The 72,089-nt window shown below is 39.0% G+C and overlaps 1 protein-coding gene across 1 annotated transcript; it reads left to right on the top strand.

The window, feature by feature from the left end:
• Window positions 1–21,594: 21,594 nt before the first annotated feature.
• COL10A1 (collagen type X alpha 1 chain) lies at window positions 21,595–28,392 on the top strand. The gene is made up of 2 exons (XM_003404276.3): window positions 21,595–21,807; window positions 26,431–28,392. The coding sequence occupies exons 1-2, from the start codon at window positions 21,612–21,614 to the stop codon at window positions 28,317–28,319; spliced, it is 2,085 nt and encodes a 694-aa protein (XP_003404324.2). The 5' UTR covers window positions 21,595–21,611; the 3' UTR covers window positions 28,320–28,392.
• Window positions 28,393–72,089: the final 43,697 nt, after the last annotated feature.

The raw sequence follows: 72,089 nt of genomic DNA, 5'->3' as shown, positions 1-72,089 counted from the left end.
TCCCTGTCAGGGCAGTCATTGGTGGTAGCTGGGCACCATCTAGTTCTTCTGGTCTCAGGCCGATGGAGTCTCTGGTTGATGTGGCCCCTCCTATCTCTTGGGTTAATATTTTCTTTGTGTTTTTGGTGTTCTTTATTCTCCTTTGCTCCAGGTGGGTTGGGAACAATTGATGCATTTTAGATGGCTGTTCTCAAGCTTTTAAGAGCCGGGAACAACACGCCAAAATAGGATGCAAAACATTTTCTTAATAAACTTTGTTATGTCAATTGATCTAGATGTCCCCTGAAACCATGGTCTCTAGAACCCACCCCTGATTCTTTCCCTCAGAGTGTTTGGTTGTATTCAGCAAACTTCTTAGCTTTTAGTTTAGGCTAGTTGTGCTGACTTCCCTGTATTGTGTGTTGTCCTTTCCTTCACCTAAGATAATTCTTATCTAGTATTAGTGAATACCCCCTCCCTCCCTTCTCACCCTTGTAACCATCAAAGAATGTTTTCTTCTATGGTTAAACCATTTCTCGGGTTCTTATAATAGTGGTCTCATACAATATTTGCCCTTTTGTGACTGACTAATTTCACTCAGTATAATGCCTTTCAGATTCATCCATGTTATAAGATGTTTCACAGATTCATCATTGTTGTTTATTGTTGCATAGTATTCCAATGTCTGAATATACCGTAATTTGTTTATCCATTCATTGGTTGATGGGCGCCTAGGTTGCTTCCATCTTTTTGCTATTGTGAACAGTGCTGCAATGAACATGGGTGTGCATATAATCTATTCATGTAACAGCTCTTATTTCTCTAGGATACATTCCAAGAAATGAGATGGCTGGATTGTATGGTAGTTTATTTATAGCTTTTTAAGGAAGCGCCAAATTGATTTCCAAAATAGTTGTACCATTTTACATTCCCCCCAGCAGTGTGTAAGTGTTCCAGTCTCTGCACAACCTCTCCAACATTTATTATTTTGTGTTTTTTGGATTAATGCCAGCCTTGTTGGGGTGAGACAGTATCTCATTATAGCTTTGATTTGCATTTCTCTAACGGCTAATGGGAAACCCTGGTGGCATAGTGATTAAGTGCTATGGCTGCTAACCAAGAGGTCAGCAGTTCAAATCCACCAGGCGCTCCTTGGAAACTCTATCGGGCAGTTCTACTCTGTCCCATAGGGTTGCTATGAGTCAGAATCAATTCGACGGCAGTGGATTTGGTTGTTTTTTAATGGCTAATGATCATTTCCTCACGTATATGCTGGCTGCCTGAATGTTTTCTTTGGTGAAATGCCTGTTTGTACCCTTTGCCCATTTTTTTATTGGGTTATTTGTCTTTTTGTTGTTGAGGTTTTGCATTATCTTGTAGATTTTAGAGATTAGACGCTGATTGTATTTGTTGTAGCCAAAAATTGTTCCTAGTCCGTAGGTTGTCTTTTAACTCTTTGGAGGAAATCTTTTTTTTTTTTTTTTTTAATAATTTTTATTGTGCTTTAAGTGAAAGTTTACAAATCAAGTCAGTCTGTCACATACAAGCTTATATACGCCTTACTCCATACTCCCACTTACTCTCCCCCTAATGAGTCAGCCCGCTCCCTCCTTCCAGTCTCTCCTTTCCTGACAATTTTGCCAGTTTCTAACCCTCTCTAGCCTCCTATCTCCCCTCCAGACAGGAGATGCCAACACAGTCTCAAGTGTCCACCTGATACAAGTAGCTCACTCTTCGTCAGCATCTCTCTCAACCCATTGTCCAGTCCCTTCCATGTCTGATGAGTTGTCTTCGCGAATGGTTCCTGTCCTGGGACAACAGAAGGTTTGGGGACCATGACAGCCGGGATTCCTCTAGTCTCAGTCAGACCATTAAGTCTGGTCTTTTTATGAGAATTTAGGGTCTGCATCCCACTGTTCTCCTGTTCCCTCAGGGGTTCTCTGTTGTGCTCCCTGTCAGGGCAGTCATCGGTTGTGGCTGGGCACCATCTAGTTCTTCTGGTCTCAGGATGATGTAAGTCTCTAGTTCATGTGGCCCTTTCTGTCTCTTGGGCTCATAGTTATCGTGTGACTTTGGTGTTCTTCATTCTCCTTTGATCCAGGTGGGTTGAGACCAATTGATGCATCTTAGATGGCCGCTTGTTAGCATTTAAGACCCCAGATGCCACATTTCAAAGTGGGATGCAGAATGTTTTCATAATAGAATTATTTTGCCAATTGACTTAGAAGTCCCCTTAAGCCATGGTCCCCAAACCCCCGCCCTTGCTCTGCTGACCTTTGAAGCATTAGGTTTATCCCAGAAACTTCTTTGCTTTTGGTTCAGTCCAGCTGAGCTGACCTTCCGTGTATTGAGTATTGTCCTTCCCTTCTAAACAGTAAATAACTCTCTCCCACCCTCCCTCCCTCACCTCCTCATAACCACAAAAGTATGTGTTCTTCTCCGTTTATACTATTTCTCAAGATCTTATAATAGTGTTCTTATACAATATTTGTCCTTTTGCCTCTAATTTCACTCAGCATAATGCCTTCCAGGTTCCTCCATGTTATGAAATGTTTCACAGATTCGTCACTGTTCTTTACTGATGCATAGTATTCCATTGTGTGAATATACCATAATTTATTTAACCCTTCATCTGTTGATGGACACCTTGGTTGCTTCCAGCTTTTTGCTATTGTAAACAGAGCTGCAATAAACATGGGTGTGCATATATCTGTTCGTGTGAAGGCTCTTATTTCTCTAGGGTATATTCCGAGGAGTGGGATTTCTGGGTTGTATGGTAGTTCTATTTCTAACTTTTTAAAGAAAATGCCAGATAGATATCCAAAGTGGTTGTACCATTTTATATTCCCACCAGCAGTGTATAAGAGTTCCAATCTCTCCGCAGCCTCTCCAACATTTCTTATTTTGTGTTTTTTGGATTAATGCCAGCCTTGTTGGAGTGAGATGGAATCTCATCGTAGTTTTAATTTGCATTTCTCTAATGGCTAATGATTGAGAGCATTTTCTCATGTATCTGTTAGCTGCCTGAATATCTTCTTTAGTGAAGTGCGTGTTCATATCCTTTGCCCGCTTTTTGATTGGGTTGTTTGTCTTTTTGCAGTTGAGTTATAAGAGAATCATATAGATTTTACAGATCAGGTGCTGGTTGGAGATGTCATAGCTGAAAATTCTTTCCCAATCTGTAGGTGGTCTTTTTACTCTTTTGGTGAAGCCTTTAGATGAGCATAGGTGTTTGATTTTTAGGAGCTCCCAGTTATCTGGTTTCTCTTTGTCATTTTTGGTAATATTTTGTATTCTGTTTATGCCTTATATTAGAACTCCTAACATTGTCCCTATTTTTTCTTCCATGATCTTTATCGTTTTAGTTTTTATGTTTGGGTCTTTGATCCACTTGGAGTTAGTTTTTGTGCATGGTGTGAGGTATGGGTCCTGTTTCATTTTTTTGCAAATGGATATCCAGTTATGCCAGCACCATTTGTTAAAAAGACTATCTTTTCCCCAGTGAACTGACACTGGGCCTTTGTTAAATATCAGCTGCTCATATGTGGTTGGATTTATATCTGGTTTCTCAATTCTGTTCCATTGGTCTATGTGCCTGTTGTTGTACCAGTACCAGGCTGTTTTGACTACTGTGGCTGTATAATAGGTTCTAAAATCAGGTAGAGTGAGGCCTCCCACTTTGTTCTTCTTTTTCAGTAATGCTTTACTTATCCGGGGCTTCTTTCCCTTCCATGTGAAGTTGGTGATTTGTTTCTCCACCACATTAAAAAATGTCATTGGAATTTGAATCGGAAGTGCATTGTATGTATAGATGCCTTTTGGTAGAATAGACATTTTTACTATGTTAAGTCTTCCTATCCATGAGCAAGGTATGTTTTTCCACTTATGTAGGTCCTTTTTAGTTTCTTGCAGTAGTACTTTGTAGTTTTCTTTGTATAGGTCTTTTACATCTTTGGTAAGATTTATTCCTAAGTATTTTATCTTCTTGGGGGCTACTGTGAATGGTATTGATTTGGTGATTTCCTCTTCGATGTTCTTTTTGTTGATGTAGAGGAATCCAAGTGATTTTTGTATGTTTATCTTATAACCTGAGACTCTGCCAAACTCTTCTATTAGTTTCAGTAGTTTTCTGGAGGATTCCTTAGGGTTTTCTGTGTAGAAGATCATGTCATCTGCAAATAGAGATAATTCTACTTCCTCCTTGCCAATCCGGATGCCCTTTATTTCTTTGTCTAGCCTAATTGCTCTGGCTAGGACCTCTAGCACAATGTTGAATAAGAGCAGTGATAAAGGGCATCCTTGTCTGGTTCCTGTTCTCAAGGGAAATGCTTTCAGGCTCTCTCCATTTAGAGTGATTTTGGGTGTTGGCTTTGTATATAGATGCCCTTTATTATGTTGAGGAATTTTCCTTCAATTCCTATTTTGCTGAGAGTTTTTAACATAAATCGGTGTTGGACTTTGTCAAATGCCTTTTCTGCACCAATTGATAAGATCATGTGGTTTTTGTCTTTTGTTTTATTTATATGGTGGATTACATTAATGGTTTTTCTAATATTAAACCAGCCCTGCATACCTGGTGTAAATCCCACTTGGTCGTGGTGGATTATTTTTTTGATATGTTGTTGAATTCTATTGGTTAGAATTTTTTGAGGATTTTTGCATCTATGTTCATGAGAGATACAGGTCTGTAATTTTCTTTTTTTTGTGGTGTCTTTACCTGGTTTGGGTATCAGGGAGATGGTGGCTTCATAGAATGAGTTAGGTAGTATTCCGTCATTTTCTATGCTTTGAAATACCTTTAGTAGTAATGGTGTTAACTCTTCTCTGAAAGTTTGGTAGAACTCTGCAGTGAAGCCGTCCAGGCCAGGGCTTTTTTTTGTTGGGAGTTTTCTGATTACCGTTTCAATCTCTTTTTTTGTTATGGGGTCTATTTAGTTGTTCTACTTCTGATTGTATTAGTTTAGGTAAGTAGTGTTTTTCTAGGAATTCATCCATTTCTTCTAGGTTTGCAAATTTGTTAGAGTACCATTTTTCGTAATAATCTGATATGGTTCTTTTAATTTCAGTTGGGTCTGTTGTGATGTGGCCCATCTCGTTTCTTATTTGGGTTATTTGTTTTCTTTCCTGTATTTCTTTAGTCAGTCTGGCCAATGGTTTATCAATTTTGTTAATTTTTTCAAAGAACCAGCTTTTGGCTTTGTTAATTCTTTCAATGGTTTTTCTGTTCTCTAATTCATTTAGTTCAGCTCTGATTTTTATTATTTGTTTGCTTCTGGTGCCTGATGGATTCTTTTGTTGTTGAGGAAATCTTTTGATGAGCATATGGTTTGATTTTTAGGAGCTCTCAGTTGTCTAGTTTCTCTTCTGGTGTTTGTGCATTGTTAGTAATGTTATGTTTTGTACTGTCTTTCTAGATTTTATATTTAGGTCTTTGGCCCATTTTGAGTTAGTTTTTGAGCATGGTGTGAGGTATGGGTCTTGTTTCATTTTTTTGCAGGTGGATATCCAGTTATGTCAGCACCATTTGTTAAAGAGACTGTCCCCAATTAACAGATGTTGGGCCTTTGTCAAATATCAGCTGCTCGTAGGTAGATAAATTTTTGTCTGGATTCTCAATTCTGTTCCATTCATCTATGTATCTGTTGTTGTAACATTACCAAGGTGTTTTGGCTACTGTGGCGGTATAACAGGTTCTAAAATCAGGAAATGTGCGGCCTCCCACTTTGTTCTTCTTCTTCAGTAATGCTTTATTTATCTGGGGCCTCTTCCCTTTTCATATGAAGTTGGTGATTTTTTTCTCCATCTCATTAAAAAATGCCATTGGAATTTGTATTGGTATTGCACTGTATGTATAGATCACTTTGGGCAGAATAGACATTTTCAGAATGTTGGGTCTTCCTGTCCATGGGCAAGGTATGTTTTTCCACTTATGTAGGTCTCTTTGGTTTCTTGCAGTAGTGTCTTGTAGTTTTCTTTGTATAGGTCTTTTACATCTCTGGTTAAATTTCTTCCTAAGTATTTTATCTTCTTGGGGCTACTGTAAATGGTATTGATTTGGTCATTTCCCCTTTTATACTTTCTTTGTTGGTGTAGAGGAATCCAACTGATTTTTATATGTTTATCTTTTATCCTGATACTTTGCTGAAATATTCTATTAGTTCCAGTAGTTTTCTCATGGATTCTTTGGGGTTTTCTGTGGGTAATATCATATCATCTGCAAACAGAGACACTTTTACTTCTTCCTTACAGATTTGGATGCCCTTCATTTCTTCATCTAGCCTAATTACTCTGGCTAGGGCCTCCAGCACAATGTTGAATAAAAGTGGTGATAAAGGGCATTCTTGTCTGGTTCCTGTTTTCAAGAGGAATGCTTTCAGACTCTCTTCATTTAGGATGATATTGGCTATTGGCTTTGTATAAATGCCCTTTATTATGTTGAGAAATTTCCCTTCTACTCCTATTTTGCTGACAGTTTTTATCATGAATGGTTGTTGGGCTTTGTCAAATGCTTTTCTGCATCAATTCATAAGACCATATGGCTCTTTGTTTTATTTATGTGATGGATTACATTGATTGTTTTTCTAATGTTAAACCATCCCTGCATGCCTAGTATGAATCCCGCTTGGTCATGGGGAATTTTCTTTTTTGGGTACGTTGTTGAATTTTATTGGCTAGAATTTTTTGAGGAGTTTTGTGTCTGTTCATGAGGAATATTGATCTGTAATTTTTTTTTTTTTTTTTTGTGGTGTCTTTACCTAGTTTTGATATCAGGGATACGCTGGCTTCACAGAATAAGTTTGGGAGTATGTTGTCCTTTTCTACGCTGAGATATACCTTCATTAGTAGTGGTGTTAACTCCTCTCTAAAAGTTTGGTAGAATTCTGCAGTGAAGCTGTCAGGGCTAAGGCTTTTTTTGGGGGGGGGGGACTTTTTTAATTCCCTTTTCCATCTCTTCTTTTATTATAGGTTTATTTAATTGTTTTACATGTTTGTGTTAGTTTAGGTAGATAGTGCATTTCTAGAAATTTGTCCATTTCCTCCAGGTTTTCAAATTTGTTAGAGAACAATTTTGCATAGTATTCTGTTATGATTCTTTTAATTTCAGTTGGGTCTGTTGTGGTATCTCCCATCTCATTTCTTATTCAGGTTATTTGCTTCTTCTTCTGTTTTTCTTTTGTCAGTTTGGTCAAGGGTGTATTGATTTTGTTGACCTTTTCAAAGAACCAGCTTTCGGTTTTGTTAACTCTTTCAATTGTTTTTCTGTTTTCCATGGCATTTAATTCTGCTCTAATTTTTATTATTTGACTTCTTCTGGTGCCCTAGGGCTTCTTTTGCTGCTCTCTATTTGCTTGAGTTGTAGGGTTAAGGTTTTAATTTTGGAGGTGACACCTTTGCTTTTAACACTTTAAAGAGGTCTTTTGAAGCAGATAAGATTGTAATACCAAAAACCAAACCCAGTGCCTTCGAGTTGATTCCGACTCATAGCGACCCTATAGGACAGAGTAGAACTGCCCCATAGTTTCCAAGGAGTGCCTGTATTTTCTTTTTCTAGACTTTTGCACCCCCTGCTGGTGAGTAGTTTTATTATCCCTTGGGGCTCGGGGGAAAACCCGTTGCTGTAAAGTCGATTCGGACTCATAGCCACCCTATAGGACAGAGTAGAACATCCCCCATAGAGTTTCCGAGGAGCGCCTGGCGGATTCGAGCTGCTGACCCTTTGGTTAGCAGCCATAACACTTAAACACTATGCCACCCGATTGTGATAGATACTACCTATTCAACTGGACACTGTTTAATAGATGTTCACAGCTTAAAAAGACACCTGGTTCTCCATGCAAATTTGTATGTATTGTACACATGCAATTTGTAAATGGCATCTTGGTTTGGTAAACTAGGATATTTGTAAAAATATGACCAGGGTTGGGTGTATGCATCCACAGCCCACACAATTGCCTGAAGCATACAAGGAGCAAAGAAATATTTTTCATTTGAATTAAAGTATAATGAGGCCAGAGTAAATATTCAACATAACTTGTGGAAAATACTTTTGGTAATATGTTATATTGTTCATTAAATAATGGAATGGCATTATTACCTAAGAGTTCCGTGGACTTTAAGGACTTATATGGTATAAAAATGGGGTGGGGGCAGCGTCTGACCTCCTCTAACTTCAGAGGGGGAGACAGAATCATTATCAGCATCAATAGCCCAAGGATGATTCCTATGAGGCGGGGATCAAACATATCTCCTCTCTCCAACCTCTTTACCAATTCTGACATCAACTGTCCCTCCCACAGCACTCTATACTTCTCTGCTGGGTTCAATAATTTGTTGCAATGACCACACAGAACTCACAGACCACACTCAGGGGGTTCATTAGAGAAGTAAGAGGTTACAATGAAGGTTCAGGAACGCTCAGGATACAGATCTTCCATCAGAATAGCCTCTTCTCTGCTGTGTTGCAGGCAGGCCTCTCTCCAGCCCTCAAGCTGGCCAAGTCTCTGCCCTGCTAGGGCAAGTGTTATAAAGCTCTTTTAGCTCTACTAATAATTCTCTGGAGGCACCCCACTCCATCAGGAAGCCTCCTGCCCAAAAGCACTCAGCTCTCTTGCTCTGTGGGTCCGCACACCCACTGTAACTGCCTTGTTTTGTGGGCTGGGAAGCCCACAGTGCTGTCTCATGCCAGTCTCCTGGTTCTTGCCAAGTCATATCACTATTGCTTTTGCTACTGCTGCGCTGCTGTCTCTCACTGTCTTCTGTGTTATAGTTCCTCCCTCCGTCTCCTGGGTCTAGGAGCTTCCCAGCATAGGGAACCCAGGTCCAAAAGATGTGCTCCATTCCTATCTCTTCTTGGGAGCAGTCAGGTCCCCCTGTCTACCTCTGGGATGGCTCATTTTAAGCAAAACTGACCAATCCCCTTGTTAGGGTTCCATATACCTTATTTGCATGGTTCCAAACCAATAAGGGTGCCATGAACCTTATTTGCATTATTAGCAAACTGTCCAATTCCCTTGGTAGGCCATAAGCACTTTGTGTGCATAGTCCAACCCAGTCATTTGGTGGGAGTTACAAAGACTATGGCTAAAAGAGCCATATTAAGTAATCTACCGCACCACACGTGGAGTAACAAAAATATGGGTTTAGGATTGCTAGAGACAACATTTAAAAATCTGTTTCAGCTACTTACTAAGATTAGCGTCTCTTACAGCACAGCTCTAATATTCATTTTAGTTATAATGAATGCAATTCTCAAATTTTTCACCTTACAAGCGATAATGATCTAAAATACCTATCCAATAGTCACTTTCCAAAGGATAACACTTCCCCCTTTAAAACTCATACATTTCCATTCAGGAGAGAAGATGCTAACAGGTAGTGTGAGCAAGGAAAGAATCAATAAAAATTGTCAATAGTCTATGAGTTCATTTTTATTTCCTGATCATATAATAACTATTTAATACACTAAAAAGCTGATGAATTGACGAATAAACAAGTGAATGAGGTATGGAGAGGTGAAGAGATATGGGAAAATGAAGCATAACCAGCCTAAAAAACTGCTCCTTGCTTTGAAATTGTACTGTTCAGGTTACTGAGACACTTATGAAATCCCCTCAAATTCCCCAAAATCTGGGCTCCTCTCTTTCATTTTCTTTCCATTTCAACACCCCCTTGTCCTCTATTCCTACATCCCTCTAACATAGGTGCTTTGATAAACATTGCCCTTGGAAAATCTACATCTGAAATTCTACCCTATTAGCCAAAAAGAACCCTGGTGACGCAGTGGTTACGTGGTATGGACTGCCCTCTGTAACATAGCACATTTTGAGGAGGGAGGGGAAGATCTTAAAGTAGCTTCTAGTCTATTAAAATGCTTCAAGGCAAAAACCCAAAAGAAGCTTTTATATCCTAAAACTTTGCTCATATATAGGATTTAATAGTCACTCCATTTCTCAGGTGTCAACCTGATGTGAGAACCAAACCTATGATTGGGTTGTTCATTGACTGGAATATTTCAACATCATATTCTTTAGTCGACAGCTTTTCTCTTAGGTCTCTTTGCTGCTGGCAACTAGAATGTTTTCAAACAAATCTAATAACTTTCAACAAAATTGTACAGAGAAAATCAACACTCGGTCTAAGATCTTTGTTTGAAAAAGTCTCATTTTGAGCTACATACCAAACAGAGGTCCCATTCTCCTGTTAGGCATATTTGTGGCTAGGATGCGATGGACTAGTTCAAAGTGGGTGGGGACAAATGCCATTGGCTCACTCCTCCTGGTTTACTTCCTGCTACCATACCCAGTCTCCATTAGGATTATATTACTGTTGTGAAGATCAAGAAATAGTCATTCCAAAGTCTGGTATACAGAGTTCATTCACTAGCAGTTTGAACTCACCTGCCACTGTGCAGAAGAAAAATGTGGCAGTCTGCTTCCATAAGGATTTACAGCCTTGGAAACCCTATGGAGCATTCTACTCTGTCCCACAGGATTGTCACAAGTCAGAATCAACTCGATGGTAGTTGGTTTTGGGGTTTTTATTAGCCAGTTGAACAATTAAATACACAGTCACTAGAACAGCAGTTATTCTCTTATGAACACTGCTTTGGGGAGCAGCTGATGCTGGGTCTTCTACAAGAATTCAGAGTTATTTTAAGGTAGGATACTAGCTAAAAACGCCCAGATACAAACCAGCTCTGTACAGTAGACCCTCCATTTCCATGAGTTCTGTATCTGTGGATTCAACCAACTGCGGATGGAAAATATTCTTGTCATTATTCACAGTATAGCAACTATTCACACAACTTTTGCATTCTATTAAGTATTTTAAGTAATCTAGAAGTGATTTAAAGTATATGGGAGGATGTGCATAAGTTATATGCAAATATTATGTCATTTTATATTAGTGATTTGAGCATCTGTGGATTTTGGTATCTACAGAGGGAAGAGGAGTCCTGGAACCAATCTCCCTTGGTTACTGAGGGATTACTGTACAAACAGCTCCACCATTGGGTGCTCACAACTATGAGGCGTATAGCTCACACTCAACAAATACTGAAATCTGGTCGCCTAAAGCTCTTAATTTCCTCATTTAGCAAATATTTATGAGGTCTATGCTTTGTACCCTTTGGTTAGTAGCCGTAGCACTTAACCACTACGCCACCTTTATGCTTTGTACCAGGCACCACCTGTGCATAGTGGAGTTTCATTCAGGAAAGAGTATAAAGTGTGATAAGAGAAGATCATCTAATGATCTGGAAGATGGATTCACGCAGACACTAAAGAAGCCACAGCAAAGGTCTTAAAAGGCTGTGTTTGTTGTCTGTCTCCTCCATAAAATTAGGATCATCAAAAGCAGGAAACAGCTCCTGCTCTGTGTTCCCACCATCCAATACGTTGGCTGATACATAGTAAAAGCTCAAAACCAGTTTGCAAACATTTGAGAATATTGGCACTTTAAAGAGATTCAAATACAATGTCTGAGATACTGTTTACTTCTCTGACATTGACATGGTCACCACCATCATGCACCTTAATGAAGCAGTCCCAGGCACTGACTACTACTTTACATATATCTTATTTCACCTTCCAAAGTTCCTAAAAAAAAAAAGGAAACAGGACAAGACTAGTCTGTCTATATTGATATCAGAAATGGCAAAGTTATTGTAACTCATAAGTAATCAAAAAAAATTGACAGAACTTTAGTTCTAAGGAGGTCATTGGGAAAAAAAAAAACTATTAATAGTCATTATATTTCTACGGGTATATAAATTTTATTTTCTGAAGTTTTCCATTTTCTCTAGTAATTACCTGTAAGATCTGAAAGAAAGTAAACAGACATTTAGGGGTTTCACTGATTAAGAAACCAAGGTCCAAAAAATCTAGGTGGCCTGCTCAGGGAACTGATAGACAAGAGGAAGGAGCCAGAGACTGCAGGAAGAGCAGTCATTTAGCATCTGTCCACAGTTAGGGCTAGTCATCTGTCCACTAGGTGTTCAAGTTGTTTGATTGAAGGCTAAGTAGGCTGAAGGCCCAGCATTACCATATGTGGACACAAATAAGCTGTGCCTTCTGCATTTGTTTGCATCCATCTGCACCCTCTCCCCATGAGGCATCTTCACAAGTGCTGCCATGTCAATCCTCCTCCACATGTTGCTATAAATAAATAAATAAGCATAGCACACTTAAGAAAATGCCTCACAGTGGAGAGTACTGCTGGCAAACAAGTATATGATTTAATCATTAGTAAAAAAAAAAAACTAAACTGGTTGTCATCAAGTAGATTCTGACTCATGGTGACCCCATATGTGTCAGGATGGAACTGTAGAACTGTGTTCAATAGCGTTGTCGATGTTTCTTTGGACGTAGACCATCAGGCTTTTCTTCCAAGGAGCCTCTGAGTTGGCTCAAACCATCAACCTATGGTTAGCAGACAGCAGTTAATCATTTACTCTACCCAGAGACTTTTAATTGTTAATGAGTAGTTAAATTGCTGCATAAGCATCAGTCTCAAGGGTGGGCTTCTTGGTGACCTGTATTGCCACCCATAAACACCCTGCTTTGTACCCTATGGGTACCAGTATATGACTTTCAGACTTGTTTTCAAGTATGATAATAAGCAGAGTAGAAAACAGATTCAAATAAAAAGTGTTATCTTATGACTCCCTAAAAACACCTTTACCTCTCCATCTAACTTCTCCTTCCAATTTAGCAGAGATTGCACATTAAAGCCTAACTTGCAAATAGAGTAGGAACATGTCTGAATCGCTGAGAACCTTTTGAGTGGTCAAGATTCTTGAAGATCTTAGGTCAAGGGGACAAAAAGCTCTAGATTTTTAATATAGCCAGGTTACCATGGAAAGGTGATGTCATTAAGTGTCTGGGGCACAAAACTATGAGCTTTTTATGTAATGTAGCAATTTATGTGCAATAGAAAATAGAATATAAAGCCCTATTCAAACTTTTTACCTGACTCAGTTTTTCTTGACCTGGCCTGAAGTTTTAGAGGTTTTTATAAACACCTGTTTTTATGCATGAATTTCTCCTTTCAAGCACTCAGCAGGTATCTAACCACTAAACCCCATTAGACTATTTACACAAGTAGATCATTTTTAGCTTCAGGGCTCTGTTATAGCACCTACGAATGTACTTTTAAAACATTTTCAAGACAAATAAGGTGCAGCTAGGTGGTGTGAAAGCTGTGGGTCTCCAAGTGCTCTAACTAAATTTCCAGGCACTTTTCCCATTTCTACTGCTAAAAGGATGAAGGATTAGAAGAACAGGAAAATCAGTATCCTGCTTGGGTAAGGAGATAAACACTTTAGCTTAGTCACTGGCATTTTCCCTTAATGGTCTGACCAAGGGCTCTTTACCTCAGAAATTTAGCACAATTAAACATTAGATCAGGAGACACTCATAACAGACAAATTAGTTTCCTTATCTGACAAATGAAACGATTCATCTAGATGACCTTTAATGTCCCTTACAGCTCTGAGTCTACAAAAGAACATTAATATTCTAGATCAAGAGCCAATGTAACTTGAAAATTTTGCATGTTAAGAAACAAGACTAAACAAAGTCTCATAATCAAACTAAAGAGATAAATGACAAACTGGGGAAAAAAATATGTTCAAAGTGTATCACAGAAAAGAGGTTTATATTTCTAAGATACCGAAAAACTGTAAGAAAAGTGGGCTAGAGATATGGTCTTAACTGTGTAAAAAGATGCTCAAACACATGCTTAGTAAGAAGAATGCACTTTAAAACTGGACTGAGATTCCAGGTTTCACCTCTGAAATGGGCAAAAACCTAAAAGTTCAACAGCATACCCTGTTGGTGAGACTGTGGTGAAAGAAGCACTCTTGTGCACTGCTGGTGGAAGTGCAAAATGATATGATACCTGTGGAGGGCGATTTAATGATATCTAGCAAACTTGTATATACATTTACCCCTTGACCCATGAATCCCACTTCTAAGATATCTTAAAGATAGTCAGGCAAAAATACGTATACACAAAGTTATTTACAGGAGAAGTATTTGTATTAGCAAATGACAGGAAATAAATAACACAGATATCTATCAATAAGGAAATGGCTGAAAAGCTGTGCTCCACTGTATGCAGTGGGACGTTGCCCAAATGGTCGTTATGTGGTGCGTGACTGTATAATGTTATGAAATGATCACCAAAATAAACTACTATAGAAAAGGAAGTGTGTATGTAATGATGTCACTTATCTGAGAAATTGGAAGGAGATATGAATGAACATATATTTTTTAAAATAATAGAAGGATAAACCAAAAAAAAAAATTTTTTTTAATGGCTACTTAAGGAAGGGTGAAACTTAGGGTGGCTAGGTCAGTAACAGAAGCTAGACTTCTCCGAATATTTCTTGTTTTGTAAAACTGACTTGGGAAATATGCAATGCATGCTGGAGTTGGCTTGTACTGGCTTTTGATAAATGTTCAGATATTTAGTAAAATGGTTGTCTTTACCTTGGTAACCTAGAACTGGCCACGATAGGAGTATTGACATGACGAAAATCAGCTAACATATCTTCCCCACCGTTATGGATTGAATTGTGTCCCCCCAAAATATCTGTCAACTTAGCTGGACCATGATTATCAGTATTGTGTGACTGTCCACCATTTTATGTGGTTTTCCTATATGTTGTAAATCCTATCACTATGATGTAATAAGATGGATTTTTTTTTTTTTTTTATACTGATGAAGACTATAAGATTAGGTAGTATCTTAAGCCAATCTCTTCTGCAATATAAAAGAGAGAAGTGAGCAGAGAGACATGGGGACCTCATACCAACAACAAAGCAGTGCAGGAAGCAGAGTGCATCATTTGGAGCTGGGTTTCCTGCACTGAGATGCTCCCAGACCAAGGGAAGACTGATGGCAGGGACCTTTCACCAGAGCTGATGGAGAGACAGGGCCTTCCCCTGGAGCTAGAGCCCTGGGTTTGGACTTCTAGCCTACTGGGCTGTGAGAGAATAAACTTCTCTTTGTTAAAGCCACCCACTTTTGGTATTTCTGTTATAGCAGCACTAAATGACTAAGACACTGACTCCCAAGCCAGTGTTTAAACATTTACCAGCACACTACAGGAAACATATTGTTATTTTACAGAAGTATAAAACAAAATTAAATTTAAAAAGAGTGATTCCTAGAAGTTGAAAGCAAATATGAAACACATAAATCTAACAGTGACTTGAGAGAGTAGCATTATCACATTGAAAGGGGTGACTTTAAAGCACAGTGATTTGACTATACATCCCTAATGGAGATACCAAAGAATTTTAGTATAGTGGACCATACTACGGACTACAAAGCCCTAGCGGAAATACCAAAGGAATTATAAAAATAATTTTATGCTATTTTCAATATTATGGTGTGTATGTTTGTACTGTTATTCTGAGAAGTTGGGAATATTGTGAAATAAAGCAAATGAATATATTTCTGTTATGAGAACTGGGATTTTTAGCATAGGAATAAGAAGCTACAGACACTAAGTTTGAAGTCATTAAGTAAATACCTTGTGGTTCCGGATGTGAATTGGATGTTAAGTCATGATTTTTTTTTTTTAATTTAAAATGCATGCATGCATTTCCTAGCTCTATCTGCTGAAAAAAGCCTAGAAACAATGACTAGCTCAGGAGCAATGGGCACCCCGAGAATCCAGACCCCAGATTATGGCATCTAACCTCAATTTCCCAGAAACGCAAACCAATACTCCTTGGAGAAATGTCTGACTACAGCTATGGGTCAGGAAAGGTACAATATATTGGAAGGAAGGAAGCTGTAAAAGACTGGTGGAATCATATGAATAGGACATAGAATCAACTTGAAGAGGATCCCTTTGACCAAAATGGGAAAAAACCTGAGCAATAATAAGAATAATAACTGCCATGGATTGAAACACATAGAATATGTTTAAATCCATGAATTTATAATGATACTCAAACTTACACACAAACACCTACCTCACTGGGCCACCTCTGGAGGAAGCTCGGAAAAGACAAGCTTATTTTTAAAAATTCTAGTAAAGACATTTATCTCATTTTTTCTATAGAAACTGTACCTTTGGATAACCAAATGATTGAGGAAGGACTGTTTTTCTTTATAGAAGTATCCTGACTAATAAATGAGGGAGGAAAGACAGAAAATTACCATTTTGCAATCTCCAATGAAACAATAAATCTAAGTAATGATTATAATGCCTAGTAATATCACGAAAAGAGAGACAACCAGCCATGAAGGGCCTGCTGATAAAAATACACCAGCTCTGACTAGTGTCTGGGGTCTTAAAAGTTTCTGAGTGGTCATCTAAGATATTCCACTGGTCTTACCCCATCTGTAGCAAGTGAGAATGAAGAAAGCCAAAGACATATGGGAAAGATTAGTCCAAAAGACTGAAGGACCACAAGTACTACAGCCTCCACCAGACTGAGTCTACCACAATTAGGTGGTGTCTGGCTACCACCATCAACTGCTCTGACAGCTATCACAATAGAGGGTCCTGGACAGAGGTGGAGAAAAATGTAGAACAAAATTCTAACCGCCCCCCCCACCCCGAACACACACACACAAAGACCAGACTTACTGGTCTGACAGAGACTGGAGAAATGCTGAGAGTATGGCCCCCAGACACCCTTTTAACTCAGTAATGAGGTCACTCCTGAGGTTCACCCTTCAGTCAAAGATTAGACAGACCCATAAAATAAAACAAGATGAAAGGGGCACACCATCCCAGGGGCAAGGACTAGATGGTAGGAGGGAACAGGAAAGCTGGTAATAGGAAACCCAAGGTTGAGAAGAGGACAGTGTTGACATGTCATGGGGTTAGTAACCACCGTCACAAAACAATATGTGTACTAATTGTTTAATGAGAAGCTAGTCTGTTCCGTAAATTTTCATCTACCCAGTAACCAAAAATTACAATAATTAAAAAAAAATACACAATCACTTACTGCCAAAAAAAGTATTCACATGTGTGTATGTGTGTATCTCAAACTGGAATCGGATCAAACCTCAAGATCTATTTACAGAAAATATAGGATACAGAGGAACAAGTTAAATGACAACAAAATTCAGACTGTGGAAAACTATACAGGATAGATGACACAGTTTTTCAACAAATAACTACCAAGGGAAAAAAAAAGAAATAGATGAAAAACTTAGATTAACAGGAACCTAAGAGAGAGATCAGTCAATTTCAATACATGAACCTAATTTGAGCAAATAATAAATCAATCAAAAATATATGAATATGTATATAAGATATGTGTGTTTATGTGCATATGTTTGTGTGCATACATGTATGTATATATACATATATGTATTATGAGCTCAGCTGCTAACCAAAAGTTTGGCAGTTTGAATCCACCAACCTCTCCTTGGAAACCCTATGGGGCATTTTCACTCTGTCTTATAGGTTCCCTGTCAGTCAGAGTCGACTTGACAGCAATGGGTTTAGTTATTTATATTTTCTTATATATGTGTGTGTGTGTATATACACACACACAATGACTGGGACTATCTGAACAGGAACTAAAGCATATAATGATACTGTAATTATTCTCTCTACTACATAAGACTAAAATTTTCTATAATAGAGTTAAAAATGAAATCATAAAAAATTAGATCACTAATATTAACAAGCAGGTAATAACACATTGATATTAAACTGGACAGTCCAACTTAGGAATCTATAATAATCACCTGAGGAACTGTTTTACAAAATAGCCTTTGAACTACTACTATTTTAATGAACCCCCAAATATTGAGGAGTATGTATTATATCCCTCAGGACTGCTGGAGTGGGGAAAAAGGTTGAGAATCACTGTATAAACACTGTCAGGTGAGGGCTGTGCATTATTCACCTAACATTTACCTTGGTGCTTGACACATAAGAGGTACTCAAGAAACACCTGGTGAGTTAAAGATGACATAGAAGAGTGAAAATGAATGGGGAACTCAATAGCAGCTAATTGCTAGATATGCGGAAAACATCATTCATATTTGATATAAATAAAAATCACTCAGGTTACCGAGTTTAAAGAGTATGGCTCTCTGTTTTAAGTGGACTGGGGTTTCATCCTAAAACCACAGACTAGTCACTTCAAACAGTTACAACTAAACACCCAGAATAAAAATAGTTTTAAATACACAATTGGGTGGGGTGTGGCCAGCAAATATTCTGATTCTACAATCTGTTTTGAACAAGACAGTGCTTCTCATATGACTAACAAAGCAAACAGCAGTCATATTCCTTGTGCTGAAATAGGTAGGCTATTTGCAAAAAGGGTAGAACATCCAAGGCTTATCCAATAAAGACACCACATTTTCAAAAGTTAATGGGAAATAAAGAATGGCAAATACCCACATATATTTACATATCCAAAAAAGAAGGCATACAACCACCTACTATGGAATTTTTTTGTCTCTGCGAGTTTTTAAATATGCTTGTAAAAAGGACAGGTTATATTGAAACATATCAAGTACTAAATAGAGCTAAACCAAGCCCACAGTCTGGCCATGGGAAACAACAGGATACCTCAAGCACAGGAATAATCTTGAATAATCTAATTTTAAAGCTGGGAAAAGCTTAGAAACCACCTAGTCCAAACTTTTCATAATGTCAGTGAAAAAACAGACATCCAGAGAGGTTAAGGTGAAAATACATGAAAATGGTTGGTTGTAGTCACAGATAAACAAATGGTCTACACAGTTGCATAGTGATTTTGGTATTAAAAGCTAGGAATTAATCTTCTGAACTTTCACATGAATGATTTATAACAGAGTATCAGTCTTTATTATAAACAGATAAGTGCACGTATACATATACATATATACACAAAAATACTAAAATATGTATTTCTAATAACTTCTTTCAAAATAAATTCTTCAGTCTAGCATTTAAGAGCACTCATAACCTTATCACATCCACCTTTTCAAAACCTTGACCAAATGGACCATAAGCAAATGGAAGGCAGCCATTTTCTCTCACTTGCCTTTCACAGATGTAGTAGAATATGTTATAATCACAAAACTATTCAGTGTTTAAAGAGCCCTAGTGGTGCAAACAGTTAAGTGCTCCTCTACTAACCCAAAGGTCGGCGATTCAAACCCACCCAGTGGCTCCATGGGAGAAAGACCTGGAGATCTGCTTCTGAAAAGATTACAGCCTAGAATACCCCATGGAGCAGTTCTACCATGTATGGGGTCGCTATGAGTTGAAATCAACTTGATGGCACCTAAAAACAACAATAATTCAATATATATTTCCAATGATGAAAGAATGATTAGAATATAAACTTTCCAATTTTCTTGTTAATCTGAACTAATATAGAAGCCATATTTCATGTGTATCTATGAGTATTATATACCAGGTGCCGTCAAGTCAATTCTGACTCATAGTAACCCTAAAAGCAGAGTAGGACAGCCCCATAGGGTTTCCAAGAGGCACCCGGTGGATTTGAACTGCCGTCCTTTTGGTTAGCAGCCGTAGCTCTTAACCACTACCAACCAGAGTTTCTGAGTATTATACAGAGACATATATAACAAGGTAGATTTTAAAATATGGCAACCAAACAAAAGACACTATTCCTAGGGAGCCAGTGAGACAAGTTACCCATTTCTATTTCTATAAGTTGTTACACAAGGCTTCATTTAAATTAATTACAAAACAAATTTTTTTTTCTACAGGAGAGAGGGAAGAGAAAAAATAACAAGCCTCAATTTTGTTACAGGTCATTCAATTATTTTAGATATTGATCAATCTTGAGTCAATACTACATTAATTCTGCAGAGGTACAAAAATGATGTATATGTGCCTACGTATAGAATTCAGTGGCTCACCTACTGCACCTGTACAGTCTCTTTGATTGAGATCCAAAGTGATAAAAATTTTAATAAGATATAAAATTTGGGCTCTGAACGTCCTGTCTTTATTAGATTATTTAGGATTCTGAAAATTGATTTTAAAAGTCTACTATTATTGTTAAAGGAGAATACTAACCACTGAAAGTGGCAATGATACTCTTTACTTTGATCTTTGGGAAAACAAAATGCTTACAATTGGGATGATTCAAGTTCTCTGAAGGAAATTGTAAGGTAAGCCAAAGATATTTTAAAAAGCTGAAAGCAAAGTTTGAAGAAAAATTTTCTTCTGAAATGAACACAGCAAACTTTTTAAAGTAAATGTGATATGACATTATCAATTTAAGGGTTTTTGGAAATACTACTGCAACTCTAAAGTAAAATCTAAAATTAAGCAACAAAAAATGAAGGCATTTACTGAACAAAATATGGTATTATGAATGAAGAATCTAAATCCTCCATAGTAATTATACTGCTGACTCTACTACCAAATTCACTTACATCTTGCCTCTGTCTAAAAAATTCAAAATACGTAACTTGCAAAAATTTGAGATATTTAACATCCTATCATGTTTAAATTTCCTCTTACTAACTTCTGAGGGCTTACACTAAAATCCTGAAATAAGCATGTCAAAATTTTTACCATTTTGTTTGTTTCTCTCAAGCCTAAATATAAGTAAAAATGGTAATAAAATTTAAGGATATTAATGGACACATTGATGGCTCTATATAATAAATGCAGAATTTAGATGATGGATTAAATAACCAGTGTGCCAATAAATACTCTTCCCACATTTATATATACTACCAAATATTTTCAGCCTAATAACACAAGAATGTGTTTCTCAAACTAAAAAGGTGTATTATTGTCCCATCATGAACCAACCTAAGCATCTGAGTAATAACTTCTAAAATAAAATCACAGGAGAAGATGGTACAAGGTGAAAACTATTAATATATATTTAAAACAAAGAGTTTATTTTTCAATAAGAAAACAAGGAAAAGAAGTGCCCAGCCTCATCCTGTATGCTTGCTCAATAGAACTTTCTACCATAATTAGTGCTTACCACCTTTGAGGGGAGGAGCTTAAACTCAGGGTAACCACATGTAGAATGGGAAAAAAAGTATAAATACTTCGGGGCAGCTCTGGAGAGGGCATCTTCTGCACTGCTCACCTGGGCAGAGGAGGCCTCGGAAAGCTGTCAAGAGACCATCTCCAGGAATTCTGAGCACGCAGGTAAGTCTATTGCTCAGCACTGACTGGTCATGTGTTATCTTGCTCGGTAACAAGCTTCAACGGATTAACTATTTCTCTTTTTGTGATTTAAAAAAAAAATAGCTTCCCATAAAAAATGCACTCAGAGGGTTTAATTTGTATCAGTTTATATAAAATAGTCCTAATATAAACATATATATTAAAACATGCCCTGATCTGAATTTCAGTGTATTTTGAAGCTATTGGATATTTCATTCCATGTCAGAGATCCTGAACTATTTAGTATAGGCATCCAATGACGGTTCCTGTGTTTCTTTTTTATAAATCACTTCGTTTTTACTTGATTACTTTAATGTGGTTCCCCAAAACAACTAAGACATGCATTCACATAACTAAAAAAAAATTAACTCTCATTAATTTATGGAATATATTCAAAATGTATAGGGTAGGTTAAAAACGAGTAGACAGCTATGTACGGAATTTATCTGTGCAATGTTAGAAAAGGGAAACAGGTCAACAACAAAGCTGTATGAAATTATTCCTCTCTGTTTTTCAGAATCCACCTGAGAATATGCTGCCACAAATAGCCTTTTTGCTGCTAATGTCCTTGAACTTGGTTCATGGAGTGTTTTATGCTGAGCGATACCAAACACCTGCAGGCATAAAAGGCCCACTTCCCAACACCAAGACACAGTTCTTCATTCCCTATGCCATAAAGAGTAAAGGTAAGCTGAATTGTATATTTTGCTCTATTAAGTAGTTGGTTGTTGCTTTCTACAGTCTTAATGACCTTCCTAACAAAATGTTTTTTAACTCTGTTTGGTGTTGAATTATTTTTAATACTCCTGAGTTAGTCCAAATTATTACAAGAAAATGATTTGTGGAAAGAGTAGGTCTATTCAAGAACATTAATATCTTTTGCACAATAAACATGGTAGAAAGATATACCTAAAAAATATTAAGAATTTTCATGTGTGGACATTTTCCCCCTCAAATGATGTCTTTGCACAAATAACTACCCATAAAGAAATATTAATCCAAACAAAATTAGTCAAGTTTAAAATATTTTAACTAAAAATAATGGCCAAGTGTACAGTAGCAAGTTTATATATCTAAACACTTAAACATACTTTTGAAACCTATTCAACTAGCCTACAAATTTACACAGACTGTGTCTTATCAAATAAAACCTGATACCCCTCCCATATAAATTTAAGGGGCAAATGTAATAGTCATTCTCATTATTGTTTATACATTTTTGTATAGTTTAGTGGTTAACTGCACAGACTTAACTGCCAGTACTAGCTATATGTCCCTTGGTAGGTTATTTACCCTTTCTGTGCCTTAGTTTCCTCATTTGCAAAACAAGGAACAGCTATCTTAGAGGGCTGTTATGAGGCTTAAATGAGTTAATATCTACAAAGTGCTTCAAAAAACAATTGTTAGTAATTACTACTACTGTTGCTACTACTACTTCTATTACTTTTGTTTGTACTTCTGGTGATGTAGCCTTAGGTAAGTCTTTATTTTCTTCTTAAATCTGCTCCTCATCTGTCCAGCTTTGTTAGTTATGGTGAAGAGTACTGAGACAATCTATGCAAAGTTCTAACACATTCTCAAAGAAGAGTGACCATTAAGTCTCATATTCACTAATTCCGTTTAACAGCATCTGACACTAACTGCCTGTCAAACATCTGCTGAATAGAACTGAGTAATCTAAACTTATTGTAGGATTCAAATTTCCTCTCCATGATATTTTTTCATTATAGTTATAGTTTTCATTATATTTTATCCTCTAAATAAAGCTAAGAATATTTGTACAGCCATTCTCAGCAAATGAAACTTATGGGGCTGTCTTTTTAAGAAGAAAGATAAAATTTAAAATATTTCACGAGAGGTAGCTTATTATTGAAAAACAAATTCACAGCAGAACACATACTCTTGCATGTATCAAAATATTAAAAAAAAATAAGAGAAGACAGAAGTTAGATAGAAGTACAAAAGACAAGGAAACTGGCTACTTCACTTAAAGCAACAAATTCAATTTTAAATGTTTGATGAACAACACTGGATTCAATACTCTGTAAAACAAAAATCAAGGCCATTGCCATTGAGTCGATCCAATCATAGCAACCTTACAGGCCAGAGCAGAACTGCCCCATAGGGTTTCCAAGGCTATAAATCTTTGTGGAAGCAGACTGCCACATCTTTCTTCCCAGGAGTGGCTGGTGGGTTTGAACTGCCAGTCTTCAAGTTAGCAGCCGAGTGCTTTAACCACTGTGCCAAAATCACAATAAATAGTCTTGAATTAAAAATGAAATGCAGTACTTTCAGAAGCTTATAGAATAAATGAAAACGTGTACCTTGTTAACAAATGGTAAAGTTTAGAAGTTACATTTTAATGATTAAATCCACCTCAGTCTCTACTTGATAATGCAAGGTGGAAAGTCAAGTACATTATCATCCAAAGGCAGGCACTAACATGCTGTAACAATAAAAAAGGCCACAGTTTATATAAGTAAAACATGAAGTTGATGACAGAAATACAAAGAGGCTCCTAATAATTCATGGGAACATCTATTCAACATAAGCTAAAAGAGTTCAGTCAAGACACACAATAAATTACTCTGCAGAGGACTCCACAGCTGGCGGGCAGTTGCAGGTGACACAACCAGCCACTATTTCAGTTTATGGGCATTTAGAAAACTTCTCTATTGGATATTTGTCTTTCCTTGAGGATGTTATCACCCTCATCTTGAATGAATGAAGTATTTCAGATGGCAAACTGTGAACAGTAGCTGAACCTCAAGGATTCAATAGAAATCACATTTGCTCTTGCACTGAGAGGCTGAGGACACATTAGAGGGACGTTCCCTGTGATAGCGATCACCCTGTCACTGGAGTTCTGAGTCTCACATGGTGCTCTGTGCAGTCATTTTCAGTAAGACTTGCTTTTCCTCTCTATTTTAACATTTAAACAGATTTCAATCAGATTAAGACAATTTTTTTAGTATGAACATGATCCTTATAATAAGACTCTTATACAAACACCCATCAACATAGTCTGCATTTTTTTAAATGTGCTATTTTATTCCAGGAAACCCTGGTGGCATAATGGTTAAGTGCCATGGCTGCTAACCAAAAGTGTGGCAGTTCAAATCCACCAGGCACTCCTTGGAAACTCTATGGTGCAGTTCTACTCTGTCCTATAGGGTTGCTACGAGTCAGACTCAAAGGCAATGGTTTTTTTTTTTTTTTTTTTTTAATTTTATTCCAAACCTTAAAGGAATCCTTTATTTATTCATCTACTCTATAACATTGTGGGTTTACTCTATATCGACATCCGGTTTGCATATAGACATATACATGTACACTAAAGACAACAAGATATGTGCTAATGTATTGATACCATTTCCATAAATTAATTTTTTCTCATAGTCTTTTTCCTGATGTCATTTTCTGAAAATCCATGGGTAAACACCATCCATTTAAATATTTGTAAATTGAAATATAACTCTACTTATCCTAAAATATAAAGGTACCTCAGTCTAAAATGGTTACTTTCCTATTTCAGCAAATCTATTTTAATGGTTCTGCTCTGCATTTTATATCTCATTTCTCACCAAATGTTTTTCAAATCTCAGCAATATCTCTACCCAAGAGAATAATGTTAGCAACTACTATTGGCTGACTGCTTCTTAAATGCCAATCAACAGTAAAGTTTTTTTTTAAATACAATATTGTATCAACAATTATTAGTTAAAGCGAACTATACCCATATGTTTTTAAAAGCAATTTTCAATTCATTCAACATTAATTCCCTTTTAATTTTTTAAACTATTGAATATTTAGTTGAATTTTTACTTAGTTGAATAGAGCATAAGTACATTAATCATCTTTTTAAAATGTGGCTCAGAAGTCATAACTATGAGTTATTGACCAAACTATTCAACTACAGTGACATTTACTACAACTACAGTGATATTTACTAAGTCTTTATCATTACTACAAGACATTTTCTGACAGTGTAAAAATCTACATGGGATAAGCAAGCATTCTATGTTTCTGAAAACTTAGTAACCTGAAAATGGCTTTAATATAAATTCTGCAAGTAGATATTAAAAATCACGTAATTTGATTATCATCTTTGATAGTGGTTTAAGAATTATTCTGCAAAATACAGAATATTTTATGTAGATGTTGTGATGGTTACTGCCGAAAGATTCTTTGCAATGGTGATATTTCGCTTATGGTATGTCCTGATGCCTGTAATGCCCTGTGACAGTCCACCTTGGAAAGACTAAAACAGCACTTGAAAACCTCCTAAAGTACTGATAACGCTCTTCGTGGCTGAAGCTCCTGCAGGAGTAGTTGTGTGCTTCAGTCACACTTGAGGCCCAATAGCACTTTTTGCTTTAATACTATTTCTAATTCCCTGATGGTTTGTTTCCATTTTTAAGTCAGTAATGGAGAGTATAAGGGCACTGGTGGTTCAGTGGTAGAACTCTCGCCTTCCGTGTGGGAGACCAGGTTCAATTCCCAGCCAAGCACCTCACGTGCAGTGACCACTCAATTGTCAGTGGGGGCTTTTGAGTTGTTATGATGCTGAACAAGTTTCAGTGGAGCTGCCAAAGCAAGATGGACTAGGAAGAAAAACCTGGTGATCTACTTCTGAAAACCAGCCAATGAAAACCCTAGGGATCACAATGATCCAATACCACTGTACACGGGGTTCCCATGAGTTGGGGCTGACCTGATGGCAGCTAACAACAACAATGGAGAGTACAAGCGCTCATAGGATGTACTGAGGTTAGTGAGAAAAAATCAACCTATATCCAAATTATATTCAAAATCGCTATGGCAGATGTAAATTAGAATTAACTCATTTCTCATTTTTGATTTATAGATAGCTTTTGTGAGGGAAAACTGGTATAGTTCTTCAACATTTTTCCATTTATTCTGCACTTGTCTTTTTTATTCCTTTTTGGTCAAATATCTTTTTTTTCCTTTCCTTTCTAAGTGGATGATTTTCCCAAAACAAATGTGATAAATCTACCTTCACTGCACTCTTATTCTAGATGAATTCTTCAATCCCAGCGTATTTGTATAGATTATTAGGGTATAATGAAAGTATTATGGTAGCCAGAGTCTTGGGAAAGCATCTTCTCTAGCAATGTTTCATAAAAAAATAAAATAAAATTTTCCAAAACCATTTAAGACTGGTTGGCCTAAAGGCTGTTGAATGAACTGAGAAATACAGAAATGCCTTATCCCAATTCATATTTAGAGAAGCAACAATTATCCTCAGTAATGTTACTGATATCTCCTTCTTTGGGTGTATCTTTTAGGCATATCAGTAAGACCACAGCAAGGTATTCCTGGACCAGCAGGCCCTGCTGGACCTCGGGGGTACCCAGGTCCTTCTGGACCACCAGGAAAACCAGGCTACGGAAGTCCTGGACCCAAAGGAGAGCCAGGGTTGCCAGGACCACCAGGACCATCAGTCACTGGAAAGCCAGGTGTGCCAGGACTCCCAGGAAAACCAGGAGAAAGAGGACCATATGGACCAAAAGGAGATATTGGACCAGCTGGTTTACCAGGACCCCGGGGTCTGCCAGGGCCACCTGGAATACCTGGCCCAGCTGGAATTTCTGTGTCAGGAAAACCTGGACAACAGGGACCTACAGGAGCCCCCGGACCCAGAGGCTTTCCTGGGGAAAAGGGTACACCGGGAGTCCCTGGTGTGAGTGGACAGAAGGGGGAAACAGGATATGGTGCTCCTGGCCGCCCAGGTGAAAGGGGCCTTCCAGGTGCTCAGGGACCCATGGGACCACCTGGTCCTCCTGGAGTAGGGAAAAGAGGTGAAAATGGGTTTCCAGGACAACCAGGCATCAAAGGTGATCGGGGCTTTCCAGGGGAAAGGGGACCCACTGGCCCACCGGGTCCACAAGGCCCTCCTGGGGAACAAGGACTAGAAGGCATTGGAAAGCCAGGACCCACTGGAGCCCCAGGCCAGCCAGGAATTCCGGGAGCAAAAGGTCACCCCGGGGCTCCAGGAATAGCTGGGGCCCCAGGGGCTCCAGGCTTTGGGAAACCAGGCTTGCCAGGCCTGAAAGGGCAAAGAGGACCCGTCGGCCTTCCGGGGAGTCCAGGTGCCAAAGGGGAACAGGGCCCAGCAGGTCTTCCTGGGGAACCAGGTCTGACTGGACCCCCTGGAAATATGGGACCCCAAGGACCAAAAGGCATCCCAGGCAACCACGGTATTCCAGGTGCTAAAGGTGAGACAGGGCCAGCAGGGCCTGCTGGATACCCTGGGGCTAAAGGAGAAAGAGGCCCCCCTGGTTTAGATGGAAAACCAGGGTATGCAGGAGAACCAGGTCTCAATGGTCCTAAAGGTGACCCAGGTTTACCAGGCCCAAAAGGTGATTCTGGAGTTAGAGGGTCTCCTGGTCTTCTAGGTCCTATGGGCCCAGCAGGAGCTAAAGGAGTTCCTGGACTTAATGGCGAGCCTGGTCCAAGAGGTGCCCCTGGAATACCAGGTACTAGAGGCCCCATTGGGCCACCAGGCATTCCAGGATTCCCTGGATCTAAAGGGGATCCAGGAAATCCAGGTCCTCCTGGCCCAGCTGGTGTAGCAACTAAGGGCCTCAGTGGACCAATTGGGCCAGCTGGACCTCCAGGCCCAAGAGGTCATGCTGGAGAGCCTGGCCTCCCAGGGCCTCCAGGGCCTCCAGGCCCCCCAGGACAAGCAGTCATGCCGGAAGGCTTCACAAAGGCAGGCCAAAGGCCCAGTCTTTCTGGAACGCCTCTTGTTAGTGCCAATCAGGGTGTTACAGGAATGCCTGTGTCTGCTTTTACTGTCATTCTCTCCAAAGCTTACCCAGCAATAGGCTCCCCCATCCCATTTGATAAGATTTTGTATAACAAGCAACAGCATTATGACCCAAGAACTGGAATCTTTACTTGTGTGATACCAGGAATATACTATTTCTCCTACCACGTGCATGTGAAAGGGACCCATGTTTGGGTTGGCCTGTATAAGAATGGCACCCCCATAATGTACACCTATGATGAATACACCAAAGGCTACCTGGATCAGGCTTCAGGGAGTGCAATAATCGATCTCACAGAAAATGACCAGGTGTGGCTCCAGCTGCCCAATGCTGAGTCGAATGGTCTGTATTCCTCCGAGTATGTCTACTCCTCTTTCTCAGGATTCCTAGTGGCTCCAATGTGAGCATATTCCTGATCTAAATCTTCTGCTTGAAAAGGCGTTCCCCAATCCCACCCCACCCCACAATATGCATACAGAGGTAGGCTGAAAACATGTGAGTCATTTTTGCTCAGTTTTCCAAAATACAGATTTGAGCTATTAGATTAACAAATGTGCCCCCTTAAAAAAATGAGCATCAATATGTGAAGGCCCTCTTGAATTTCTAGTCAGCAAGCCTAAAGCCTTTTAAAGTTTTCTGTGAATTCCTTCAATATTTAAGAATTTAACCATAAAAATCTTTCTAAGTTAAAAAAAAAAAAACTACCACAAAAAGTAGAAAGATAAGTTTAAATAATGTTAAATTGATTTCAGAAACTCAGAATTTTTAAAAAAAAATAAGCCCGTTTCTAACAATTAATATGAGAACTTCTGGGAAACATTCAGGAGGTATCACATGGCTTTATAAAACTTAAATACTTGAATATTCAAATTAAAAAAAAAAACTGTATACCCTAAGATATTTCTGGTTGTGCGTTACTCTAAGGCTTATATGACCTCCTTCATCAAGATTTTCTCAAACATACAGGTGCATATATACTTTTTAAAGCTCTAACGAAAAAGTAAAATACGGTGTAAAAATTAATCTGAAATGCAAGGTGTTGTATTGTGAACCTTTTCAAACTTTTCTGTGATTGCAAAGAAGCTTTGTATATGCCCTTCACAACTTGGAAGTGGGTGTCTGAACTATTATTTATTTAAAGTGCTTGATAACAGATTTAAACTCTGTAGAAAAACAGTAAATGATGTTATTAGTTTTCCTATTACTACAAGTTGAATTAATTTGATTTCTTTAATTACTTATTGATTTTATTTAATACGATTTTGTGGGTTTACACAACATTAGCATATGGACATTGTGTCTCCCATTCCAGTGAAATTATAGCTAATGTTGAGAGTTTCAAAATCTGACTAGAAATGAAAAGACATTATTTATTTATGCTCTGTACTGTATTTTTATATTGCTGTTAAAAATTGTAAGCTGTGCTTCACTTATTAAAGCACACGATATTTTACCTACTCTTTTTTTTAACGCAATAAAAAAACTGATAGATTTCTGTGGAATTTTTTCAAAGCAAGCGATTTGCTATCTCAACTATTTCCAGACTTTTACAAAGTTAATAAAAAGTAGAACAATAAAGTGGTGGGTAGCTTTTACGGTTGTCATGGATTGCCCCTTTATGGGGACAGGGGTTTCCACACACCAGGCTCTCAGTGTGGGCTGTGACGCCACCACCACCGCCAGTTGCCAGCAAGTCTATTCTGGCTCATATTGACCCCATGTGTGTCAGAGTAGAACTGGGCTCCATGGGGTTTTTAACGGCAGAGTTTTCGGGAGTAGATCACAAGGCCTTTCCTCCAAGGCACCTCTGGGTAGACTCCAACTGTCAACTTTTTGGTTAGCAGTAAGTATGTTAACCATTTGCCCACCCAGGGGCTGGACTGTGAAAAGGTGCCCACATAACCACCTGCAACACAAAAGCCAGAGTCATAGGCAGATGACTAAGCATAGAATAGTGAAACAATCACCCTAAAACTGTGATTTTCTTCTGAAAGGGAATGATGCAGGTGGCAGAGAAATATGTAGTTTGAACGTTCTACAGCTAACATTGCCTTGACATGTTTTTAGTCATAATATTTAAAATTATTTTGATAGCTTGAATCACATTAAAATGGAGGTAAGCATTTTTTATGTCAATCAAAAGGCAACATTTTTCTAAGCTGAAAAATATTGCTCTTGAACATCCATCAGCCACTGGCTGAATCTGGACAGGCTGGTTCATGTCACTGGGGTAACAAACTATTTAAAAAAAAAAAGTCACCACTGAGTCAATTCCAACTCATGGCAACCCCAAGTGTGTCAGAGTAGAATTGTGCTTTATAGAGTTTTCAATGGCTGATTTTTCAGAAGTAGACTGTCAGGCCTTTCTTTCATGTGTATGGGTAGACTTGAACCTCCAACCTTTTGGTGTAGCAGCCGAGTGCATTAACTATTTGCACCACCCAGGGGCTCCAATGTACTATAAAGGCATCTATTTATTCCTTAGAAGTAAACTCCACGTAACCCAAGCAAACCTGAGAAAGGGAAGGTGAAACACTAGATGTGGGGCTGGTGATATCTTCGCCCCTATTCTGGGTCAGCCTGTCCTGTTCCTTAAGCAACAAGAACAGAATATCCAGCAGCAGGCACTTTACCCACCTGCCTGTAAGTACTACATCAGTGGTTACAGGTGTCTCTAATCTTCATTTCCAAGCCAGGGAACAGCAAAGCTGGAACTTCCATTCTAAGGAGCCTACAGAAGGATCCTATTGGCAGGCATGTAAAGGACAGTTTAGCTGCGCAGCTCAGAATACTGGCAATTATGACCACGAAATAGACATGAATAAAAGAACCTCTTAAAATGTAAGCAGTACCAACATTACAGTAATATTTGTTAAGATCAAATTCAATCCTAATTAATGAACATAGCAAAATAAGTATTTTCTAACTAATTCGTTAGATACATGATATTCAACAAACACCTAGTGGGAAGTTTCTCTTTACATTACTTACCTTTAAAAGCTGACATATTATAACTGTACTGTATAGCAGCAACTGAATCTGTCTAAAAATCAAATGTTTTTAGACCATCATTCTGCTAAAAAAAAAAGTTCCAAATGTTATATATTCCATAATTTTGTTTTTTAGCAGAGTAGAAAATATTTGGCAAACAATTACAACATTACACATTCTGAAATATGGGGTTATGTTTTAGAAAACACAATAGATTAATAAACTTATTCTAAATGTGATTTTAGAGAGCAAAATCTTCCATGAAAATCATTGCTTCACAAATACACATACATACATATATGTGTGTTATCTATGCATACATATATATGAATATATATGTATATATAACTGGATATCAATATAAAAAAATCTTTACTCATTATAAAGTCTAAAAACTATAAAATACTTTAAGCACATAAATAACTTTGCAATGTGAAGTTCTCAAGATATCAGAATATATTATTTAATGTACTTTGGCATCAACTGGGCTAAAACGCCCAAAGCCCTAAAGCCCAAAAAACTGATTACTTTTGAATTCAACGCACACTGAATTCCAATATAAAGGAGCAGCAAGTCTCTTAAAAATAGGAGATATGACGGAGTTCCCAAAACCAAAATATAAATTATTTTATTGAGCTTTTTTTAAAAACCAGAAAGCCAATAAACATTACATTAAAACAGTGTCCTTAAAGACAAGCCACTAGATATTTATATCTAATTATATAAACTATGAAATACTTAAAGACTGTATATTTTGCTTGTAGTAGCTATGAAATGAGAGAGAAAATGTTTCTATCTCACGTTAATAAAGACTTCTAGAAACATACCAAAAGTATACGCTCAATAGAAACCATCACACATGAGTGTAATTCTGATTAAAAAAATAAACCATTACATATATTCTGCTACAAACATAATCGTGATTCTAAAAGAAAACATGCACCAAGGACAGTGATTCTGACATTTACATCGGTTTATGTTCATAGGTTTTAAGATCTAGCTATATATCGATATAACCAGAGATTTAATTTTGATACTGTATAAAGAAAAAGTTTACACGCATTAAACTATGTTGAAAATGATTAATTTTAAAATTTCATCACATTTTCCTGGTCTTGTATTATTTAGAATGCTTAAAGATGTGGCATTTTCTTAATTACCTTCACTTTTTTTTATTGTGCCAATAAAACCAAGAAATTATTTTTTTCCAGATGCCAAGTTCTGTATTTTCTTTTTCTAGACTTTTGCACCCTCTGCTGGTGAGTAGTTTTATTATCCCTTGGGGCTCGGGGGGAAACCCGTTGCTGTAGCGCCCATTTGGACTCATAGCCACCCTAAAAGACAGAGTAGAACTGCTCCATAGAGTTTCCAAGGAGCGCCTGGTGGATTCGAACTGCCAACCTTTTGGTTAGCAGCCGTAGCACATAACCACTACGCCACCAGGGTTTCAGGGAAGTCACTGCTATTTAATTTTCCAAAAATATTTTGACCAAAGCCACTGTTTTTCTTCCTCTGTCACCTCTGAAACCACAAAGAAGAAATTAAAGAAAATCTCAACTCAAAAGATACATATAATTAAGTCCTCTGATTTATGACTAAATTCATCAGTTTTAAAAAATGTGTCCACACTCACCTAAAGAGTTCACCAGTCTGGTATACAGAAGAGCCCCTGCCAGGTTAAAGTAGTTATTGTAAATATATTTTCCTAAAAAAGAATAAAGTCTTAAATTGAAATTAAACTAATACCTCATTTATGTGGAGTACACAGAAACTTGGCTGAAGAGACAGCAGATTTCTACTTAATGATTTAAAGGTATCTCCATTACAAAAAAAATTTTTTTTTCCATTACAATTCAAAATGGCTCCATTGCAGCGCACAGTCTATGTAAAAAATTTAAGCTCTGAAGGCAGTACAAGAGTTTGAAAACATAGTATCAAAAAGTTAAGCATTTTATCATAAATATTTAAGAGCTGTTTTAAAAAATGTAAAAACTAAACTATACCCCAACATAAAGTAGATTATGAAAAAAACAATTTATAATATCAATTTGAATGTCTCTCAAAACAACCAAATCACCCAGCACTGGATCACTGTGAAAAGCTCCATGACACGGTCTCTTTCCCTATGTGTGCTGGCTGGCCCATCTAGAGTACCACACTCAATTTTTATGCAATTTCAGCACAACCTGAGAACAAACAGGATGACAGGAGGAATAAAAACCATGCAATGTGCTCGTTTAGAAAAACTTAGGAGTACACAAGAGGTACATTCCGCTGTTTTACAGAGGAGAGGGAATGGATTTATTCTGTACGGCCCTGAGGTAGAATGAAGCTGTCTAATTCTTCACAGGCACATATATCTCTTTTGTATTCACTGCCCCTGGACACTTACAACGTCATCTACCTCAAGCACACCTGGGTTATTAGCATTCTCTGGAAGGCCGTGAAGCCCATGTGGCCTAGGGGGCAGCCTCAACCAACAGGGTCAGGAGCAAGTAGATAATGCCCCAAACTCCTGTCCTCTAGATGGACAACTTTGGGAGGCATTCTCTGTGCTTCCTCTCAGAAGTCTCAGTGGAATCCAGCCCCAGTGTTGCTTCCTTCCATGGCTCACCCTCTACACTCTTTCACTCCTGCCTACTGGGATCAGGAGTAACCACTCTGCTTTTGGGGGAACCCAAACTCAGAGTTCACTAGAGAACTCCTGGCACAAAGAGAAATAAAACAGAACCAGTAGGTGGAGCCAGATTTTAATTTAATGTAAGAAAGTTCTTTTCAAATAGTCACATCTACTCTCGCTCACAGTATTATAATTACCTGATTTTGAGCTCCTTTTCCCCCTCATTTGTTAGCTATGTTTGTGAGGTTATGGAACATGTCTGTGTTGTTTCTTAGTGTCCACTAAGCACAGAGTCCAGCATATTGTAGGTATTCCATAAATGTTCGTTGAATGAATGAATGCATTTTTTCAATAATAGAATGAATTACTTTGAATTAAGAAATGTGACAGGGGCCAGGTATTTGTCTTTTGTATATTATTTAATGCCCCTCACCTTCCCCTGTCAAATTACTAAGAATGTATAAGAAACAAATTCCAAGTCCTCCTGTTAATTCACAAAATGGCTGAGCTGGTTTGTGTCCTTTTCCTCAGTTAAAAATACTTTGGTTAACACAATGTTCCTCATTTTCACTCCGGCAAAGCTTAAGTTGTTTACGGGAATATCTCAGACCATTTTTCATTCCTATGAAAGGTTAGATGGCTTTTGCCAGTGCACGGAACCAGGAATTTGGAGGAAATGGGAGATGATATCCCATGTCCACCCCGGGCCACACTTTGCTATGCTGTAAGACCACATAATACTGCAGGGTTCTCAAGACCCTGGGCAGTGGGCAAAGCTTCCCAAGGTTCATTAATCTGCATTCTGTCTTGGCCTGAGACACGAGTAACCTGTCTGAACCTGATGGCCAGCCATCCTGGGCACTGCGGGAGCAGAAGGCTTCTCATTTCCAGTTATACACCCTTGCTCTTAACCTCCCCTTTCTCTTCCCTCTTGGGTGTTAATAGCAAAATTCTGTCCAAGAGTTGAAATACTGATTATTAGTCTTGGTTGGGGTCTAACCAACTCACGGGCTTAATAAGGACTCATTGAGTTCCACCCATAAGACAAGGGGCTAATGTCACTCAACTGTACAATATTGGTTGAGTGACCACTGTGTGGACACAGTGAGACTTGTCCAGCCTTCAGCTGTTAACTGGGTCAGGCTGTTCTCAATGCCCCTCCAAAATTGAGGCTATATCACATGAAAGCTTCAATTCTCTACTTCCATCTCGGCTTCTTCTTATGGGGCAGACATTTCATTGTGAGTGATGTGATTAGTGAGCTCAGTTCAATAAAACAAGCCTCCGAAAGACCAAGACCTATAATCATTAAGCTCTGCCCAGCGAAAAATTATTCCCCAAGTATCCACTGGCAACACTACTCCTTTTGCAAGCTATGTATTCTTAGTGACAATGGAACAAAGGCATGTGAATGAGGGGAAGAGAAAAATATACAGTAGCATAAGTTCTCATTTCCTCTGCATGTAAGTGAATATTTTCCCCCCCAACACACATACACACTTAAAGATGAAGAAACTGATGATAAGAGAGGCTTAGTACCCGACCAGTCACTTTATCCAGCAAAGAACAGAGTCAATATGAGCCAGGACTGTCTGGCTCCAAGTCCCTGTAATTTCCACCACACCAAGCAGTTTCAGGTCAACCTACTAGTCTCAGGGGCTGGCGGGGGCGGGGGGGGGGGTGGCGGGGGCAGGGAGGAGTGCGAAATCATAATGACCTGCTTTCTGGAAATTAGTTGGTTAGAAAAACCATACTCATGCCAGATCAGCAAACTGAAAATTTCCATATCCATATCCATCAATCTTTAAATTCCCTAATTTTAGTGGTAGGGAATGTACTTTTACAACTCTGTACTTAACACTGAGTGTGAAGAATACACTTAATGTAGAAGGATGCTGCACATAAAGAATCATTTGGAGTTCCTGAAAATAAATGTCTTAACTGACAATATTTATCAAAATTTTAAACCCATATATCCTTTCCTTAGAGCACTTGCATATCTACGATTTTGTTGTTGTTGTTAGCTACCACTGAGTTGGCTCCTACTCGTGGTGACCTTATGTTTAATAATGGAACGTTGCCAGTTCTGCTCAACCTTCATGATTGTTGCTATTTTTGACTCCATTCTTGTGACTGTTTTGTCAATCCATCTCATTGAGGGTTTCCCTCCTTTTCTCGGAATTTACCATGGATATATCTACCAAAGTGCAAAATATACATGTACAAAAGCATCACTGCACAGTTATTTATAATGACCAAAGAAACACTGAACAAAACATAAATGTCCATCACTAGGGGACGGATTAAATAAATCATGATTTAGGAAATGGATAGCAGACTATACCAGCAATTAAAAGAATGAGCTATATCTATAAATGTGCTGACAGAAGTTATGAAAAGTACAGAAAATGTATGGTCCCTTTTGTATACTTTTTAGAAAATAAAATTTGAGGAAAGGAGAATCTGGGGAATAGAGGTTGGAGACAATTTGTTGTTAGGTGCCACACAGTTGGTTTCAACTCATAGTGACCCCATGTACAACAGAACAAAACACTGCCCAGTCCTGCGCCACCCTCATAATTGCTGATATACTTGAGCCCATTGATGCAGCCACTGTGTCAATCCATCTCATTGAGGGTCTTCCTCTTTTTCGATGACCCTGTACTTTACCAAGCATGATGACCTTCTCCAGGGACTGATCCCTCCTGATAACATACCCAAACTACGTGAGATGAATTCTTACTATCCTTGCTTCTAAGGAGCATTCTGACTGTACTTCTTCCAAGACAAATTTGTTCTTTCTTCTGGCAGTCCATGGTATGTTCAATATTCTTTGTCAACACCATAATTCAAACGCATCAATTTCTTCTTCAGTTTTCCTTGCTCATTGTCCAGCACATGACACAATTGAAAATATCATGGTCTAGGTCAGGTGCACCTTAGTCCTCAAGGTGATATCTTTGCTCTTTAACACTTTAAAGAGGTCTTTTGCAGCAGATTTGCCCAGTGCAATATGTTGTTCGATTGTGGATAGAAAAAACTACTCTTCATTTTCTTTCTGTAACATTGAAATTTTCTAACCATATGTACACATTAAGTTTAAATGGGCTGTGGAATCACAGGCCATTTTTTCCTTCTTTTATATTTCTCTAAAAACAAAACAAAACAAAAAAAGGTATTATTTTTGAAAGGTATTCTTTCTCTTATTGTTTTGCAAAACAATAAGCCTCTACTATTTGTCACAGCCTGAGCACTGGACACTTAGATGGGAAATACTTCCCTAACACACCCAATTAAGAGTAGATAAACTCTTAAGACCACCTTTAGAATATTTCTGAGTAAATTAAGTACCACGGACAAGCTGTGGATTGCAGGAGGCAGTGCCCCCTAGTGGGCAGGAAAGCAAGTAAACAGGTGTATCATACTGGGTGAACATTCCTTTTGTAGCTGAAAAATACTTTATGTCTTTAAAATACTCCTATTTTCTGATTGAATTTCACAGTGTAACAGTTAACTAGGTGACTAGCTTTCTGCGATAAGGTAAGGGCTTATTTATAATGCTTACACCTGGGGAGATGGCTGCAGTTCTCTCTCATCACTTGATAAAAAGGCTACTCACCCATTTAACTTCCAGTGGCTATTTTGACTTGAGATGTGTAAAAGCACTCTATAGCTAACCCCAGTGTGAAATCTCTACATCCCTGGGTGGTGCAAATGGTTAATACACTCAGCTGCTAATCAAAAGGTTGGAAGTTCAAACCCACCGAGCAACGCTGCAGAAGAAAGCCCAGGTGATCTGCTTCTGTAAAGACTGCAGGCAAGAAAACCCTATGGAGCAGTTCTACTCTGTAACACATGGGGTTACCCTGAGTTAGAGCCAACTCAATGGTAATGGTTTTTTTTTTTTTTTTTTTTTGAGATTTATTTTTTTTTATTGTGCTTTAAGTGAAGGTTTACAAACCAAGTCAGTCTCTCATACACAAATTTATATACACCTTGCTATATAATCCTGATTGCTCTCCTCCTAATGAGACAGCACGCTCCTTCCCTCCACTCTCTCTTTTCATGTACATTTGGCCAGCTTCCGACCCCCTCTGCCCTCTCATCTTCCCTCCAGACAGGAGATGCCAACATAGTCTCATGTTTCTACTTCATCCAAGAAGCTCATTGTTCACCAGTATCATTTTCGATTCCATTGTCCAGTCTAAACCCTGTCTGAAGACTTGGTCTTGACTTGGGTTAACAGAGGGTCTGGGGACCACGCTTCTGGTCTCTGTCAGACCATTAAGTCTGGTCTTTTTCTGTGAATTTGGGGTCTGCATCCCACTGCCCTCCTGCTTCCGCAGGGGTTCTCTGTTGTGTTCCTTGTCAGGGCAGTCATCGTTTATAGCCGGGCACCGTCTAGTTCTTCTGGTCTCAGGATGATTTAATCTCTAGTTTATGTGTCCTTTCTGTCTCTTGGGCTCATAATTATCTTGTGTCTTTGGTGTTCTTCATTCTCCTTTGCTCCAGGTAGGCTGAGACCAATTGATGCATCTTAGATGGCCGCTTCCTAGTGTTTCAGATCCCAGATGCCACTCTCTGAAGTGGGATGCAGAAGGTTTTCTTAATAGATTTTGTTATGCCAATTGACTCAGATGTCCCCCGAAACCATGGTCCCCAAACGCGTGCCCCTGCTACGCTGGCCTTTGAAGCATTCAGTTTATTCTGGAAACTGCTTTTGGTTTAGTCCAGCTGTACTGACCTCTCCTGTATTGTGTGTTGTCTTTCCCTTCACCTAAAAGAGTTCTTGCCTACTATCTAATTAGTGAAAAACCCTCTCCCTCCCTCCCTCCTCTCATAACCATCAAAGAATATTTTCTTCTCTGTTTAAACTATTTCTCGAGTTCTTATAATAGTGGTCTTATACAATATTTGTTATTTTGCAACTGACTAATTTCACTCAGCATAATGCCTTCCAGATTCCTCCATTTTATGAAATGTTTCAAAGATTCATCACTGTTCTTTATCGATGTGTAGTATTCCATTGTATGAATATACCATAATTTATTTATCCATTCATCCATTGATGGGCACCTTGGTTGCTTCCATTGTTTTGTTATTATAAACAGTGCTGTAATGAACATGGGTGTGCATATATCTGTTCGTGTAAAGGCTCTTATTTCTCTAGTATATATTCCAAGGAGTGGGACTGCTGGATTGTATGGTAGTTCTATTTCTAGCTTTTTAAGGAAGTGCCAAATCGATTTCCAAGGGTTGTACCATTTTACATTCCTACCAGCAGTGTCTAAGTGTTCCAGTCTCTCCACAACCTCTCCAACATTTATTATTTTGTGTTTTTTGATTAATGCCAGCCTTGTTGGAGTGAGATGAAATCTCATTGTACTTTTGATTTGCATTTCTCTAATGGCTAATGGTCGTGAGCACTTCCTCATGTATCTGTCAGCAGCCCAAATGTCTTCTTTAGTGAAGTGCCTGTTCATATCCTTTGCCCATTTTTGAATTGGGTTGTCTTTTCGTAGTTGAGTTTTTACAGTATCATGTAGATTTTAGAGATCAGGTGCTGATCGGAAATGCCATAGCTAAAAACTTTTTCCCAAACTGTAGGTTATCTTTTTCTCTTTTTTGGTGAAGTCTTTGGATGAGCATAGGTGTTTGATTTTTAGGAGCTCCCAGTTACCTAGTTTTTCTTCTGTGTTGTCAGTAATGTTTCGTATACTGTTTATGCCATGTATCAGGGCTCCTAATGTTGTCTCTATTTTTTCTTCCATGATCTTTATTGTTTTAGGTTTTATATTTAGGTCTTCGATCCATTTTTAGTTCGTTTATGTGCATGGAGTGAGGTATGGGTCATGATTCATTTTTTTTGCAGGTGGATATCTAGTTATGCCAGCACCATTTGTTAAAAAGACTGTCTTTTCCCCATTTAACTGACTTTGGGCCTTTGTCAAATATCAACTGCTCATATGTGGATGCATTTATGTCTGGATTCTCAATTCTGATCCATTGGTCTATGTACCTGTTGTTGTATCAATATTGGGCTGTTTTGACAACTGTGGCAGTATAACAGGTTCCAAAATCAGGTAGTGTGAGGCCTCCCACTTTGTCCTCCTTTTTCAGTAATGCTTCACTTATCCGGGGCCTCTTTCCCTTCCATACGAAGTTGGTGACTTGTTTCTCCATCTCATTAAAAAATACCGTTGGAATTTGGATTGGAATTGCATTGTATCTATAGGTCACTTTTGGTGAAATAGACATTTTTATAATGTTAAGTCTTCCTATCCATGAGGAAGGTAAGTTTTTCCACTTACTCCTTGGAAAAGTCTCTTTTCCAAGGAGCGCCTGGTGGATTTGAACCGCCAACCCTTTGGTTAGCAGCTGCACGACAGCATTGGGTTTTTTTGTTTAGGTCTCTTTTGGTTTTTTGCAAAAGTGTTTTGTAGTTTTCTTTGTACAAGTCTTTTACATCTCCGGTTAGATTTATTCCAACGTATCTTATCTTCTTGGGGGCTACTAGAAATGGTATTGACTTGGTGATTTCCTCTTGGATGTTCTTTTTGTTGGTGTAGCAGAATCCAACTGATTTTTGTATGTTTATTTTGTATCCTGATACTCTGCTGAACTGTTCTATTAGTTTTGGTAGTTTTCTGTGTATAAGATCATGTCATCTGCAAACAGAGATACTTTGACTTCTTCCTTGCCAATCTGAATGCCCTTTATCTCTTTATCTAGCCTAACTGCTCTGGCTAGGACCTCCAGCACAATGTTGAATAAGAGTGGTAATAAAGGGCATCCTTGTCTGGTTCCTGATCTCAAGGGGAATGCTTTCAGACTCCCTCCATTTAGGATGATGTTGGGTATTGGCTTTGTATAAATGCCGTTTGTTATTTTGGGGAATTTTTCTTCTCTTCCTATTTTGCTGAGAGTTTTCATCAAGAATGGGTGTTGAACTTTGTCAAATGACTTTTCTGCATCAATTGTTAAAATCCTGTGATTCTTGTCCTTTGTTTTATTTATATGATGGATTAGATTAATTGTTTTTCTAATGTTGAACCACCCTGCATACCTGCTATGAATCCCACTTGGTCATAGTGAATTATTTTTTTGACATGTTGTTGAATTCTATTAGCTAGAATTTTCTTGAGGATTTTTGCATCTAAGTTCATGAGGGACATAGGTCTGTAATTTCTTTTTCTGTGGTGTTTTTGGTTTTGGTATCAGGGATATGCTGGCTTCATAGAATGAGTTAGGGAATATTCTGTCCTCTTCTATGCTCTGAAATACCTTTAGTAGTTGTGGTGTTAACTCTTCTCTGAAAGTTTAGTAGAACGATGCAACGAATGCATCCAGGCCAGGGCTTTTTTTTTGGAGGGGGGGTAGTTTTTTGATTACCTTTTCAATCTCTTCTTTTGTTATGTGTCTATTTAGTTGTTCTACCTTTGTTCGTGTTAGTTTAGGTAGGTAGTGTGTTTCTAGGACTTCATCCATTTCTACCAGGTTTTCAAATTTGTTAGAGTACAATTTTTCACAGTAATCTGATGGGATTCTTTTGATTTCAGTTGGGTCTGTTGCAATATTACCCATCTTGTTTCTTATTGGGGTTATTTGCTTCCACTCTGGTTTTTCTTTTGTCAGTTCGGCCAATGGTTTATCAATTTTATTGATTTTTTCAAAGAAACAGCTTTTGGTCTTGCTAATTCTTTCAATTGTTTTTCTGTTTTCTATTTCATTTAATTCTGCTCTAATTTTTATCATTTGCTTTCTTCTGGTGCCTGAGCATTTCTTTTGTTGCTCTCTATGTGTTCAAGTTGTAGGGATAATTCTTTGATTTTGGCCCTTTCTTCTTTTTGTATGTGTGCATTTATTGATATAAATTGACCTTTGAGCACTGCTTTCACTGTGTCCCAAAGGTTTTGATAGGAAGTGTTTTCATTCTCATTGGATTCTACGAATTTCTTAATTCTGTCCTTAATGTCTTCTATAACCAGTCTTTTTTGAGCAGGGTATTGTTCTGTTTCCAAGCGTTTGATTTCTTTTCCCTACTTTTTCTGTTATTAATTTCTACTTTTATGGCCTTATGGTCAGAGAAGATGCTTTGTAATATTTCAATGTTTTGGATTCTGCTAAGGTTTGCTTTATGACCTAATATGTGGTCTATTCTAGAGAATGTTCCATGTGCACTAGAAAAGAAAGTATACTTGGCTGCTGTTGGATGGAGTATTCTGTATACGTCTATAAGGTCAAGTTGGTTGACTGTAGCATTTACATCTTCTGTGTCTTTATTGAGCTTCTTTCTGGATATCCTGTCCTTCACTGAAACTGGTGTGTTGAAGTCTCCTACTATAATCGTGGAGCTGTCTATTTCACCTTTCATGCTGATAGAGTTTGTTTTATGTACCTTTCAGCCCTGTCACTGGGTGCATAAATATTTAATATGGTTATATCCTCTTGGTATATTGTCTGTTTAATCATTATATAGTGTCCTTCCTTATCCTTTCTGCTGGATTTCACTGTAAAATCTATTTTGTCAGAAATTAATATTGCCACTCCTGTTCTTTTTTGATTGTTGTTTGCTCGATGCATTTTTTTCCCATCCTTTGAGTTTTAGTTTGTTTTTCTCTCTAAGTCCAAGGTGTGTCTCTTGTAGGCAGCATATAGACAGATCATGTTTTTTATCCATTCTGCCACTCTCTGCCTCTTTATTGATGCATTTAGTCCATTTACATTCAGCATAATTATGGATAGGTACGAATTTAGTGCTGCCATTTTGGTGTCTATTTTTGTGTGTTGTTGACAGTTTCTTTTTCCCACTTAATTTTTTGTGCTGAGTAGTTTATATATTGTCTTTTCCTCTTATTCGTTGTTGTTGATTTTGTTTCTGCTGAGTCTCTTATTTTTTTTCTTGTATTTTATTTTGATGTGTAGGATAGTTTGTCTCCTTTGTGGTTACCTTAATATTTACCCCTGAGTTTCTAAATTTAAATCTGTCTTTTATTTCTTTATCTCACCTTGTCTTCCTCTCCATAGGAAAGATCTGTGGCTACATTTCTTAGTACCTCTTTATTGTTTTAATGTTGTCTTCTTTTATACACTAACATCACTGTTTACTTGTTTTGAGCTTTTTTTACCTGGATTTATTTTTGCGATATCCCTTTCTGGGTTGACATCTGATTGCTCTGTCCAGTGTTCTAGTCTTGGGTTGATAGCTGATATTATTGATTTTCTAACCAAAGAACTCCTTTTACTATTTCTTGTAGTTTTGGTTTGGTTTTTACAAATTCTCTAAACTTCTCTTTATCTGGAAATGTCCTAATTTCACCTTCATATTTGAGAGACAGTTTTGCTGGATATGTGATTCCTGGCTTGGAATTTTTTTTCCTTCAATGCTTTATATAAGTCATCCCACTGACTTCATGCCTGCATGGTTTCTACTGAGTAGTCTGAGCTTATTCTTATTGACTTTCCTTTGTAGGTGACTTTTTGTTTATCCCTAGCTGCTCTTAAAATTCTCTCTTTATTTTTGGTTTTGGCAAGTTTGATTATAATATGTCTTGGTGACTTTCTTTTGAAATCTACCTCATGTGGAGTTTGATGAGCATCTTGGATAGATATCTTCTCATCTTTCACAATATCAGGGAAGTTTTCTGCCAACAAATTTTCAATTCTCTCTGTATTTTCTGTTATCCCTCCCTGCTCTGGTACTCCAATCACCTGTAGGTTATTTCTCTTGATAGAGTCCCACATGATTTTTAAGGTTTCTTCATTTTTTTGAATTCTTTTTTCTGATTTTTTCTTCAAATATATTGGTGCCAAGTGTTTTATGTACAAATTCACAAATTCTGCCTTTCCACTTGCTCAATTCTGCTCCTCTGAGTTGGCTAATTCTGTAAGTTTATTGTGAATTTCCTGAATTTCTGATTGCTGTCTGTCTATGGATTCTTCCAGTTTACTAAATTTTTCATTATGTTCCTGAATAACCTTTTTAATTTCTTCAACTGCTTTATCTATGTGTTCCTTGGCTTGTTCTGCATATTGCCCGATTTCATTCCTGATGTCTTGAAGGGTTCTGTATATTAATCTTTTGTATTCTGCATCCGGAATTCCAGGAAGTCGCTTTCATCTAGAAGATCCATTGATTCTTTGTTCTGAGAGCTTGTTGAAGCAATCATGATCTGTTTATGTGATTTGATATTGACTGTTGTTTCTGAGCCATCGATAAGTTATTGTATCAGTTTATTTCATGTTTGCTTATTGTATCCTAGCTTCTTACTTTGTTTTGTTTTGATATGCCCAAATGGATTGCTTGAGTGAGCTAGCTTGAGTATTTTCACCTTTGAAGCTCTGACATACTGTCACCAGATGGCTAGAGCTGTCATCAGGTATATCAGTCTAGGAGTCCATTCACTTTTCTTGTATGGATTCAGTTCAGGTGTCCAGGTAGCTGCTCATCAAGTATGTGGTACAGGCTCTGTCCTACAGTTTTAGAGGTGCAGGGGTGACTGGTGTAGTTACTGGTATCTGGTTGCAGCAGGGGGTCATGCTCTGAATAAGGCAGGGGGCTGAGAATCATCCCCAAAGTGTCTCTGAGGAAAGTGCGTCCCTCTTCCCTAGAGCGTACAGGTGGGTGGGTTCTGCAGACAGACCATGGGCACCTAAAGTTTTTGTTTGTAAGGACTGAGAGGTACCAGTTATCACTGGACCCCTGTTGCAGTTAGCTGGGTGACCTGAGTGGAGCCACTAGTCCTTAGGGCCCTGATGTGGGTAGGTGATGACCCTTTTCAATAGGCAAAGCGGTGTCAAACATCAAACACCCACCTCTCCACCGTACAGCTGAAACAGTTATAAGGGCCTATTCTCCTGAAATGTTCATGCAGGGGGGAAAGGTACTCAAAGCCCACAGACCGTTTATGGCTGGACAGGAGCCACTTCTGTCTTGATCTCCCCATGTTAGTGGAGCTGGCAAATTTTTTTTCCCCCAATTGAGAATTTATTCCTTCTCCAAGCCTGGGAGGATGGCTCTAGGTCCTCAACAGGGCCTATCTCAGCCCAGGGAAATCAACAGCCACTGAACCTGGCTTGGAGGAGGGGGGCGCAATAAAATATACGCAAGTACTTAGCTTTTGCCAAGAGTGCCGTTCTTCTCTGGTTCTGAAAGTGTGAGTAGACTGTGTTGCTGGCTGCTTCTCCTGAGGAAACTGTGGCCGTACGCTACTACCAGTCCACCACAACGGCTCCCAGGAATGCTGCCTGAGGGCTCCCTGTGATTCAGTTCCGGTAACTCCTATCCACTTCTGAACTGTCTCTCCCTCCCTCTGCCACTCAGTTTGTTTTCTAACATTGCTTTTGATGTTCAGGGATCCTAGCTTGTCATAAATATACTTGTTTCACTTGTTTTTTTGGGTCTTTGTTGTAAGAGGGCTCACCAGAAGCATCTGTCTATTCTGCCATCTTGTCCCCTTGGGTTTTTTTTTTTTTAAGGTTTGTAATGTAATTTAAAAAAAAAAAAAAAAAACTTCATATTTACTAACAGTGTTAGTTCTTTAAAGAAAGTAGAAAAGAAAAACATGTAAAATCATTTAAAAATAAAGGAAAATAAAAGACAAAAGCAGAAGATACTAGAACCAGCAGAAGAGAAAGCAGCATAGGTGGGTAATATGAACATGGGGGGAAATGGGAGATAGAGAATGAAAAGTAAGAATCGAGCACATAACAAATTAATAAAGAATACAGGGTCGCAAATGAATGTATCTTTCTTAATTGCTAGCCATTTTTAAAACAAGTGCAAATAATAGGAGTATCAGGAAAACCTTAAATGAAAAAAGTGTGAAAATGCTAACAGTATCTTGGACCAACTGCCAAAGAGAAATTAGGCACATATGAAAAAACTACATCTTACTCTGATAATGCTCCTTAGAAGTTAGGATGGCCAGACTCTGGCTTGCTTGCTTTGGCCACATGATCAGGAAAGACCAATCGCTTGAAAAGGAAATCATGTTGTAGAGGGCCAATTAAAATGAGGGAAACCCTCAATAAAATGAGTTGGTACAATAGCCTCAACAACGGACTCAAACATACCAACAGTCATGAAGATAGTGCAGGACTGGGCAATATTTTGTTCTGTTGAATATAAGGTCTTCGTAAGTCAGGGCTGGCTCAGCAGCAAGTAACAACTACAAGAAAAACTTCCAGAAAGAGCTGGGACACATCATGAGCCCTGTATTAAGGGGGGCAATTTGAATAAATGAAGGAGGAAAGGGAGATGTGCAAAGATCACCAATTCACTACCTAATATTCATTCTCCATTTCTTCCTTAATAAAAAGTACCCTGATTTTATTCCATGCACCTGCATAGCTAACTGAAACAATATAATTCCAATGTTCTTTTGCAGTAGGGGTGGTGGGTTATTAACACACTATTGTAGTTCTTGCAAATATTTCTGATGAGATAAATTTAAAGGAACTAGGCCATTAAGTCTAATTCCTTCCAGTTTTGTATTTAAGCAGCTCAAGTAATACATTTAGGGACATATAGGCACAAAGATCAATAGCCTGTCACCTGATTGACTAAAATAATCATCATACTTAACAGAATTATCTTAATAGTCATATACTAAATAGTAATAAAAATCCCAGAAATAGTAAAGTTTTTGCTTCACAATTAAATCTTATTTTTTGAGCACAATGCCATTAACTGTAAGTTTAATGAAGTTCTTGTCTTTCAGATCCAATGTCAACCAAACCTTTACAGATAAAATAGAAAATATGATTATCAATCAATTCACCTATTTTTCTAACCCGAGAAATAATAATGTCTCTATTCATCTGGAACAAAAGAGAATGAAAGAAACCAGAGACTCAAAGAAGAAACTAGTCCACAGGATTAATAGGCCACATGAACAACGCCCTCATTTAGCCTGATACTAGAGGCACTGATCAACCACGGTCAACCATTCTGACCAGGGACATAACAGAAAATCGTGGGTAGAAAGGGAGAAAAATGTAGAGCAAAGCTCAAATTCCTAAAAAATGATAGACCTACTGGACCAATTGAGACTAGAGGAACCTCTGAGACTGTCGCCCTAAGATACACCTTGAACTTGGAACTGAAGCTACTCTCGATGGTTACTTTTCATCCAGATAACGGATTGGCTTATAAAATAAACACTATCACCTGTGAATACTGTTCTTTAAATAATCAACTACAAGAGACCAAAGAGTCAACATTCACTCTAAAACAAAGATGATGAGAAGATGTCATGGATTGAATTGTATCCCCCCAAAATATGTGTCAACTTGGTTAGGCCACGATTCCCAGTATTGTGTGGTTGTTCTCCATTTTGTGATTTTCCTATGTGTTGTAAATCATAATCTCTGCCTGTGGTTAAAGAGGATTAGGGTGGGATATAACACCCTTGCTCAGGTCACATCCCTGATTCGATGTAAAGAAAGTTTCCCTGGAATGTAGTCTGTACCACCTTTTATTTTACAAGAGATAAAAGGAAAGGGAAGCAAGCAGAGAGTAGGGGACCTCATATCACCAAGAAAATAGCGCTGGAAGCAGAGCGTGTCCTTTGGACCCGGTGTTTCTGCATGGAGAAGCTCCTAGTCCAGGGGAAGATTGATGATGAGGACCTTCCTCCAGAGCTGAAAGAGAAAGCCTTCCCCTGGAGCTGATGCCCTGACTTTGGACTTCTAGCCTGCTAGACCGTGAGAAAATAAATTTATCTTTGTTGAAGCTATCCACTTGTGGTATTTCTGTTATAGCAGCACTAGATGACTAAGACAGAAGCTAAGGAGAGGCAGGGAAGCCAGATCAACGGAAACAGAACCAAAAAAAAGAAAAAAAAAGGAAATACTGAGAATGCTAACACATGGTGAAGAATGTAACCAACGTCATAGATTTGAACCGCTGACCTTTTGGTTAGCAACTGAACTCTTAACCACTGTGCCACCAGGACTCCGAAGGGTAATAAAGTCAACTTTTTTCCCTTTCATCTGCCAGGCGCTCCTCGGAAACTCTATGGGGCAGTTCTACTCTGTCCTACAGGGTCGCTATGAGTCGGAATCGACTCGACGGCACTGGGTTTGGTTTTTTTTTTTTTTTTTTTTGGTATCGCCATCAAGTCGATTCCTACTCATAGTGACCCAATAGTACAGAGTAGAACTGCCTTCATAGGGTTTCCAAGGAGTGGCTGGTGAATTCGAACTGCCTACCATGTGGTTAGCAGCTGATTCTTTAGCCACTTCGCTACCAGGGCTCCGAAGCTGTAAATTTTGGAGACAGTTCTTAACCTCTTCAACTCTTAATTACAACAAACTTAAACCATACCAAAACTATCCAAATTAGTCACATAGGTTATTAGCTTAATTTCATATTTAATAAAGCAAATCTAAACTTGTTAAAGTCGAAAAGACATTAACTCACCAACATAAAACTTTTAGTATAGAAGGCATATTGCCCTTTGACTTGATTTCACATTTCACCATTTCCCCTTGTAGAGTATTAAGCATTAAAATTTTATCAGCAACAATTAAAAATTAGGAGAAATGTGAAGACTGCTTAAAAAAAGAATTTACCAGAAATCCCAGTCCTCTGGAGTCACAGCGAGCAATTCCTTGACTAGGAACTGAGCAAAGCTATTATAGATGAACTACAAATAACGGAAGAAAAAAAGATATTAAATATAAAGTTCACTATTCATTCTTAATTTCACAAACCTGAAAATCTAATAGAATCACTGATGAGGGCAAGTAGGAGGGACATATAGGAGAGAAATACCTGTAACTGTGAAGTTCTGCAGTTTGGTCCCCCATTTGAAAGCAATTTATCATCCCCTGTGAGTGCCAGGTACTTGTCACATCTTTCTTATACTCCAGAATTGTATCATCAGTATACCATTATACAATCATGGACAATTGTGACTCTTACTCCCAAATTCGAATTGATTGGGGGTCCTGGCTAAGACTTGACAAAGCTTTATAAACTTATATAACACACCACCCAAACAAGAAACATGCTGATTATGTACTACTACATCTGTCCTTGCTGGAAAAGTCCCATCCAAAGGAGTCGTAACACAAAATAGCCATGAGAAGCAGGCAGGTGGTTTAAGTGAAGAATCACAGAGCCTCTGTCAGACACAGGAACTCTCTCTTATTTCTCCACCTGAAGAAAAGCAACTGAGGAAAAGGAAAAAAAGAAACATCTGCTGATGGTTGACTTGCTCAAAAAAAATGACCAGTGTTGACAGATCTTCTGATTTCCTAAGAAAATCCTACAATTTTGAGTAAAATATCTGCTTTTATAAAAAGCTGGCTCAATTTTTGAAAGATCTATGCCTGGTTGCACAATGATTAAGCACTCGACTGCTAGCCAAAAGGTTGGCAGTTCAAATTCACCCAGCAGCTTCATGGGAGAAAGACCTGGCAATCTGCGCCTGTAAAGATTATAGCTTAGAAAACCTTATGGTGCAGTTCTGCTCTGTCACATGGGGTGACTATAAGTCAAAATTGACTTGACAGCACTTAACAACAACATGGAACCCTAGTGGCGCAGCGGTTAAGAGCTCAGCTGATAATCAAAAGGTCAGCAGTTCGAATCCACCAGCTGCTCCTTGGAAACCCTATGGAGCAAGTTCTACTCTGTCCTATAGGGTGTCTATGAGGTCGAATCAAATCATTGGCAATGGGTTTGGTTTTTTTGGTTTGGTTTAACAACAATATGCACACAAAAAGTGGTCAAAAGATGGGATGAAGGTCCACCTCAGCCCTACCCTCCTCTCCTTCAGAAGAGTCATCTTAGGTCTGCGTCAGATTCACTTGAGCCTGAGGCAGACTGGTGGTCTGGGATCAGACATAACAGTGTCCAAGCAGACATGCTCAGCTGTCTGATCCTTCTTCTATGAATGCTGACCCATGGCAGGTTTTCATAATGTGAAATACTGCAAAAGGGAAAAGAATATAACAGGCAACATAAGGAGTGAGGGAAGTCTTCCTGTAGGTGATGATGTTTATACCAAATGATATAGCAGCTAGTTGGGTAAACAGGGCAGCAGGGTGGTGGTGGGCAGGCCAGGTTCAGAAATGGAAAGACCCACACGGCTGGAGCTGGGGGCTGGAATGTGAATATCAGGAGATGAGTGTAGAGAAAGCAAGGGCTACTTGTCAAATAGAGCTGTTCTCAGTCATAAAACTAAAATCACTGAACATGTATTCCCTTCCAATGAAATCTGACCCTAATCCAGGTCAATTCTTAATAGACCCACATTAAATCTGCACTGTGTATGAATGCTTCTCAACTCTGGCACTAATTCAGAATCACAGGTGTCACTTCTTAAAACCACCTACTTCTAATAGCCTGGAAATTCTAAGCCTACACAGGCTAGGGGGCTCAAGTGGGGCACCCATAAAACCAAAAACCAAACCCGTAGCCATCGAGCCGATTCCCACTCATAGCGACCCTATAGGACAGAGTAAAACTGCCACATACAGTTTCCAAGGAGTGCCTGGTGGATATGAACTGCCAATCTTTTGGTTAGCAGCCGTAGCACCTAATCACTCTACCACCAGGGTTTCCGGGGCACCCATAGGACCCCTTAAGACCAGAGAGAATTGAAAACCATCAACGTATATGTTATATGGATTTTCATTCCATTATCAAAAGAAAATCAATGAAAAATGTATTTAGTTACTGAAGTACAAAGTAATATGTACAATAAAAAGCACCTATCAATGATCCCTGCTTTACAAGCAACTAGCACTGTAGGGTTAATATATGGAACGTGCTTAAAGCAGCACCTGACACAGATTAAGTTCAACATAAGTACTGCTATTAGTAATGTGCTCCGCGGCTAACTGAAAGGTGGCAGGTTGGTGTCCAACCACAGACACTCCGACGAGGAGCCTGGTGATCCACTTTTGAAAAATCGGCAATCGGAAACCTTATGAAACGCAGTTCTACTCTGTCACCATGGGGTCACCATAAGTTGGAATCAATTCTATGGCAACTTATGGTGGTGTGATGGACCAAGGATGGCCCCCTTTCTCTCCACAGCCTCAGCTGCCGCTTACTCTCCCCCAGTCTCACATTAATAATACTGCACACACTGCAGCAGCTGAAAACTGGCACCTTGTGGCCATATGCAGCCCACAAATTGCATGTGGTATCATTTAAAGTTGCCAAATAAATACAGAATTCTTAGTTAAATTTAAACTTCAGATAAACAGCAAAGTTTTTTTTTTTTTTTCTAAATTAAGTTATGTCTCATGTAATATTTGGGACATACTTATACTAAAAATGTTTTGAACAAATTTAAATGTTTTAAATTTAAAGCTAACTGGGCATCCTGTATTTTTCTTTGCTAACTCTGGCAAGCCTATAATCCCGCTGTGTTTGAAAATGAGCTAACATTTAGGAATGGGCAGACTTCACATACAAGTCCAGATTTCTGGCTTGTCTTTAAAAAATCTGATCTGCCAAGACTGAGCCCCTATTTTCTCATGGCAACTTTTGGCAGGAGCTGAGTTTGGCTGCTCTTTGGAAAGGGCACACATTCTCCTGGCTACGTTAACCACCCCCTCCCCTCTGCCCCCCAATTCCACTCATGCATTTAGTTTAACTGCCTGGCAACACAGACTTCTGAGTCTGCAACCCCAGGAAAACACAGGTGGCACCATCTCCTCTAGGATGACACTCCTGAACCAGTTCTGAGTTCAAACAACACTCTGCATTTATTAAATGTCTAAGAGATTGACGTGCGTGGCACACGGCCCTGGATGATGCAGCCTCTGCTGACTTCTCCAGCATCTTCTCCTGCTACTTCCCACCTTCCACTTGACAACCCAGCAGTTCATGGTGCTGATCCTCACCTCTAGGTTCTTGTTCTTGCTGTACTCTCTCTGCCTGAAGTGTCTCTCTCCACCTCCTCACCCACAACTCCAACTCCTCTGTTGGGAGCTAGCTTAAGTGTCCTTTACTTCAGGCCTCTCTCTATACCTTATGGCACCATGTATAAAGCATGATGGTGTGGGGCAGAAAACCTGCAGCCACCTTGCCAGGTGACCTTGAATAAGTAATTTAACCTTCTGTGCCTCATTTTTCTCAAGTCTAAAAGGAGCTTGTGATGATATTAATATCTATCTCGCAGTTATTCTAAGAATTAAATCAGCCTACATAAGCAGAGCGCTCAAAGAGTAGTGACTGTAAGTGCATATTCAGTTTTTGTTGTTAGTTGCTGTCTAGTTGGCTTTGACTCAATGTGAACTTAGGTATCACAGAATGAAATGTTGCCAGTCCTGAGTCGTCATCTTTATGATTGTTGGCATATTCAAGTCCACTCTTGTGGCTATTGTGTCAATCCATCTCACTGAGGGTTTCCCTCATTTTTGCTGACACTCTGTTATTACCAAACGTGATGTCATTTTCTAGTAATTGGTCTTTCCTGATGATGTGTGCAAAGTAAGCAAGCTAAAGTCTTGCCATCCTCACTTCTAAAGTGCATTCTAGTTGTATGTCTTCTAAGACTGGTTTGTTCATTCTTTTGGCAGACCACAATATTTTCAATATTCTTTGCCAACACCACAATTCAAATGTATCAATTTTTCTTCTGCCTTCCGTTTTCACTGTTCAGTTTTTGCATGCATACAAGGACACTTAAAAGGCCACGGCGTGGGTCAGATGCACCTTAGTCATCAAAGTGACATTTTTACTTTTTAAAACTTTAAAGAAGTCTTTTGCAGCAGATTTGTCCATTGCAATATGTCGTTTCATTTCTTGACTGCTGCTTCCATGGATGTTGACTGTTGATCGAAATAGAATGAAATCATTGACAACTTCAATTTTTTCTTCATTGATCATGATGTTGTTTATCAGTCCAGTTGTGAAGATTTTCATTTTTTTCACATTCAGGTGTAATCCATACTGAAGGATGTAGTCTCTGATCTTCATCAGTAAATGCTTCAAACTATCTTCCCTTTCGGTAAGAAAGGTTGTGTCATCTGCATGTTGTTGTTGTTGTTAGGTGCTGTCGAGTCAGTTCCGACTCATAGCAACCCTAACGAAACACTGCCCAGTCCTGAGCCATCCTTACAATCGTTGTTATGCTTGAGCTCATTGCTGCAGCCACTGTGTCAATCCACCTTGTTGAGGGTCTTCCTCTTTTCTGCTGACCCCGTACTCTGCCAAGCATGATGTCCTTCTCCAGGGACTCATCCCTCCTGACAACATGTCCAAAGTATGTAAGACGCAGTCCTGCCACCCTTGCCTCTAAGGAGCAATCTGGCCGCACTTCTTCCAAGACAGATTTGTTCGTTATTTTGGTAGTCCATGGTATATTCAATATTCTTCGCCAACACCACAATTCAAAGGCATCAACTCTTCTTCGGTCTTCCTTATTCACTGTCTAGCTTTCACATGCATATGATGCAATTGAAAATACCATGGCTTGGGTCAGGCGCACCTTAGTCTTCAGGGTGACATCTTTGTTCTTCAAGACTTTGAAGAGGTCCTTTGCAGATTTGCCCAGTGCAACGCGTCTTTGGATTTCTTGACTGCTGCTTCTGTGGTTGTTGATTGTGGATCCAAGTAAAATGAAATCCTTGACAACTTCAATCTTTTCTCCGTTTATCATGATGTTGCTCACTGGTCCAGTTGTGAGGATTTTTGTTTTCTTTATGTTGAGGTGTAATCCATTCTGAAGGCTGTGGTCTTTGATCTTCATTAGTAAGTGCTTCAAGTCCTTTTCACTTTCAGTGAGCAAGGTTGTGTTACCTGCATAACGCAGGTTGTTATTGAGTCTTCCTCCAATCCTGATGCCCGGTTCTTCTTTGTATAGTCCAGCTTCTCAGATTATTTGTTCAGCATACAGATTAAATAGGTATGGTCAAAGAATACAACCCTGATGCACATCTTTCCTGACTTTAAACCAATCAGTATCCCCTTGTTCTGTCCGAACAACTGCCTCTTGATCTATGGAAAGGTTCCTCATGAGCACAATTAAGTGTTCTGGAATTCCCATTCTTCGCAGTGTTATCCATAGTTTGTTATGATCCACACAGTCCAATGCCTTTGCATAGTCAATAAAACACAGGTAAACAGCCTTCTGGAATTCTCTGCTTTCAGCCAGGATCCATCTGACATCAGCAATGATATCCCTGGTTCCACGTCCTCTTCTGAAGCCAGCCTGAATTTCTGTCGATATACTGCTGCAGCCGTTTTTGAATGATCTTCAGCAAAATTTTGCTTGCGTGTGATATAAATGATATTGTTCTATAATTTCTACATTCAGTTGGATCACCTTTCTTGAGGAATAGGCATAAATATGGATCTCTTCCAGTCAGTTGGCCAGGAGCTGTCTCCATATTGGCATAGACTAGTGAGCACCTCCAGCGCTGCATCTGTTTGTTGAAACATCTCAACTGATATTCCATCAATTCCTGGAGCCTTGTTTTTCACCAATGCCTTCAGAGCAGCTTGGACTTCTTCCTTCAGTACCATTGGTTCCTGATCATATGCCACCTCTTGAAATGGTTGAATATCAATTAATTCTTTTTGGCAGAATGATTCTGTGTATTCCTTCCATCTTCTTTGATGCTTCCTGCATCGTTTAATATTTTCCCCATGGAATTCTTCACTATTGCAACTCAAGGCCTGAATTTTTTTCTTCAGTTCTTTCAGCTTGAGAAACGCCGAGCATGTTCTTCCCTTTTGGTTTTCCATCTCCAGCTCTTTGCACATGTCTTTCTCCAATCTTGATGCTGTGCTCTTCTTCATACAGTCCAGCTTCTTGGATTATTTGTTCACCATACAAATTGAGAAACTAAGGTGAAAGAATGCAACCCTGCTGCACACTTTTTCCCATCTGTCAGTTTATCATACTGTGGTGGCTATGATGCTAGAAGCTATGCCACTAGTATTTCAAATATCAGCAGAGTCACCCATGGTGGACAGCCTGCAGCAGACCTTCCAGATTAAGACAGACTAGGAAGAAAGGCCTGGCAATCCACTTCCTAAAATCAGCCAATGAAAACCTTATGGATAACCATGATCTCAGGGAATATCTAGCTCAATTGGCATAACACAGTTTATAAAGAATATGTTCTACATTCTACTTTGGTGAATAGCGTCTGGGGTCTTAAAAGCCTGTGAGCAGCCATCTAGGATACTCCACTGGTCTCACCCTTTTGCGGGCAAAGAAGAAAGAAGAAAACTTAAGATACAGGGAAAGATGAGTCCAAAGGACTAACGGACTACATCTACCACAGCCTCCACCAGACTGAGTCCAGTACAATGAGATGCTGCCTGGCTACCACCACTGACTGCTCTGACAAGGATCACAATAGAGGGTCCTGGACAGAGCTAGAGAAAAATGTAGAACAAAATTCTAATTCAAAAAGAAAGACCAGACTTGCTGGCCTGACAGAGACTGGAGAAATCCTGAGAGTACGGCCCTCACACACCCTTTCAGCTCAGTAATGAGGTCACTCCTGAGGTTCACCCTTGAGCCAAAGATTGAACAGGCCTACGGAATGAAACAAGACTAAAGGGGCACACCAGCCTTGGGGCAGGGACTAGAACGCAGGAAGGAACCCGAAAGCTGGTAATAGGGAACCCAGGTTTGAGAACGGAGAGTGCTGACATGTTGTGGGGTTGTTAACCAATGTCATATAACAACGTGTGTACTGTTGGATGAAAAACTAGTTTGTTCTGTAAACCTTCATCTAAAGTATGGCAAAAAAATAAAAAAGAAAACCTTATGGATAATAGAACATTCACTTTTTAAAATGCCTATTCTTTATTAGTCATTCCACAATTATTTACTGGACCCAGTGTGTGCCAAGTACTAAGCTCAGGACACAGAACATACAATAAACTGTCAAAGATACTGACACAAAGGAGCCATCACTTTAGGGGAATAGTCCAACAAGTAAGCAGTAAATTAATAAACTACTGTAGGTAAGGATATGAAGGAGCCATCGCTCTAGGGGAATGTACCAACAAGTAAAAAGGAATTTATAATGCAGTGGGGTAAATGCTATGGGGAATTAGGGGTTTTAAAGAAATCTAGGGGTGGGATAGGAGTGGAGAAGTAAAGTTTACGGAGCTAGGGAAAACTTCCAAAGGAAAGAACATTTAAAATGAGAATTGACAGAATGAGGAGTTAGAGTGATGGAAGAGGCAACTTGGCTTTACCACAGGGGACTAAAACTTACACCTTGGCTTCTCTTCCTCTTTGTTTGAAGCTCGAAGGCCTGCACGTTGTTTATCTCTGTATGCCCAGTTCTAGCACGGTGCTTGGTATACTGCTGATGCTTAATAAAAGATTTTTGCACCAAACATGACCCAAAACTCATGAGGTTACTGTTTTCAACCTTTAAACATTACTTGTATTCAAGGCTGGTAAATAAAAAAGCTGTCTGCTCAAAGATCTTATATTCTGAAATTTTATTCCCACACGAATGTACAAAATTGGCCCCAACATGACAGTGGTTTAACAATTTTTCCTCCAAACGAAGATGACTAGAGCAGAGATGCAAAAAAAATGTGAAACAAGAGGGGATTTGAAAGGCACAGAGGGAAGGAAATGAGAGGTCTATAGGGGAAGTACTGGCCAAAGGACCAGCAAGTAAAGAAAAGCCTTCTCAGCTCTTAATATGGCTATGGAAACCATCTGTATGGCAGCAAAGAAAAAAAGCATAACAGTAGAAAAGTACTTTTTTTTTTTTTTTAGCATCAGTGCACAGAAAACACTTGAGTAATTCCAAAAGCCATTTTAGTTTGACCTTTGAATGCTACCTGAAACACTGATTTGGGCAATGACATATGTCTTCACCAGTGGCCTACAGCTGTACCATAAATAAGCTTCAAAGTGGCTCGGATGGGAATCATAGAAGCAAACATACCAGGCACTACTCTACACCAGGCATCTTTTACACATTTAATCCTTGAATCAATCTTTTGAGGTAAAATCCAATAATTAGTCCCATTCCACAGATGGGGAAACTGAGAACAGAAACAGGTTAAGAAACTTACCCAAGGTCACAGAGTTAGTAACAGAGGGGGCAATCCCTAAGGCAAACAGTGCCGAAGCAGAGTCATCACTCTGACCACTGTGCTCATAGCCAGCTCTTTCCTGGTTGATACTTAGCTCTTTGACTAAAAAAATTCTGTAAAACTTTTCACAATTCCTTTTCTCCTCAAACCAAAGGAATGAGGGGTGGGGGCAGCTTATTTGAGAGTAAGCTGTTGTCTGACTCCCACCCTGCAGAGTAGAACTTCCCCACAGGGTTTCCAAGGCTGTAATCTTTATGGAAGCAGATTGCCACATTTTGAAGTGACGGCCACGTTTTTCTCCCAAAGAGCAGCGTGGTGGTTTCCAATCACCCACCTTGCTGTTTAACAGCCCAGCGCTTTAACTACTGACCACCAGGGCTCCTGATTTGAGAGTACAAGTCTGTAATCCTACTCCATTTCCCCCTCCCAAGTTAAGGTTCGCACGCAGACTGTTGCTGGGATAGGAACTTAAAGTGCATGGCCCCCAAACTAGTGGCTGCACAATAAGTGTTTATTTTCTCCTCTTGGCAAGAGGCATAACTAGGACTAAGGAAATTCTTAATGACTTTTTTTGGGGGGGCTAGTGTACTTTCCGATACATAACACAACCTTTCCCAGGCTGCAATGTTTAAAAATTGACAGGTGGTGGCCTGAACATGCAAAGGTAAAAAATCCAGTCAACTTAAGCAAAGTCCCAAACCAGGTGGCTGTCTCGGCGCCCTGCTTGTGCCTAGGCTGACTTGCAAAGAAGGTCCAATGCTGGGGGTCTGGAAAAGGTCTACTTCCCCTGGCCTCGCCCCTCCTCTGCCTTTGACCCCCATTTCCTCAGCTGATCTTTACCCCTATCCTCGCTCTAGCATTTGGCTTAAAAACTAGACCAAATAAATTGGTCCTCTCAGAACAGCTGGCGACCAAGGTATGCAAACTTCCGCTTAGCCGCGAGGTGGGAGGCCGAATTTTGAGGAAGGCGCTGTGGATACTGGCGCCCGGCAGTGCTCGTCACCGCCTAAGCCGGGAGGAAACTCGCCTCGGCCGCCGGGCTGCACTCGCACGGCGCTTTCAGACAGGTCTTAGCGACACACAGTGTGGTCCTGGTCGAAGTCGACGGTGTCGCAGGCGGCCAGGGAGAAGTGCCAGTCACTGCGCTGAGCCATCCCTCCGCTGGGGGCATCAGTGAACGCCCGGGCTCTGGGGAAAGTGCACAGAGAGCGTGGGCGGGACTCTCTTGGGCTGGACCGGACCTGACTGGACCAGAAGGAACATGGAGGGGCGAGGCGTGGAGGGGCGGGGCGGGGCTGAGGCCTTGGAGCTTCTGTGAGCACCGCCTAGGCAGCGCTTCTTCCGCGTCCCCCGCCCCTCTCTTAAACCAGCGTTCCCTGCTGCCCAGCCCCAGCCTTGTGCCTGCCCTGTTATGGAGGGTTAAGGCATTTGAGGGCCCTAAACGCTAATAATCTGTGGTGCCGCCTCCTGTTTACTCAGCATTCAGACGGGATATGTGAGTTATAGATATATATGTACATATGTGGAGCCCTAGTGGCTCCGTGGTTAAGAGCTCGGCTGCTAATCAAAAGGTCAGCAGTTCGAATCCACTAGACTCCTTGGAAACCCTATGGGGCAGATCTGCTCTGTCCTGTACGGTCACTATGAGTCTAATTTGCCTCCATGGCAACGGGTATGTACATATGTGTGTTTTAGCTATCCATGATGTAACTTTTTTTTTTTTTAATGCGACCGTAATATTAGTTGGAATTCCTTGTGGCGTAGTGGTTAAGTGCTACAGCTGCTAAGGAAAAGGTCGGCGGTTCAAATCCACCAGGCGCTCCTTGGAAGCTCTATGGGGCAGTTCTACTCTGACCTATGGGGTCGCTATGAGTTGGAATCAACTCCACGGCAATGGTTTTTTTTGTGTGTGATTGAACACAAAAATGGTGTATGCCATTTTAGCAGAATGAGATGAACTGGATTTTAAAATTTTTAGTGGATGCTAAGATTTTTGCTATATACATTTTCTACAGAAAGAATATTCCACATAGTCTACAACAAAGAAAATGAGTCAGTGAATTTAGTTCTTTCAACAATAAGATTCTGTTCTCCCACAACAAAAAATTGACCTTACCAGTTTTGCTGGTAAATGCTTGTTTCATAATATATGCTATAATTATAAATGAGCAAATGAGAAGATATCATAAAAGAAAATTTAAAGATCAGAAAACAAATATTACAACAAATTACTATATTTTATTTTTAGATAAATCTTTAGCATGTTATAATTGTTATTTCTATTTCTACTCTAGGAAACCGTTGTGGCCTTGTGGTTAAGAGCTATGGCTGCCAACCAAACAGTCGGTAGTTCACATCCACCAGGTGCTCCTTGGAAGCCCTATGGGGCAGTTCTACTCTGTCCTGTCGGGTTGCCATGAGTCAGAATCGACTCGACGGCAACAGGTAGATATATATTTTTACTCTTACAAACTCTTCAATGATTTTGTCACAATTAAGCTGCTGAACAGTATCTACTTCCATACATAATAAGGATAATGAATTGAGTTTTTCTTGAATTGTTGTATGCTGAGGTTTTTAGAGTCTCTTCAGGGATGAAAATGAGTGCTCTGTTGTACAGTTTGTATTATTGAAGTTATGGATATGCATAAAGCAGTTTCAATATTGGGAAATATGCATTATGTTCTATCCTCTATTATGAAATCATATATGCCTACGTGAGTAAAATTTGTCTTTCCTGAATCTGTAAACTTAGTTCTCATAAAATAATAAAATTGTAGGCCTTCTCCGTAAAGGTTGGTGTTTCAGTCATCGGGGTAAGCCTGCACTAAATTCTTGGATGCCTTCACACAGTCTTCATCAGGTATATCCACATTGGTTAAGAAGGAAAATCTATTTGAAAGAACTTCATATGCTTTCACACTTCTTTTCATGAAAGATTCAAGTGTGTTAATGATGTATAGTATGTGGTTATGCAAAATTGATCTCTGGCACTCAATACTTCTGGAGCACTTTTGTCACTTGTTTCTTTCTAGTGCTTCTGTGACGGTGAACTGCTTGATAATCACGGTGAACTGCTTGATAATCAGTATTTGGCAGTGTTTGTTTTATTGTGTTTCCAGAATTTTCAAAATCTTCTCTTAAAGTATGTAAATATCCTGTTAATGACTGGCAGAGATGTGCATGTCTTTAAATTTACTTCTGAATCTTGGGAAGCTTGACTCCCAGAAAAAAACCAAATGCTGTAATATATTGTTCCACTTAACCAACATTTTTGTTTGAGTTTTGTTGGCGATGTTTTCAGCTTCTCTTTTGGTATTTTCTTTTTTTGTCTGGTCTTCAGCAATATATTCTAAGTCATTTAGAATCTGAGTATAGGAAAAAAACAAAACATTGCTATTGAGTTGATTCCGACTCATAGCAACCCTATAGGACAGAGTAGAACTGTCCCTTAGAGTCCCCAAGGGGTGACTGGTGGATTCAAAGTGCCAACCTTTTTGTTTGCAGCTGTAACTCTTAACCACTATGCCACCAGGGTTTCTGAATCTGTATATACAATTCCAGGTTGTCCAGAAGCAGCTGACTTTTTTTTCTACTGTTCAGTTACTGTACACATTTTTTGCCACCTCTCCTTGCCGATGGACAGTTCTTAAAACATATTTAGGCAATGATAGAGTATAAAATGTCTTTCTAATATATGTTGGGAAGCACAAACTATAGCAACGAGTGTAATTCTGCAATCTGCCCACCTCTGAGTAGAGGTGGCAAGAAATGTGTAGTGTAACTGAACAGAAAAAAAAAAAATCAACTGGTTCCAGACAACAGTCCACTAAGTGAATGCACAGCACATAGTATGAAAATGGCATATTCATTATGTTCTAAAATTTCCTGTTGTATGCCTTTGTAGTATTGCATTGGGCAAATCTGCTGCAAAAGACCTCTTAAAAGTGTTAAAAAGCAAAGATGTCACTTTGAGGACTAAGGTGCACCTGACCCAAGCCATGGTCTTTTTCATCACCTCATATGCATGTGAAAACTGGACAATAAATAAGGAAAACTGAAGAAGAATTGATGCCTTTGAATTATGGTATTGGCAAAGAATATTGAATATACCATGGACTGCCAGAAGAACGAAGAAATCTGTCTTATAGGAAGTACAGCCAGAATACTCTTTGGGAGCAAGGATGGTGAGACTTCTTCTCACATACTTTGGACATGTTATCAGGACGAACCAGTCCCTGGGGAGGAACATCATGACTGGTGAAGTAGAGGGTGAGGAAAAGAAAGAAAGATCCTCAATGAGATGGATCAACAGTGGCTGCAGTAATGGGCTCAAGCATAGCAGGAATTGTGAAGATGTTACAGGATGGGCAGTGTTTTGTTCTATTGTACACAGGGTCACTCTGAGTTGGAACTGACTTGATGAGACCTAACAACAGCAACAATGCCTTTTAACACCCTGACATATTGCCAGCATTATTATAGGATTGGCCTCTGCACTTAGAAAAATCAATTTTGCAAACTTCACATAAATAGTGACGTACTTGATTTGCAATTCTTCATTGGCATGACTTTTTAAGCTAGTAAATGCGATAAATAGCTCGACAGGTTTCCGTCTGTTGGCGATATGTACCTTAAAACAATATGTAGTTGATGTGTGTGAGAAAGATCAGGAGTGAAATCTACAGACAAAATGAAATATCAAGCTGCACTTATTTCACTGAAAATAGGTAATAGAACTTTATCACTTATTAAGTTTATTAATTCTTCACTTTTTTTTAGACATAATACTATGGGTTACCCTTTCCTGTGTTATCATATTTTGAGGTGTGACCTGCCATAAATGGATCAAACTGAGTAACAAGTCTAAGTAAGCCAAAAAAATGTCCATTTTGTGGGGACCCAAACACTTCATTTCTTCCTCAAAAAAGATGGTCCGTGTTCAATGATTGTTATAATGACAGTAACAAAACATAACAGAATGGCTTTCCAGTACTAATGTTCTTCATTAATCTGTGTTTCCAGTTCATGAGTTGAGCCAAAACCATGTCTTTGGTTTAAATGTGACAACATACAAGCTCTGTGAATTGAACTATTTTCCTGTTTATCAGTCATATTAGAGTTGTGCCAATTGTTAAACCCATCCATAGCAAATCGAGAATTAAATGACTGAGGACTGAATAGTCTGCAAACAAAATAATATACAGAGCTGACTGATGAGAATACAGTAGCCACTCCCTGTTTTAATTTTTACCATTAGCTTCGCACCATAGAGATATATTCTGGCTATAGCACCTTATTTGTTTACCATCCAGAAAGTTTCAACATGAATTTTCAAATGGTCCACCGTGACTTTGAAAATCACTTGGCCCTGTTTCTATCCAATAATTTACACCATTAGAAGAAAAATTATTCCACGAAGTAGGATCTGTATTTCTGTTATTTATGGGATCTGCAGATCAGACATTTCAGATTCTAAAGTAGTTTCACTTTCTACACAATTATTATTAATATTATTTTACTACAGGAAGGAGTAGATGCAGAAATTGGAACAAATTCTATTATATTTGTATTTTTATTAGTAATTTCAGCAGTAGCAGTAGTAGCACAAGCATTTGCACCCATTAAACTAGAGCGTACAATGAAAGAAGTCTCTTCTGATTCGTTGTTTTGAAAAGGAAGTTAATTTTGGAATTGTCTTTCAGTATTCACAAATCCTTCTTATCTTCTGTGAGCTTTCGTTTTTGTACTCCACTTAGTTGTTTCATTTACCTAAATATGAAATAAAATTATGTCACTTTTTAAATTTGGTTCTACCATAGCAAATAAATTTGAATAATTCAAAATAAATAAAATTTATAACACAAGTAAAATTTATAAAGTAAAATTTACATTCGAATTTGGACGTTAACACAAAGATTATATCAGAAAGTTACTAAGTAAAAAAGAAAATTGATTTGGAACATGCAATTTTCTTCTTCAGGTTCCAGATAAAACCAAAAAACCAAACCCGCTGCCATCAAGTTAATTCCACAATCTTATAGGACAGAGTAAAACTGCCCTACGGAGTTTCCAAGGAATGCCTGGGGGATTTGAGCTGCCAGCCTTTTGGTTAGCAGCCGTAGCTCTTAACCACTATGCCACCAGGGTCCAAGATAGTCAAAAGAAATAGTACTTACTAGGCAGTTGGAAATAATTTTTCATTTGTCATACGATGTTTGTTGGCAGGCCCTTTGCAGATTTCCAAGAGTGTTTTTAGTCTTGAAATAATACTTAAAAACTTAGTCACTCACTTTCTCACTTTCCATCCTTTGATGCTGTATCCTCACAGTTCATTAGACTACTGCTGATACCTGATGGGGCGAGATCTATTACAAAGGGCGTGATACAAATACAAGGATTTGCTCAATCTGAAGATGTGTTATGTGGGACAGGACCAGATACATCATGAGTCATGTAAATATAGTGCCACTGGAGTGTTTTTAGGTGGTCGATGAAAGAGAACTGAATGTGAAGTTATACCTGATTGCTACAAAATGAAATGGAAAATATAATTGTCATTGTATACAAAATTTATGAAATGTACATTTTCTATCCTTTTGGAATTATTTCACTTCCCATATTTGGAGATATGTACATAATTGATATAAAAATAGCACCACTTCTCAACGAGCAAGTTTGTTTTGTGAGTCATAGCAATGTCAATCAGTTTTGTAAAAGAATGAAGGGAGATGAAAAATAAAATACATTTGTATAGTTTTTATTATCTAAATATCATTTATTTCCTGAAGGAATTGTTCAATTTCCTTACAAGAAGATAGGTAAATATTCCAATAAAATATGAGTGTAATGTTCTGATAAACACCCTTTGTTGCTTTCCTGGAAGACGAATTTAGAAATACACTCATTGTTGCAAAACAGAAACACATTTAGCACAATAAATAAATTTTGAAATTCGCATCCTCTTAATGTGCCTAATACCTAAAAAAAACCAAAACCAAACCCATTGCTGTCACATCAATTCCGACTCATAGTGACCCTATAGGACAGAGTAGAACTGCCCCATAGGGTTTCCAAGGAGCGCCTGGTGGATTCAAACTGCTAACCTTTCGGTTAGCAGCCATAGCTCTTAACCACTGCGCCACCAGGGTTTCCCTAATACCTATAGAGTAATATAAAGTGCTGCATCCTGTGCAACAGACCAAAAAAAAAAAAAAAAAAATTGATACATAAATTAAAACTTTTCATGTTAGATAAATACTATTATTTCCAAACATTCTTTGGATGTTTGCTATGTTAGTATTATATTAAATTATTACCTGTGTTAGTATTATGTTACATGTATGCTGGCTTCAATCTGTGTGTATGCCAAACATTTTAAAGTTATAAATGTTATTGTTTACACAACTGAGGACATAACTCTACGTAAGTGTTCTACAGTTTAAAAGTAACTAGATTGAATTCATTGCAGTGGTCGACTTATTTGAGTTCCCTCACTTTTGTATGTGATGTGGGACTGGAGTTCCCGCTGATTGTTTACCAGGAAGTGTGCAAGAGCACACCCTTGTGTTTATATCATGGCAAAGAGCATTGCTGTTGCCCTTGGCTGGAGTTGCTGGATCAGCAGACATGGATGTACAAGACGGTTCTCTCAGAATGAATCAGAGACCTGTTATCTATTCATATGATCCATCCTTGCCCCGTAACTGCTTATGCTGGATACAGTTGCATATTGGGTGAATGTAGCAAGAGTTAGACTTGACAGCCCACCCCCACCTCTTTTTTATTATTCTCTCCCAAGAGACCCACTGAGATAAGGAGAATCAGTTACACTGGAGGGGACTGCAGGAGACAGATGTCAATGAAGGTGTTGAAGTAGTAGGGGCCTCATAGCTTAAACAGTCTTGCACCTGGGCACCCTCAGAACCCTGCATGAACTTGATTTCTGGCCAGCACTTTATCACACATTGGAGGTGGTATCAGTTTCATTTAGTGCCCTGCCCATTCCCTTCCACTGTGGAGCTCGCTTTTCTTTGTGTCTTGTTTCTTGGCATCTATGGGTCTTTGCTTTGGATGAGTGCCCTTATTTTGTTGATGCCCTAAGCATGGCTTACCTAATCTGTTTTGTACCTGCCTGCATCTGCTGGACACCTAGCCTGTGGGCTCCTGCTGCTCAGTTACCTGCACCACAGTGTACCGAGGGCGGGATGTTACCAGGGGTGGTGCCACTAATGGAGGAATTTGGGGGGGGGCATGAAACTAAGACCCTGTTGGTGTGTAACCCTTGCCGAAGGTTGTCACGAAATAAACCTGCTCTCCCCTTCATCTTCAGGCACAGCAGAAACCTGGCGTTTGTAAGATTAGGCCTGACCTTTTAATACTTGCATGCAGAATAATGTACGATTACGGGGAGAATTTTATTGACTAGTATCTCTCTGACTCAATTAGCCTAGAATTTGAAAGTTGTTTTCTTCCTTGTGATCTCTGACCGTAGGTTGAATCAGAAACTTTATACTGGATATTTTCCTAAGTAGTAAAATGGAAAGCATTACCATTTCACTCTTCCAAGTGCATTCATTTTCATTAGACATTACAAAGAACCATTTTAAAAATGGCACCAGTTAAAGAAACCAATATTGTTTTGTTATTTGTTAATTCCATTTTTTTAAAATCATAATGAAGAAGTTTTCTATGACAAAACATAAGGGGGGGGGAACCTCCAGAGAACATACTACTGAAAAGAAAACTTTAAGATTTTAAGCTTTACAGAGGCCAAAATTATTTGAGTGACTGTTTTCTCAATTCCTGCAAGGACTGTGCATAGCTAGTATCATTTTAGATGCATAAATGGAGAGTTAATTCATTACATACCATGAATGCCTTAGGGTATTTAATTGTCTCCCGGAATTCCTTGATGAGAAGAGCTAGGATTTAGAGGGCTTTACAATACAGCTCCTTACTTAAAAAAGAAAATAACAAATTTATTATCATCATACTGCTTCTATTTCACATTAAAAGGAACATGTCCAATGGCAAAAAATCAATAGTCATAACATAATGAAAATATAATTGGTTGAGAATTACATTTAACCCTTACAAATACTATCCCTTATGAGACTAGTAGACCAATCAAGGAATTCATTTACTGCAATAAATAGTTCGATTGACTGTGACACTTATTATACCTAGTGGACCCATTTGAATAAATTGATAACTTGTTCTATTATAACCCTTAAAAGCCCTAAACAAATCTCTCTGGAATAGGAACAGGAGAGAATCCTCAAGCAGAATTGCATTGTTCTCTGATAAGAGTCCTACAACCAAGTCTTTGATGTCTATGAATCAAAGAGAAAACAGTAAATTACACCATAGCTTGTATCATTTTCCATTCATGAGTCTGTTGGCCATGGAGCATTCCTCACCCCCTTTCTCCCCTCAATTAAGTGCCTGATGAGGTCAAACTTTCAGGTAAACTACACGTTGAAGGCCACAGGTCACCTCGAAGCATGTTTTGCTTTATTGTGGGAATAAGCACTTTTGGGAGTCCCTAGGTGGTGCAAACTGTTAGGCTGTGCGCTAGGCTGCTAATGGAAAGACTGGCAGTTGGAGTCTACCCAGAAGCTTCTCAGAAGAAAGGCTTGGGGATCTACTTCTGAAAAATCAGCCCATTGAAAATCCTGTGGAGAACAGTTCTTTTCTGAAACACATGGGGTCACCCTCAGTCAGAATGGAGTAGATGGCAGCTGGTTACTGGGAAGCATTTTAGAGATTTCCCTTAGTAACGTAAATATACAAGCACATTCATTGCCAGAGGGAAGAATGTAAACACATTATTTTTTTGATTACTTAGCAAAACCTGTAAGGAGTCCTGGTGGTGCAGTGGGTAAATGCTCCTGCTACTAACCGAAAGGTCTGTGGTTCGAACTCATCAACCACTCCAAGGGAGAAAGATGTGGCAATCTGCTTCGTAAAGATTATAGCCTTGGAAACCCTGTGGGGGCAGTTCTACTCTGTTCTTATAGGGTCCTTATGCGTCAGAGTTGGCTCCACAATGGCAATGATTTAGCAAAAACTAAACAAACCAACCAACCCACTGCCATGGAGTCCATTCCGACTGACAGCGACCCAATAGGACAGAGTAGAACCAGCACATAGGGTTTCCGAGGGGCTGTAAATCTTTAGGGAGCACACTGCCACGTTTCTCCTGCACAGAGGCTGGTGGGCTAGAACGGTCGACCTTTCGGTTAACAGTCAGCGCTTCAATCACTGCATCACCAGGGCCCCTTAGCAAAAACTACCTCTTACTGAGTGTGCTAAAATGTGGACAGGAGGTGGATTTATTTATTATTAAGGGGACCCTGGGGCATTCTTTCTGACTCATGTTGGAATCTACCCAACAGCAATGGGTTATGTTTTTTGGGGGCGTACTTAAAGAAAGAGAAAATGACTCCAACCCAATCTGTAACCTGGTGGCCCTGAAACTGGAGTTGGCCATCAGGTCTGGACATGTTCATGGGCAGTTCCATCTACTTGCTGAATAGTAACTGTTATACTTCTTACATTGCTCACATGCACCCAAAGTGTCCCTATGCTAGAGAGTCCACAATCTTTTCTTATTTACCTAAATAATAATTTGTGATCAGTTCACTTAAGTTTTAAACTCCAAAAGCACTCTAAAATGATCTTTGTGGATTTATAATACTGTATTTTAACATTGGCATGGTAACTGTCATTTACCAAACTGTTATTTTGGGGAGAGAGGGGAGTGGTTTGTTTTTTCTTTTCATGAATTTAAAATGTGCTTTTCTAAATACTTCAAATTAGACACTGTAATTTTCCAACCTTTTGTGTAACCTAAGCCAATACACACATCTTCTCTGGTTTGTATAATGTATTTAAAGGAGGGCAGGAAAATTTATTTAGAAAATTTCGAACAATGATCAAATACATGAATGCCTAAAACATAATCTCTATGGATACTTAAATAAATATTAGCCACTAAGCAAATAAATAGGGGAACCCCTGATGGCGCAGTGGTTAACACCTCAGCTGCTATCTAAAAGGTCGGCAGTTCAAATCCATCAGCCGCTCCTTGGAAATCCTGTGGGACAGTTCTACTCTGTCCTATGGGGTTGCTATGCGTCAGAATCAATTGGACCTCAACGGGTTTGGTTTCGTTTTAGGCAAATAGGACCACTAGCTGATTTGCAATACCTAGCTGTGGCCTTAAGATGGCAGTAGATCTGCATTAAAGATTATTTTATTTCTTTAGTGCTTTCTTAACCCAAAAAAAATCAATTTATTTTCTACCCTCCTTTTCTGCTCTCTCCACAAAAAGAGAAGCCCACTTAGAAGTTTCACTGTATTTGTGTATGTGTGTGAGTGTGTGTTTATTTTTAATAGTGGGGAGGGAGAATGGGATATGATGAAACAGTTGGTAGGAAACTTATTAAGATTTCAGCGTTCGATTTGGATAAAGAACCAGGTATTCACAGTATGAAATGAAATGGGTATCTTTTGGAGGCATAGCTAACATATTAAATGACAGAATTGTGATTCAAAAAGATCACAATTGATGGAGCAATGGGTTGAAATTTAATTAGGACAAACATTAAATTTTGTTTTTAAGTTCAAACACTTGATTTACCAGCAGTTAAACTGGGGGAAGAAGGCGGGGGGGATAAACACATAAACACAAGGCAAACCGAGTTCCAGGTTAAACTCACTATCTCTTTGATTAACAGTCAGTTCCAGATACCGTATTTTTTCACAAATAATGTGCCCACGTAAATAATGGACCCACACATATAACGCACACAGTGCGTCTAGGAAAATAAGGGGAGAAGGGGTTGTAAGATTGGCAAATAAAGGTATAATGTGTGCATTATTTGCGTAAAAACATGGTACTTCCCTTTTTCTTTGGCTGCCCTTCTTGGGGTGTGGGGTTCTAAATTACAGAAGGACTAACACATTGTCACGGGAGAAGCTTCTGGTCCTTGGTGAACGGCACCCATACAAAGGACTTTTCCTGAGCTAGAAAATCTCTGTTACTTTTTGATTGTTTGCCTCTGGCCACACTGACTACATAGTCAGCAACCATCCCAGCTGCATAAACTTGAGACTTTAGTGACAGCACTGTCAGAAAACCCTTACGTATCCCGAACCACAAGACCATTTCAGGCTTGCAACTCCGCTCTCAGCCAACCTCTGCACAATCTTGAGCAGTTACAGGAAACCACTGGCTTTGGAACCACAGAAAAGGAAGGTATGTGCTATGGTGGGGATGGTGGCTACCTCAAACCCTCTCTCTACAGATGTGACCTACTGTTTCTATTCTAGTGACTATCCCATATTGTCATAGGACACTTTGCAGTGTTACTTTCTTTCAGAATTCCAGTGGGAATCAGCACCCAGCTCTCCCCACTTTTGGATCCTCAGTTTTATTTGGAGGGTTTTGTTGTTTCCTATGCAGTGGTTTTAACCTTCCAATGGAGAGGGTGTAGGCCTCTTACTCCAGGATCTACCCAAATGACTCATTGTCATGTTCTCATTCTATTCCCCTGAGTCTAGCATTGTTGGATAATGTATGGACTACTCAATTAAGTATAATTGTGCCAAACATTGCATGGAACATACATTAAAAAATTATTTGTTGTTTATCTGAAATTCAAATTTAAATTGACATCCTGTGTTTTTATTTGCTAAATCTGACAACCATATCTAAGACATATACTATGCATCCATTGTGAAACCAATGTTTTGAAAATTTTTGTCAATTAATTTTTTTTTTTTCTGTTAGAAAGCCCAGAACTTGAAAATCAAATGTGCCTCGGCTCTCAAGACTACTTTCTCTACCATAAGAATTTGAAGCCCTTTCTGGTACACAAAACCAAGAAATTGTCTCTTTCTTTTTTGTTATACAAAACATTCCCTTGAGGGTGGGCTTAGACAAAAACTATTACTGCTTTTGGAATGGTAGAGAAAATGTGAAGCAAAGAAACCTTGGTTAATATCTTAATATTATCCTAGTATGGACAAAAATCTATAAACAAAGAAACAATGGAAACATTTAAGCCTGGCCTTCTTATCTAGGGTTTGGTATTCCTAGGGGATTATGGGAAATTTGCGAGATGGTTTTAGAATCTGGTTAGCAGCAAATTATACCATATATGAAATGGTTTGTACATCCTTGCCCCTTCCTCTTTTTCTACTTATGTCTTGATGCCAAGTTTTCAAGTAGTTAGATGAGTCGAAATCTCAGGAATTCCTTACGAACTGTGATCCAGTAAAAGTGAAGTCCCTCCATAGCTCAGGCCTGAATCTACAACTCCATTGTCTCCAGACCTCTTGGGAAGCACATTTACATTTATGACCTAAGTGACTGAATGCATCCCACATGTGTATTTTCATCTTTGGTCCCTCAACTACCTACCATCATGCATTTCTTATAATAGGAGTTTCAACAAATGGCGTTTCATCAAATGAGTAACAAGTCCCTTTGCTAACTTGATATTTGTGTTTTATTCTTAATTACCTTGCCCCAGTCTCCTCATCTGTGAAATCAGAGGCAGGAAGCATTATATTTCACTAACACTCTGAATCCCGTGTTCTTGTTAATCAGTAAATTAGGATTCATCTTTCCTGGATTTATAATAAAGATTTTAATATCTTAGAGCTGCAATTTCAGGGAGTGTTCTAACAACCGTTAACTATTCTGTCATATACTAGCACAAGTGCATTAGATATTAATTTTTAATTTGACCTTTTGTAGACAATTCAATCCCCACACTAAGAACTCACATAAAAAAAAAAAAAAAAGAACTCACATATAGGTTATATAAATAATTCCAGGGTAAAAATGAGCAGGCTCAGCTACTCTTGGCTGGACTCAACTGACTATGGTCTGTGGTCAGCCTACAGGTCAGCTGGGTACAGGCTACTTTAACATAGCCTCACTCAGATGTTTGGCTGTTGGCTGACTGAAGGCTGAGATGACTCGAGAGACCAGGCGAACCCTCCATTTTGTGCACTAGAACTCATCCTCTCCGAAATATTATATTCTCAACCCAACAGAGTGCTTCTTTAAACATAAATCAGATTTGTCTTTCCTCTGTTCATGTCCTTCCAGTGGCTTCCAGCCTCACTCAGAGTCAAGTCTAAGTCATTACAGCTCTGTAAGGCCTCACTCTCTAGCCCCTGTTTCCCATTTACAACACTCAGGGACCTCACTTTGCCCATAATAAGTGCCTAATAAGTGTAATATTTATTGTTGGTGCAATATCAGTTACCACCACTGAAGGAGCCCCACTGCACAGAGATTGCCAGGAGCAACCTACTCCATAGTGAATAGGTGTCAGGGTCACCAAGAAAGACATGACTCACACAGGTACTATGTAGAATAACATTTACTTACAGGAAAGAGAAGCAGAATAAGATCAGCTTCAATAGTGGGCATCGGTCACCATGGCTAGAGGGTCACTGATGCCTCTCTTGTTCTGTAGGCTAAGGACCCCTTCCGTTTCCTACTAGGAATAGATATAGAAGTGGCGTTGGCCAGGTGCCATGTGACCTACATGCATAAGCGGAACAAAGAGACACACATTGGGCTATCGCAGGGAGATATCACCAAACAAGGAAGAATACCCTGTATAAACTCTGCCCTCTTCCTGTAAGAAGATATTCCATGCTAATGTTGTTATTTTAGATGGTTTAAAAGAGACCTGAGTGGCACAAATGATTAAGTACTTAGCTACACACCAAAAGGTTTGCTGTTTGAATCCACCCAGAGGTGCCTCAGAAGAAAGGCCTGGTCATCTACTTCAAAAAGATCACAGCTGTGAAAATCTTACGAAGTGCGGTTCTACTCTAAAATACATGGCGTCATTATGAGTCGGAGTTGACCCGATGGCAACAGGTTTGAGTTTTGGTTTGAAAAGAGACATGCTGGTATATATATATAGCCCTGGTGCACAGTGGTTAAGAGCTCGGCTGCTAACCAAAAGACTGGTAGTTTGAATCCAATCCACCAGTCACTCCTTGGAAACCCTACTCTGTCCCATAGGATCACTGTGAGCTGGAATCGACTCCACAGTAACTGGGGTTTTTTTTGTACAGGTATGTATGTATGTGTGTGTGTATATATATATGTATATACACACACACCCGAACTCACACTTCAAGTCCACAAAAGAACCTGAGTCTTTGGGGTTATTGGGGAAAAATGATTCTTTCTGAACAGACTAGTGAGGATGTCAGATGTAGGCAGAAAGTGGGGCATAGAACTGTTGCAGTGTTTACGAGAGCCACAGAATTATGGCTGTGTCATGAGTGGCCATAAATCGCGGTGATTAAGACATGAACTCTGCAGTCCTAGATGCCTGAGCTCCAATTCTGATTGTACCAATTACCAGCTTGTGAGCTTTTGCAACGAATTTGGTCTCTAAATCTGTTTCTTTGGTTAAAATTGAAGTATCACCTACATGTGAAAAGCAAAACAAATAAAGCCTTTAGGAG

The sequence above is a fragment of the Loxodonta africana genome, chromosome 1, assembly GCF_030014295.1.
Source record: "Loxodonta africana isolate mLoxAfr1 chromosome 1, mLoxAfr1.hap2, whole genome shotgun sequence".
NCBI lineage: Eukaryota > Metazoa > Chordata > Mammalia > Proboscidea > Elephantidae > Loxodonta > Loxodonta africana.
This window is presented reverse-complemented; position numbering and strand designations above follow the sequence as displayed.

Bases quoted from the DNA above. Each gene is read 5' to 3' on its own strand.
- COL10A1 (XM_003404276.3), top strand. From the start codon at position 21,612: ATGAAATTATTCCTCTCTGTTTTTCAGAATCCACCTGAGAATATGCTG. The intron at 21,808-26,430 runs GTAAGCTGAATT...TGTATCTTTTAG, and splicing joins CTATGCCATAAAGAGTAAAG to GCATATCAGTAAGACCACAG.